A 72,089-nucleotide genomic window follows, 5' to 3' on the forward strand; every position below is an offset into this window, starting at 1 on the left:
GAAGGCAGGTATCTACCAAGGTGGTGATACATAAGAACTCTGAGGTACCCAGCCCGCAGGGTGGAAGTTTCAATGACAGAGCTGGCAAGGTGCTTGCCAAGGGAAAGACACATGCTGCGGAGAGACTTACTGTGGACATACACACGTGGGATTACCCAGAAAGGGGAATCACGACACATGGAGGCACCTAGTCCCACACATGGCTGACCAAAGGGCATGTACGCAAGTGTTGGACATCAACAGTGCTGGAGGAACCCAGGGTTCTGACTGAGGAACTCACCTGAGGGGAATAGCGCACGCATCCAGTCCGCGAAGTGGACTGACACCGAGCAGGTCCTTACTGGCCCGAAGGGGCGAGTACCCGGGAGGACACGGGCTCTACACTGAGATTATAAAATCTTGCGAATGTGTTAGGTGTCGCCCAGCCCGCAGCTCTACAGATGTCTGCTAGCAAGGCGCCATGCGCCAGCGCCCAGGAGGAAGCTACGCTCCTAGTTGAGTGAGCTCTCACCCCTAGGGGGCATGGCAGGTCTTGAGCCTGATAAGCCAGGACAATAGCATCCACTATCCAGTGGGATAACCTCTGCTTGGAGACAGTCTTTCCCTTCTCCTGGCCTCCGTAACAGACAAAGAGCTGGTCTGAGGCACCGAGTTCTGTCCACGTAAGTGCGGAGCGCACGTACAGGACAGAGCAGTGCCAGGGCTGGGTCTGCCTCCTCCAGGGGCAGCGCTTGCAAGTTCACCACCTGATTCCTAAAAGGAGTGGTGGGAACTTTGGGCATGTACCCAGGCCCGGGTCTCAATATAACGTGAGAGTTAGCTGGCCCGAATTCCAGGCACGCTTCGTCAGCTGAAAATGCCTGCAGGTCCCCGACCCTCTTCACCGAAGCCAAAGCCGTCAGGAGCACAGTTTTCAAAGATAAAAACTTTAGCTCTACTGAGAGCAAGGGTTCGAAGGGAGCTCTCTGCAGTGCTGATAGAACCACTGCAAGGTCCCAAGAAGGAACTTGCTGAGGGCGAGGCGGATTGAGCTTCCTTGCTCCTCTCAGGAACCTGATGATCAGATCGTGCCTCCCAAGAGACTTACCTTCAACAGGGTCATGGTGAGCCGAAATGGCGGCCACATAGACCTTGAGGGTGGAAGGAGACAGCCTTCGTTCCAACCCTTCCTGAAGAAAGGAATGCACTGAGCCAATCGGGCATTTCCAGGGGTCCTCATGCCGTGAAGAACACCAAGTGACAAAGAGGTTCCACTTCAAAGCATAGGCATGTCTGGTGGACATGGCTCTAGCTGAAGTGATGGTAGCTAAACCTAGGTACCTAAACCTTCCGTGACCCGTCCAGAACCCACACATGTAGGTTCCACAGATCGGGACGTGGGTGCCAGAGGATGCCCCGTCTCTGAGAAAGAAGGTCCTTCCTCAGAGGAATTGGCCAGGGGGGGCTGTCGCGAGGAGTACAAGTTCGGGGAACCAGGTCCGGCCGGGCCAAAAAGGCGCAACCATGAGGACCTGCTCCTCGTCCTCCCTGATCTTGCACAACATCTGTGCAAGAAGGCTCACTGGGGGAAACGCATACTTGCGAAGGCCCAGCAGCCAGCTGTGTGCCAGGGCGTCCGTGCCAAGGGTGCCCTCGGTCAGGGAGTAAAGCAACTGGCAGTGGGAATTTTCTGGAGAGGCAAACAGGTCTACCTGAGCGTCTCCGAAGTGTTCCAAAATCAGCTGAACCGACTGGGGGTGGAGTCTCCATTCCCCGGGGCGAGACTGCTGCCGTGAGAGCTCGTCGGCTGCACGATTGAGCCTGCCCAGAATGTGAATGGCACGAAGCGACCTCAGATGCTTGTGACTCCACAGGAGGAGATGGCGAGCGAGTTGCGACATGCGGCGGGAGCATAGAACACCCTGACGGTTGATGTACGCTGCGGTTGCAGTTTTGTCCATACGGACCAGAACGTCCTTGTCCTTCAGCAGGGCCCTGAAGCGGTGCAGAGCAAGACGTACTGCTAGCAACTCGAGGCAATTGACATGCCACTGAAGTCGGGTCCTGTCCAGGAGCCTGACATAGCATGCCCGTTGCACATGGCACCCCAGCCCGTGGCAGAGGCATCCTGTTGATACAACAACATGTCTGGACACCGGTTCTAGGGGCACGCCGGCCTGTAGAAACTGTGATGGTCACTCGGAGTGTGCCCTGTTGCCATGCCCATCTCAGGACTCAGTCGTGAAGCCAGTCTTGAAGCCAGTGCTGAAGCGGTCTCATATGGAGTAGCCCGAGTGGTATGACCGCCGCGTACGCCATATGCCCCAGGAGCCTCTGAAACAGTTTCAATGGAACCGCTCTCTTGCCCTCGAATTGTCTCAGGCAATTCACCAGTTACTTCGCACGCTCGTTCGTAAGCTGCGCGAACATGGCGACCGAGTCTATTCCCATACCGAGAAAAGAGATCCTCTGCACAGGGAAGAGCTTGCTCTTTTCCCAGTTGACCTGAAGACCCAGTCGGGCAAGGTGTCTGAGCAGATCGAGAGTGAGCTAGGATCAGCCAGTCGTTGAGGTAGTTGAGGATACGGACACCTTGTTCCCTGAAAGGAGCCAGGGCTCCCTCCGCGACCTTCGTAAAGACGCAGGGAGACAGGTCCAACCCGAATGGGAGAACCTTGTACTGATATGCCTGCCCCTCGAAAGCAAACCGGAAAAACGGTCTGTGTCGAGGAAGAATGGAGACATGAAAGTACGCGTCCTTCAGGTCGATCGCTGCAAACCAATCCATCGGACGAATGCATTTGAAAATGCGCTTGGGCGTTAGCATCTTGAATGGGAGTCTGTGCAGAGCTCGGTTCAAGACACACAAGTCCAGGATTGACCATAACCCACCTGTCTTCTTGGGTACTATGAAGTAAGGGCTGTAAAAGCCGGACCTCATGTCGGCTGGAGGGACCGGCTCTATCGCACCCTTTGCCAGCAGGTTCGCGACCTCCGTGCTTTGCCCACCATCGTTGCGTGGACACCCCAAAACCTGTGGGGACGCCGGGTGAACTGAATCGCGTAGCTGAGCCTGAGCGTCCGGGTGAGACATCGGGAAGGCCTGGGGAGCTCTAGCCAGACTCCCAGGAACCGAAGCAGCGGGGTCAAGGGGACTACAGGCGTACCCACAGTGGGACAGCGGGGTGGAGCAGACAGCCCCGGCATGGGAGGCATAGCGTCTCTTAGCGGGGGCGGAGTGCGGGCACTCGTCTGACTCCAAGTAGCAAAGAGGGCATAAGAAGGCGAAGCGTTCTTGAGCCGTCTTTGCATGGAAACTGGCAAGGGGAGAGGAGAACGAGAGCGGCGAGGAAGCACGTTGCAAACTGTCCTCTTGGGACCCGGAGGTAGAGGAAACAGCTCTTTTAGTGAAGGTTTGGGTACCACCAGCCGCAGGGCCAGTGGCGGAACAAAAAGAAAATGAGAACAAAGGATTCTCCCCCGGCCCTCCTCCGGGGGAAGGAGTGGTCCTGCTACCATCTCCTGATGAGCTGATGTCTCCAACTCCAGGTCGCCCATCTCAGGAACGCCGCTTGGCCTGGCGCTTGGCAGGCTTAGGGGCAGAGACGGGTTGCCTGAGAGGGTCCAGCAAACTCATCCGGAAACTCAACCGGCTGCGGCGTACAGTAGTGTTCAAAATAATAGCAGTACAATGTGACTAACCAGAATAATCAAGGTTTTTCGTATATTTTTTTATTGCTACGTGGCAAACAAGTTACCAGTAGGTTCAGTAGATTCTCAGAAAACAAATGAGACCCAGCATTCATGATATGCACGCTCTTAAGGCTGTGCAATTGGGCAATTAGTTGAATTAGTTGAAAGGGGTGTGTTAAAAAAAATAGCAGTGTGGCATTCAATCACTGAGGTCATCAATTTTGTGAAGAAACAGGTGTGAATCAGGTGGCCCCTATTTAAGGATGAAGCCAACACTTGTTGAACATGCATTTGAAAGCTGAGGAAAATGGGTCGTTCAAGACATTGTTCAGAAGAACAGCGTACTTTGATTAAAAAGTTGATTAGAGAGGGGAAAACCTATAAAGAGGTGCAAAAAATGATAGGCTGTTCAGCTAAAATGATATCCAATGCCTTAAAATGGAGAGCAAAAACAGAGAGACGTGGAAGAAAACGGAAGACAACCATCAAAATGGATAGAAGAATAACCAGAATGGCAAAGGCTCAGCCAATGATCACCTCCAGGATGATCAAAGACAGTCTGGAGTTACCTGTAAGTACTGTGACAGTTAGAAGACGTCTGTGTGAAGCTAATCTATTTTCAAGAATCCCCCGCAAAGTCCCTCTGTTAAAAAAAAGGCATGTGCAGAAGAGGTTACAATTTGCCAAAGAACACATCAACTGGCCTAAAGAGAAATGGAGGAACATTTTGTGGACTGATGAGAGTAAAATTGTTCTTTTTGGGTCCAAGGGCCACAGGCAGTTTGTGAGACGACCCCCAAACTCTGAATTCAAGCCACAGTACACAGTGAAGACAGTGAAGCATGGAGGTGCAAGCATCATGATATGGGCATGTTTCTCCTACTATGGTGTTGGGCCTATTTATCGCATACCAGGGATCATGGATCAGTTTGCATATGTTAAAATACTTGAAGAGGTCATGTTGCCCGATGCTGAAGAGGACATGCCCTTGAAATGGTTGTTTCAACAAGACAATGACCCAAAACACACTAGTAAACGGGCAAAGTCTTGGTTCCAAACCAACAAAATTAATGTTATGGAGTGGCCAGCCCAATCTCCAGACCTTAATCCAATTGAGAACTTGTGGGGTGATATCAAAAATGCTGTTTCTGAAGCAAAACCAAGAAATGTGAATGAATTGTGGAATGTTGTTAAAGAATCATGGAGTGGAATAACAGCTGAGAGGTGCCACAAGTTGGTTGACTCCATGCCACACAGATGTCAAGCAGTTTTAAAAAACTGTGGTCATACAACTAAATATTAGTTTAGTGATTCACAGGATTGCTAAATCCTAGAAAAAAAAAAATGTTTGTACAAAATAGTTTTGAGTTTGTACAGTCAAAGGTAGACACTGCTATTTTTTTGAACACACCCCTTTCAACTAATTGCCCAATTGCACAGCCTTAAGAGCGTGCATATCATGAATGCTGGGTCTTGTTTGTTTTCTGACAATCTACTGAACCTACTGGTAACTTGTTTGCCACGTAGCAATAAAAAATATACTAAAAACATTGATTATTCTGGTTAGTCACATTGTACTGCTATTATTTTGAACAATACTGTATGTGAGGGGGGTGTGGCCCGATGAGGTTCGCTCGTCGGGGAAGCCCACACAGTAACCCTCAGGATCACCCTGGCCACCAGCCGAAGTAGCCCTCTTACGGAAGAAGAGCTAGAATGGGGTGTGGCAGAGGGGACTCTATACCTTTTAAAGTAATTGAGTCTCGATCTCAACGCCGAGATGGTCATGTCCCAGCAATGAGAACATGAGCCATCCAAGAACGCAGTCTCAGCGTGCTGGAAGCCCAGACACGTGACACAGCGATCGTGACCGTCACGAGGAGCGATGTATCGACCACACCCAGAAACACATGGGCGAAATGACATCTTTAAAAAGACGCAAATCGACCCGTATCTCTTTTGTGAAAGAAATTTGCACTTTCAGAGGTGTTGAAGCGCTCAGGGGAACGTGGGAGCTGTCGCAGGAAACCCAGACACACCAACACCAGCTCTTGCTTGTAACAATGTGCTCGGCTCCGAAGCGAAAGCTTGAATGCGAGTTGCTCGCGTTGCTCCTTATATACCCGCTCTGCGGGGCGGAGCTCACGATGCAAATCCCGCAGACCAAGGTACTTTGTGTACCATTGGCTCGTTTTGTAACACTCGAAGGTGATTGGGCTCTCGGGCGAGATCCCCATTCGTAACGTCGAACGTGACCGACTGAAAGGGAACCTAATTTTCACTGACTGAATAATTTTATGTTGGTTCATGCATATATTGTTGCTTGATCGCATCTGAAAATAAAATAGCACCTACACTTGACCCGTCTGATAATGTTAACAAAAGCAAATGTGGCGTAAAAACTCATTTGCTGAAGCAACCCTCATACGTCTTGCTTCTACGACTTTTGAGCTCTTACCGTTACTCGTGTTTCGCAGGACTTCTGCATGAGCGCTTCACATCACAACTGCACCGGGTGTGCTATCCAGCAAATTTACCATATCAGAAAAGCTGATTATGTGATGCAAATGAAGCAGTGTATTAGTTTACAAATCATAGACCTCAATAAAACGTGTTTTGAGCTTATAAAATATGACTGTCTAAGGATCCACATGAAATAAAAAATCTTTATAAATCTAAAATATGTCCCTGAAATCATGATTTGTGTGAAAAGGCACAAAAATCTTTTGAGTTTTTCTGCTTCTAGGGTTACTTTCAGTCAGAAACTGCGGTGAATTTGTGTATAGCTACGGTTTTGGATGGAGATAGAGTAGGTTTTCCAAATGCACCTGTGTTGCAAACACACCTGCACAAATGATTTATTGGGTGTGATATTACATTTCTGCATTGATGCGTTTTCTCAGAAATGTTACACAAGACTGTGTTTTGCCTGTGGGCGAGATTCTTGATGAGAACCACACAGAGACGTTTGAGTCGTCTCAAAGCAGAGATCCACGAGGAGCTGCTGTGTGTCTGTGTGAAGTCTATTATCTGAGGGTCTTACTCTTCACCTCAGCGCTCTCTTTATCTCTCACTGGTTTTCTGTTTTGACTTGGCGCAGGCTTCAAAGTGAAAAGGCCGCTGAAGTTGTTTTTGTTCAGCTTTTATTAGCATGTCAATGACACAGAGGTTTTGACAGCCAGGTGTGCCACAGAAGAAAGAGACTCCATCCGCCTCCGTCATCCAAACTCACACACACACACACACACACACACTCGCGTCTGGCCTCTTTGTCTTCAAAGGACATTGATCTTCAGTCTCAGAGTTTAGTCTTCAAACATGCATGTTGTGTGCAGGATTAGTGCTTGAAAAGAGTTTTGCATGTTGAGATGATAATGCTGCACACCTGTAGACTGCTGCACAGTTTTTTTACACTTATTTGAACAGCTTTCTGATCTCCTGTCCTTCTGTCCTGCAGATCTGGGACATGAGCGATGATAAAGCATCTGAAGAAACCGCTGCAGACAGAAGCAGCTCACGTCTGTGCTCTTATAATGGTTTCTCACGGCACAGTGACCCTTCAGCATGTACCTGTTGAAATATTGGTTTTAACTATTCACATGAAATCACATTAGAGCTGTCAGAGCTTGTCTGTGTCGGTCTGGATACACACCAGAGATAATAAACTGATGCTGTGATCTGCTCTGCTCCAGACATCGAGTCCAGCGCTGATTGGTCTTTAAAAATTGACATTTACACAACCTCATATTTTTTACAAAAACAAAGACTTGGTTCATCTTCAAAACAGTAGATAGTTTATGGCAGGAGTCAGTATTGTATGCCTGAGTGAATTTCCTCATCTCTAACTCTCAAGGTACGTGGCATACTGAAACTTGCCAGTTGTGCTCATAATAAACATGAATTATTCACATAATGCATTCTGCCATGCCCTGTCGTTTGGTCAGTCAGGTCCTGAGGTTATAAGTGCAGGTCTCTGTGATGCTCATAATGAGGAGATGTAATCAGATGTTTTCACAAAGGACGACTCAGAAGTCACGGCTGTGGTTTAAGAGCACTTTATTGATCATTGAGGCTACTTAAAAGTACAAAACAATGGCCTGCCAAAAGTTTGTTTAATTCCAAGGAGAAACAAGGCCAAGAAAGGAGGGTATAATACAGATGTACAGATCATGAAGTGTTTGAAAGTGTTGGTTTGTGTGGTGGTTCTCCTGGAAGCGCACATCACATATAAAGAGTGTCTGCTGGACTCGAGCGATGGATCTGGAGTCCGTTTGATCAGTCGTCTCAGTTCAGACTCAGTAGCCTTCAGAAATAATACACAAGTGGCTGTTACACTAACGCAGTGTTTTCATACAATAACTGTGTTCCTGCACTTTAACCTTTAACAGACAAACCTACAAACAAAAAAGATCAACTTTTTCTCAAAAAGAAAAAAAAAAGCATGATTACAATAAGGGAAATATTAAATAGCTACATATCATTAACAAATTAATTGTTCCTCAAAAAATACCTACGATTTTTTTCTCTGTACATTCGTTACGCACAGCGTAATGATGGTCTTATAGTTTCCTATATAAAAACTTTTTTTTGTTTTAAGTGATTTACCTACAGCGTGTAACACACAACCAGAAATTGAGCGTGTCCTACCCAGTAAAGCGGTAGTGAAGTGTGTGTGTGTGTGTGTGTGAGAAACACACGCAGAAGAGCAGTCGCGAGTGTTTGAATCCAGGGCCGAAGGAATGTTAGGACGAGCGTCTCTAGCGAGTAGCTACACTGAACACAAGACCTGCACGCCGTTCCTATCGGAGGAATGTTTGTGATTCGGGACAGGCGGACCGTTTCCACAGCTGAACGCAGAATTAAGAAGAAGCGCACACGAATCTAGCTCGTGGTTTCCAGCAGATGGTCTGTCCATAGCTGCGAACGCTCTTGTTTCAGTCATGCAGCACGTGTGGATTAATAACAAGCTAAACCAACCGTTAATATACAGATGGCCTGTCCGGAGGCGGATTGCTCCTCTGTATCTGGCAGCTACCACAATGAAGAGTGAACAGAATATAATAATATGGAGTACAACTGTACCAGCAGTAAGTTTATCTAGGACTGTTACTGACAAAAATAAAATCAAATCTGAAGAAAAGGCTAAAAGTATTACGACTGAAATGTCTACATAATAATAGATACCAGCTATTTTAAAAACATGCACTTATAAGCACTAGTTTACCCTTAAACCTTTAGTCTACTCTACTGAAACCACAGTGCCATCCGAAACGAGAAGAATGCCCACATCTGTCAGCGCCGTCGAGAAGCCAGAGCCCAAGACACAGAGACAGGTTCTCTCTCCTGACCAGGTGTCCTGCCAAACATCTTCTGAACATCCCATCAACACTACACTCACACCGTCCATCCAGAGTGCACAGTCAGTCCAGGCCTTCCCTTACTAGTGGACACGACCGAGTGCGACGGGAGAAGGGCTTCTGGGTCAAAGGTTTGCATCAGCGGTTTCTTTGGTATCTGAGGCAAATGGTTCGATTATCTCAACAAAAAAAAAAAAAAAATTGTATGGGCATCCCATAATGCAACAGCCAAGCTAAAAGTATACTAGCATACTTACAAACAAAAGAAAGAGAATCAAAAGCACAACAGAGTTAAAGGAGCACCTCCTGGTCTTGCGTTCTTATGTACATAGCTATACGTCATGCATGTTTGAGCGTGAAGCGGGATGGGGGTCGCTGGTCCTCTTCTCAAGACACGAGGGACGGGGAGTGATTGTGATTGACCATGTGGCCGTTGGTGGAGGAGTCTGGGCTCTTGGCCTTGATCTGCAGCCACTTCTCACCCAGAGCCTTGGCGAAGTGGTCATCCACCGAGCCAGTGATGGACACAGAGTTTGTGACCGGCTCGGGCTCCTTGTAGTTCTTGCCCAGACTGCGGCGGAAATGCTCCTCGATGACGGGGTCGCAGGCCGTGTTCGCTGAGGGACACAGAAACACTGATCAGTACAGAAGAGACCTCCTACAGACAGCACTGTCCACAGTTAGGACACAAGACTAGAACCAGCACTGCATGCTTTAACATCTGAAATCTAACAACTTGTCAGAAAACTGAACTGATTCAACAAGGGAGAACATTTTTGTTAAGCTTTCTATATGTTGGCTCTATAAAAAAAGTCAACCTACAGAACTGGAAAACATCAAAGAATCCTTTCATTATAAATCTGACATCTTGTCTCTAAGTATATTTTCTACGTTGAAACCATTAACATTTGCCTAGCAGAAAATCTTATACTGATGCACATATAGCAGATGGATAATGCAACTTTCTAAAAATTAACAAAATGTAAATGTTTCATAGTTTGACATTTGTTTGTGTTTTTTGGTTATATTTGAGAATAAAGACCTAAGTGAAAAAAAAAATCTAAATAAATAAAAAAATTATACAGGTCAACCGATATTGGATTTTGCCGATACCGATAGTTGGCTCACACTGGCCGATACCGATTAATTAACCGATAGTTTTTAAAATGGATACTGAACAAAAACTAAAATAGTGCTTTTTTTTTTTGGCATACAAATGGGATTTTTTTTTTTTTAATTAATTCCTTAAAAAAATAATGTTTGTTTCATTTTAGTAGTAGGCTATGTACATGCTACGGAACGATAGACTTCAAAACCAGACTTTTATTTTGGCGGTGTTCTGTGCATGTGATATGATGCTTCTGCTCAAATCAAACGGTCAGATGCTCACGAAGTGACTCTCAGAGCAGTTCTGGAGATGTTCTTCATGTTTTTTTGTCCTCATTTAGCGAGACAGCAGAAGCTGAAATCACCGCAAGCGTCACGCGCTAAACTGTGAATTCTGTTTTTATGAATGGATTCTGAGATTCTGTCCGTGTGATCTGCATCGCGGGAAAACATAGGTCCCTACAATTATACCAGCACAATGTATGCTCTCAAGCTTTAACTGCTTCTGTTATTGAGCACAAAAGTGATTATCTAATCAGAATAAACGAGCAGCGCTGAGTCTAGGAGAACTCACCGGTGTCACACACACTCCAGACGCATCTCGTTCAACTAGAGCAGCTCTAAAACGGTTTATTCATTCACCAAACAGACAAAAGTTTACTGCAAGAATGAATAATGAGGCAAAGATGAGTTTGAAGTTCAGTCTTTACAAAATGGAGCAAACGGAAAGAGTGATCTATATTATAGCTCTATAAATGAAGTATACAGACTTTATAAGAGCCACAGAAAGACTAACGTTTCGATGAAATATAATTGTCTCTGATATAATGTAATTCAATGTTAAACTATGTGAATGGCGCAGCAATATTTTCTGTCTAAAGATCGCTCTGTTCAGTACAGCGTCACGTGTCTAAACAAGCAGCACGTGCTGTCAGTGATTCAGCCACTAGAGGCCGCTCTTGCACTGCATGATGAAAACAGATCCTTTTCAGCCGCTCCAAAACAGACGGAACGCAGAAAACTATCGGCATGGATTTTGCAGAAAAACGATTGTTCCAGCAATCAACTATCGGTGCCGATTAATCGGCAGAACCGATACATTGGTCGACCTCTAATATATATAGGGCTGCACGATATTGGGAAAAAATGACATTGCAATATTTTATTTTTCTGCGATATATATTGCGATATGAAATCTAATAAAAAAATTTCTTACAAACAAAAATGGAGTGAGCACACTTACGTTCTCATTTTAAATGATTTAAACATCAGAGTATTATTTAAATTAGAGTAAATTATTTGTTTGTAACTTTAGGATATGGTTTGAATTGTTAACATTAACTAACATGAACTATATTTATCAATCTTTGTTTATCTTAGTTTATAAAAACACAGCTGTTCATTGTTTGGTAATGTTACTTCACAGTGCATTAACTATGTTAACAAATACTGTACAACTTTCGATTTCAACAATAAAGGCTACAGCCTAAATGTTGAAATTATCAATGTTGTAGAAGTGCAGTTTAATAAAAGTAAATCTTAAAAAATGTAGTTAAATAGTTTAATAAATAGAACATTATTGTAAAGTGTAAGTTTTTTTATACACCAATTCAGACATCTCGTGAGTTCAGTGTTGGACAGGTCAGCTGTTTAAACCATTCATTAAATTCAATCGGTTCAAAGATATCATTAGCTCGCGAATCAGATGTGTACGGCACGCGTTGTGTGATTATCTCTGCAGTTTAGGATATCGCAAAAGATTTGACAACACAGAAAACATATCATCACTGGATAGTTTATTTATTTTTATTTTTTTTGTTCGACAACATGTCAATTGATTTTGATTAATATGCGCGGGGGAGAAAGAGCAAGACAGCGCTCGTGTTGTTTGAAGATGATGAACGTGAGCGTGCGGCCGGGGCTCTCACACTCTCTCTCTCTCCGCTCATTCTTATATGCGCCCTGTTAAACTGACAGGACTTAAAAACACATGCAAATGATAAACTTTCACTCTATGATGGTTAAGCTGTGCAATTAATCCGCGAATCACATTCGTCAAGGGCCGGGGAGCAGCTGCCCGTACAGTTAATGAATAACGGATCAACTACGACAGCCTACATCGCACATCCTGCAATGTGACTATCATGATTCGTACATCAAGATATCGATGCTTAAACGACACATCGTGCAGCCCTAATATATATATATATATATATATATATATATATATATATATATATATAAAATAGTGTGGACATGTTTATTTAGTACAAATGAAAAGTATAGATGTAGAAATGCAGCTTAAGCCGGTAGAAAATCAATCTAAATATGCGATGATTCAAATCAATTGAGATTTAAATGAATCGTGATAAAAGATATTGTGAAATAAGCATTGTGATCTGTTAGATCCCTACTAAAAAGATCTTATGGTCCATAAATCAAGTTACGAAATGATTTAAAACCTTGATATTGAGGTGTTTAATCTCGACTAATGCTGACAACATTACAGTTTAATTGTAAAACCTAACAAATTTGACTGTACTCTGGAAATGGTCTGAACAATGTCACAATTGCTCCATTTCTTCTTCTGGTTATATGCTCACACACTAAATGTGCAACAACTGAACATGTAATCGCTCCCTCCGCAGAGAACATGGCATCTTTATTAAGTGAATTCATTAGGGAAAGAGTAATTTGAGGAGTACTCACAGTTGGAGGCTCTGCGGTAGCTTGGAGTCAGGCCGGGTGAGCAGCCGTTGTGAGACACGGTGCAGTGTGTGAGGTTACAGTTACGGTTGTTCGCTGGGGCACACGTGATCACCGAGGGGCGATTCTGCACACACACACACACACACACACACACACGTACAGGAGATGAGTGTCCAAAGAAACAAGAACAACTACTAACGAACAGGGCTTTGAGATGTCCCTACAATGTAGAGAGCTGCATTAATAAAGTCTCTGTTCTCGTCAGTGGACAGCTGAAATGAAACTGAAATGTAGCTCAATATGGTTTCAGGGCAGTTTTCGCATAGAGAAGAGTTCAGATTCAAACAAAACTCTTGTTTAGATGAGTAACAAAGATTCTAAACATAAACACCAAGAAAAGGCCAAATGTACTTTAGCATATATTTAAATAAAACAAAGGTACAAAGCTTTCTGCTTCTTTAAAAGGGAGAGTTTACCTAAAATGTAAAATTATTTACTCAGCCTCATGTTTGTTGACTCATGCTGACATTTTTTCTGTGGAGCATAAAAATTGTGTTTTGAAGAACGCTGGTGACCAAACCGCTCTTACTGACTTCCATTACATGGACAACAACCACGAGAGGACAGAACAGAAAAAAACAGCAATATTCAAAGAAATAACATTGTGTTGTGCAGAAGAAAGAGTCAGAAGTTTAAGAGCGTGTGAAGGCAGTGCTGGGGTTACCTGCTGGCGCTCGACGGGGCTCACAGTGGGCGAGATGCTGAGCGAGCGGCTGGTGTCCATGTGTTTGGTCAGTGCGAGGGGCTGGTCCATGGCCAGGCTGGGCATGTGGGTGTACAGGTGACCCCCGACCAGACTCATGCGCTCGATGGGGCTGCGGCTGCGATCCCGGGGGTCCTTGCGGTAGTCCCCATTGGCAGGCTTGCCTCTGCAACACAAACAAAGAAGGGATTGTCCTGAGGCCGTCCAGCAGCACAAACAACAGAGCTATGAAACAGCATTCAGCGTCCTGTCAGGAGCACACACCCCCCGCGAGCAGACAATGACTCCATAAGAGACGACAGAGTCTTACATTACACTTACATTCACAGTGCGGCTCAGCGAGAGGGAAAAATATAAAACATCTTTATTTCACAACTCACAAAAGTGTATTTTTTACAAAAAGCACCTAATGATTTATTTATGGTCCTCCACACGAGCGTGTGACATGCAGCTGGATCATTTTTTTCTCTTTACTATTATCTCTGGCATATTTTTAAAGACGTAATGGTAATATTTCTATTCCAAATCAAGATTCCTTGATTTATAAAAAAGTAGATGGTGGCAAAACATTAAATTGGATTTAACTGATCAAATCTGCTGCATACTCTCGCTGTTTTAAAGCAAGTTTTGTTCTATGTCTCCAGCTCTGCATTAGCTCAAATGGCTCACTACAAAAAGCCCTTTCCCACAACTGACCTCCTTTCCTGTTTTTCTTTTCCCCTTAGAAGAATAGACACATGCAGCACTACTCCACCCTTCCGGAGCGATCGGCTCCTGTTTCCAGCGAGGGCAAGAGCACTATTCACAAGACTTCATCTGTGCTCCACAGGAAGAGAACTCAATCCCCTTCACCGGGAACACAACAGAGCTCCGAGCAGGTATCTGAAGGAAATGCTTTCAGGGCAGAAGTCGTGAGCTCAGTCTGGTGAGCGAGTGCTGGAGATGTCCGGATTGAAATCAGCAGTTACTTGGCAAAGTGAAGCACCTGCAGGTGAACGGTTACGTCTACCGGAAATGACTGTCCTCACAATAACTGATGGAGATCTGTCTCTGTCAGGAGCTGCTCTCACCGTGTACACAGCATCTACTGTCCTGAAGCTGAGATCTGATGCTGACCGCAGCACTGGAGGACTGAGAGGTTACACCATGTGACATTAGGAACGTGTCAAACGATGGAGATGCTGCTGAAGATGTGACCGCTTTACATTACAAGAGAGAACAGAAACGCTGAGCTACTCAATAAAAACACTCACTTCCAAGTCTGACTCGTCTTGGAAATATCTTCATGCTTCTCAAGGTTAGCATTTAACAAATTTTCTCAAGAAAACCCAGTCATTTGAATAGGAATCCATGTCACATCACTGCAGACCAAAAGAAATAAATCTGCTGTTACATCATACACTGACACACATCTACACCATAATACAAGGACACACAGTTGTGTGTAGTTAGGCATCATATTAATAGCAGCAAGGTCATATCTAGGTGGAGCAAGACCTGCTGAAAGCCTCTTCACACTAGATCCTTTGAAGAGATGTGTCAGCTCCTGCTCCTCTCTGATGGATCTCAACACTCCTGCTCCGAGAACAGTGCAGTTCAGCATCAGTGATCAAGACACGCATCACAGAACACATGTGCCATACAGGAACAAACCTATACAGAAGCAGACGCTTTATATGACCTTAGCATTTCCTCCTAAAAGCCAAAGGTCATCTTCAGAAAAGCCTGCTCCAATCTCCAGTGAAGGGATGTGAACTCTGCTAGACTCACTTCAGTCACAGATGAAAGCCAATAAAACCAGGGACGTTTTCTCATAATAGCGTTTCAGAGGCGTGCGGGAAAACCTCAGATCTTGGCAGGAAGATTTCTCTCTCATTTCTCCTTTAAGTCGCTGGAAGCTCGCCCACAGAGATACAGGAAACATCTGTGAGAGATCGGGGTGAGGAGGGCAGAAGCAGACCGTTCTCTGGAGATGTTCACTGCTCACTATCAGCCATATTTCTGACTGTCCTATTACAAATCAGCTCATTAATAGCACAATACTGTTTATCTACGGTCACATTTATATTTCTTAACCAATTCATTAACTTCCCATTTGTAAATATTAAACGTGGTAAATGAAGCAACTAGAACGCTTTGGCTCAGGTTTTAAAGCAGTTTGAGAGTTGGACCCATAAGAGCCTGGATAACTTCAGACTTCACTGCTTTGACAAATTATAAGCCAAACACCAATGAGCCAGTCGTGTGTGTTTATATAAAAGTTAGCAGAAAAACATTATTTTATAAAGCCTAACCACGCTGGCACAGCCTGAGCATGACTCTGTGTTTGGCTGATCACGGATGCATGAGAAGGTTCCCAGCAGGAACACAAGACTCCCAAAATCCACTTTCTACAGGAACACATCTACACAACCCCTCGATGTTGGGTGGAATCTAGGTGAACGCATGAATATACCCTGATCTACACAAAAGGGACTCTTATTTTGCCGAATCGGTCTCCGGTGGGACAGGACGGAGCAAGCTTCCAGAACACAGTGGGCTGACCGGATATAACAGACCCTTTGTGTTCAGCAGCAGTGACCCTGACGTCTCCCCGAGTCTCCAGCTGTACTAGCCTTAGGAGGATTGAATCACTGTCTGGTCTGGAGAAGACCAAGAGCTTAACATGTGGACAAACTCCTTCCAGATCAAAAACAAGCTTAGTGAGAATCATGAGTGCTCTTCTGACAGCACACAGACGACAGACCATGATAGTGAGGAGAGAGAGAGAGAGAGAGAGAGAGAGCGAGAGAGAGAGAGAGAGTTAGAGAGAGAGAGAGAGAGAGAGGGAGAGTTAGAGAGAGAGAGAGAGAGAGAGAGCGAGAGAGAGAGAGCGAGAGAGAGAGAGCGAGAGAGAGAGAGAGAGAGTTAGAGAGAGAGAGAGAGAGAGAGGGAGAGTTAGAGAGAGAGCGAGAGAGAGAGAGCGAGAGAGAGAGAGCGAGAGAGAGAGAGCGAGAGAGAGAGAGCGAGAGAGAGAGAGAGAGAGAGAGAGAGAGAGAGAGAGAGAGAGAGAGAGAGAGAGAGAGAGCCGCTTCATTCCTTCTACAGAGAAACACCCCGATGGAAACCTGAGCCGCAGTGTCCGGTGTCACAGAACAGTCCTGAGCGCCTCCTTCACCTCCACCCCATGAGAATCACAACACCTCGGCCTGTACACGTACTCCTGCTCTTCAGAAACAGGAAACATTGAGCAAAGACTATCCCAAAACTCCAGGCCTGTGTGTACGAAGAGTTTTAAAGGGAAAAAAGATAATCTGGTATAAAAACATCTACACAAACCAATGTCTTCTGTTTGACCTTCAGCTTTAACTCAATTTTTTGTTTTTTTGCTTTTAAATGCCAAAATGTAAAAGCTTTTATTTCTATTTAGACTAACTGTAAACAATTATATTTCACATGTTTGTTCCTGTTGAGGTTTACTAATGATTAAAAATAAAAAGTGTGTGAACTCAATGATACAAATGCTCATACAATCCAATCCAGTTGCACTAAACTAATTTTGAAATTGCATTAAAAAACCCTGAGCTAAAGCACAGTCTGAACGCTAACTAGTGAAATGGCAGATGAAGGGGATCTGGTGTAGAGGAGAGAAAGTGTTAATGTAGTGTTAGTTGTGAAAAGGGCACGAGCTGTTATGAAACTACAGTCTGCTGCAGAGCGGTTCAGATCCTGCTAGTGTTAAACCTTTCAACTGCAACGAGCTCTGATGAGGATCAAATAGTGTTTATGTGTCAGAGCGAGAGCATTGCAAAAGGAAATCTGTTCAAAGTTTAACAACAGCCGAACACAGATCAAATCCAGCTAGCTGTGCTGGTCCTACTCTACCCAACAGACCGCTCTGCTTGCACCGTGTGGCTGTTCCCCGCTGAAGAGCAGATCTGGTGTCCGAGCGCTGGAATGCTGGGAATGCTCTTCCACGAGGGCATGGCCAAACGGCCCATGTGCTCCGGCTCCCACTGCCAGAATCTCAGGAATTCCAGCCCTCGCTCTTCAGCACATTCCCAAGCATTCCCCACGTTCTCTCTGCAGGAACGCCGCCCGCTCGGCCCTAACTTCAGCAGAGTTCAAGGCTTTCTGAAAAGCACCTGCCTGCCACAGATTCGGTGGAGAGGACACAAGCTGCATCAGACACATGATGTTACTCAGATCCACTTACAACTGTGTGGCAAACAGCCGGCTCATCTTGGCCACATGCTCGTTGTTAGAGTCGATGTCGTCGTCTGCTTGGTCCCCGCTGTGCTTCCTCTTGCTGGGGCTGATGGGAGGAGGACCTGTCCTGTGATTGCTGACTGTAGAGGACAGAGACATGGCCGGCATTCTGGACTCTCCTCTGAGAGCAGCTTCACCTACAGCAAACACAAGAGAGAAGCATGAACACACACGACTTCTGCTTCTACAGGCTGTGTGAGACTTCATCTGATCTGCTGAACTGATGGCATAATGGACTGACAAACACACATCAAATACAAAGCTCAAAAGAATAGAACAGGAACAACTTGTCAACAACACTTGAGTTTAATAAAGTTAAAATCTGCTTCCCAACAGTTGGTCATTTAGCCAGGCTTCACTCATTTCCATCATCAAGCTTGCCTCTGGATAGTGTGTAGTTTGTGTCTTCAGAAGTCAGCTGGAGTGAATACTGTCTGAGGAACGTGTCCATGTGTGTCTTAAGCCTCGGGGTATATTTGTAGGAGTAGCCAAATAAAAACAGTATCCGTCAAAATTATAGATTTTTTTTATGCCAAAGATCATTAGGATATCTAGTAAATATTTAGTACATTTCCTTCTGTAAATATATCAAAACTTCATGTTTTAAAGATGATTTTCTCAATATTTAGATGTTTTTGCTCCCTCAGATTCCAGATTTATAATAGTTGCATCTCAGACAGATATTGTCCTCCGAACAAACCACACATCACTGGAGAGATGATTTATTCAGCTTCAGATGATGTAGAAACCTCAGTTTCAGACTGGTTTTGTGGTCCAGGATCATACATATCAGTATGTGCTGAGAGCTGAGATCTATATCATTTAAAAACAAAGTAAAGATCAATGGATGACTCGTTTGGTGCTGACGTCCTTCTCTTGTAAGAACACTTGATCTGAGCTCCACATCAGAGCAGAACAAGCATTAGTCTAAGCAGTAATGCAGCAGTAATGCACTGAAGCGTCATCACGACGCCGGCTGTAAGACTCCTCTCAGTACAGTACAGGGCACTCGGTGCATGTGCAGACGCTGTGTAGGAGTAAGGCTGGAAAATTACAACTGGCACGCTCTCTCCAATGGGACTTTCCACTTGGGATGAGGTTAACTAAGCCTGAGAAACTTTATAAGATCCATTTATTGAGCCAGACCTGGATTGCTGCACTGGAGCAGTTATTTAGAGAGTAAAATGATAAATAGAGACGGTAAAAAATAACCAGTCCAAGTGTCTCTCCCACACTCGAGCCTCATAAAACAATCCATGCACACATTTACTCGACTTCAGCCTCGAGTAGAGCAATGATAGAGCTCAGAAGGTACTTCCCAAAACAAGCAGCCTATTTTCCTGACTGGCATGTTTCGGCTCGTCTGAGCGCGCTCCATGGCAACAGCGATGACATCACTGTTTTTGGCAGGGCTGGAGCTGCTAATAGAGAAAAGACTGCGGTGCACAGTAAACATGCACACGATCTGTGATGGTCTCCAGAGAGCTGAAAGTTACTGGCCATTCAATCGTTATCAGTGAGGAATCCTGTACAGACAGAAACCGTGACACTACACTCATCCTGATCAAACAACTCATTCAGCTCGAACCAGCTCAGACTCCAGGACCTGAAACACACGGTCAGATAAGAACCGCTGCAGTGCATCGAGGAACAGGGCTGGGAAATGACAGCCTGTTGTTCAAGGGTCATATGATGCGAGTACAACTGTTCCTTTCTCTTAGGAGTGTTACAAGCTCTTAGTGCATGAAGAAGATCTGTAAAGTTACAAAGACTAAAGTCTCAGATCCAAAGAGATATTCTTTATCAAAGTTAAGACTCGCACGCCTCCCTAAAACACATCGTTCAAACACACCCCACATCTCTACATCACTGTGTGGAAACTTGTGTAATGCTGCCCAAATGTTCACGCAAAGAAAGAAGAAGTGGTTTCAGTAACACAGTGTTGAAGCAGTCGTGTCAGGGAGATGTGTGTGTATCTAGGAGAAAGAACAAGCACTTTATTTATTCTTCCGAAAGTAGATGCATTTAGAATTACTGACAACAGAACAGCAACACATCTGATGGATGACTGTTTCCTGAATCTAGAAGAGGAGGCCATTCTGACTTTGTTACGACAATCTGGCGCTTCTGAATCAGCTCCTGGAAGTATGCTTTCTTATTAAAGTATTTGCTATTGATTGTTCAAATGCCGAGTTTTGCACATTGTGAGTGTGCATGTGTGTGTGTGTGTGTGTGTGTGTGTGTGTGTGTGTGTGTGAGAGAGATAGAGACGGTCACACAGTGGAGCCAGCGTCTTAACCGTCCGTGTCTTGTGTTCTGCAAACACATCCGAGCTTCATCACTGAGTGTCACATGACTCTGTTCCTCCTTCAGCTTGAACTGATGGGAAAACTAAGGACATTATTAACTATCTTTACCTTTACTTTCAAAGATGAAGCTCGCGATTGTGGAAAGGGGCGTTACATTTCTGACGAGTGCTTGCGGTGTTTGGCCAATTAGGGCTGTCAAAATGGTAGAAAAACTAAATTCTAATTTGTAATTAACCGTATTTTTTCAGACTTATAAGTTGCACCTGAGTTTAAGTCGCATCAGTCCAAAAATACGTCGTGACGAGAAAAAAAGTTGCATTTATTTTGTTATTAAGTCGCATTTATTTTGAACCAATAGAAAACATGACCGTCTCCAGCCGCGAGAGGGCGCTCTATGTTTTCAGTGTAGACTCAGTGTAGAACTGAGCAGCATAGAGCGCCCTCTCACGGCTGGAGACGGTAATGTGAACTCTTTGCTCATTTGTTTTAGTTCATTTCTCTTGGTTCATGTCAAATAAATTTTGATAAAAAAGGACCAGCCAAACTAAGATTAGAAGTGTGACTTGTATATCTTATATATATATTGACTTAAAAATCCAAATTCAAATTATATTCAAATGTAAAATGCATAATTTCAGTTAGGGTGAAGAAAAGCTTTTGGCTTCTCTTCTGAGGGCACAAGACGGCGCACTGGGCAAAATATTACTAATGCACGTTTATTCAAAGCATAAGAAAACATGACTGTGAAAAAAGTGCATAATATTTAAAATAATGTTTATAAACCATTTAAAATTAAGTAGCTTAAAGAACTACAAACAAAACAACATCATGTGTGCATTCATAGTTTAATACAAAAGGGTGAAAGCCAATCACACAGAGTACAGTTTTCATTTAAACATGAGATGCAGTGTGATGGGGAAAACCCAACATAAAGTCTCAAGATATGTTTCTGAAAAAACCGAACCCACCTTGACTTTACATGGCTTTCTAAACATGCGGCTCTGTTGTGTGAGACACGAGTGCAAGGGTAATAGAAGACGTCCCTCTCTAGAAAATGTGTGAAATATGCGTTCTGTGTGAATGGCTTGATTTCAGTTTTGACGTAAACGAGATCTTCTCCACATTCTCTTTTTCTGCAATATTTTGATACATCGCAGCAGCGCTGCATATAATTGCTTCAACTGTATGTGTTAACCAAAACATTCTAATGCAATGACACTTTTATATTGTCATCACATCTCATGTGCCACTGATAAAGGCCCAAGTACAATGTGACCATCTCATGATGTAAGTTTCATCATCAGGAGGGCTCACAGACAGCCGCGCATCCGTCCTCGCGTCTCAGGAAGTGCCTGCACACGGATGGTGCGCGTACAACAGCGCATGCACGAGGTGAATGATGACAGAAGTGGTACTGTGAGTCCATCTTCTGAAAGCTGTGCAGAAGAGGCTGTGTGTGAGACGGAAGAGATCACGCAATGTGAAGCAAACTCAGGATGGGCCTTAAACCTGCCTCCTTAACCGACACCTAAAACTCAATGTGGATTTTTTTTTACAGCCCTACAGCCAATCACAATGCACTGGGTCAGCTGGCCAATCAGAGCAGACTGTGCTTGTCAGAAGGAGAGAGATTGAGAGAGACGGGGTATAAGAGGACTTACAATAATGTACAGTATCTGAAAAATTATGTTTTTTTTTTGTTTGTTTTTTTGTATTCTTGTCAGTTAATGGTTAATAATCTGTTAACGATTGTGGGTTGTTGATTAGGAGGAATAACTGAAATGAACATCCATATTTCAGATGAAGTGATAAGAGGAGGTCTTCAGTATTTACAGGTGAAAGCTGATGACTTCACTATCATCCAGTTAAACTACACCAACACAGAAGAGAAGAGTATACAAGAACAGTGATCCACAAATGGCTATGAAACCTGAGAAACAATTACTGTCCATATAGTGCTCGAGTTACATTAATCAACTGTAATTCAACACAATGTGTCTGCAGTTACTAGTTACAGTCTGTTCTGCACTGGAACTACATTAATACTGAAAATAGCTTCAAACAGAGTCAAGTCACCTTTATTTATATAGTGCTTTTAACTATTTAGATTGTAAACACACATTTACAGTATTACAGGACATTTCCACACCAAAGCAGAACACTGTTGAGCCAAATTAATCTAGTTTTGCTCTGCATGGCAGCGTTACCGGATGCATAAGGCCTTAATGCTGACCAAAACTATGTTCAATTATAATTTCTGATCAAAGCTGAGTTTTCAGCATCATTACTAGAGTAAATAAACTGCTAAACAGATGTGCTGCTGAATATTTTTGTGGAAACTGACATTTTGAGAATAGAAAGTTAAAAAAAGTAACATTTATTTGAAATAGAAATCTTTTGCAACATAATCAGTTTTTAATTTGACTTTAATAATTTTATGTTTCCTGGCTAGATAAAAATGTATAAGCAGTAGTTTTTAAATAATAATAACAATCATCATCATCATCTGACGGCAAATGTATCACCTGAGAATGGCAATTCATAATGCTCATGATTTGGAGAAACACAAAGACTGTATGCAACCTCTCAATCATCACAAACGTCAGATCCATGTCAACCACAGAAGCTCCCTTCACAGATATTTTGGAAAACTTCTGGGAGAGCTGCATGCTTTCATTCATTCATACAGCCATGTTCTGCATTTCTCTCACACACACACACACACACACACACAGGTCTGAGAGATCATGTACTACAGATACTCACTGTCCTCTTGTTAATAACTGCATCACAGCACAGCTGAACACTTCATGTTGCCATCTAATGTAATCTAATGTAACGGTGAGATTCACTCTCATCCAGAATGATTGTTATTTATTTTCTTCAAACTCATTTTCTCCTTCTCCTGGCCAAACAGAATAACTATCATCATTTACATGTACTTATTGTGATCACAGAAAAAAATTGTTCCCAGCACTTCAGCTTCAGTTTGTGTTCACAAGGAAGAACCAAAGAGCAGAGTGAATATAGCCAGACATCCCTGACTCCAGACAAGATCTCAGAGGACGCTCACATTAAATGATTTGCTCTACTTGTTGAATTTCACACTCAGTGAGTCTGTATCTTCTTAAAGCGTGTTAAAAGCTCACAGTAACCTCTGCTGAGGACTGAAGAATCAGCTTAGAAGAGATGTAGCCCATGCTTGATCTACTGAAAGACTGTGATTATGAGAGAAAGTGATCAAAGTCTGCCCCCACTACTGGAGACTTCACACGTCAAGCCAGAACAGGATTGAGTTACAGATGTGAGACCACCTACATTCACACATCATCAAAATAACACACAACCTCTGATGCAAATGACACTTCAGCAACTTCTTGGCAAACACGCAGAAAAAGAAACAAACCCCTAATTTCATACTAGCAGAACAATGGTTCTTTGCTTTAGCGTCTGAAATCTGATGTTCTGTGATAGCGCGCACACACACACACACACACACACACACACACACACACACACACACACACACACACACACACACACAGGTACGGCTTCAGCGGAGGGTCTTATCTTTCTGTAGCCAGCAGCTGTTTTTAGCTTTCGCTCAGCAGGACAGATGACAGTCAGTGTTTCAGACGTGCTTCACTTTGAGCTCCGCTGGTGAGCAGAACACTCCTGACACCTGCAATCACCACAAACACACTCGCCACCAATCACAAACCATAGCCAGTCAACCACACGGCAGAAATATCCTTCAGACGAAGCGAAACTGTTACATATATACATATTAGGGATGTCAAATTTCTATTATTTCCATGATCGATCGTCGTTTAAATTAACGATCAATTAATCGATTAATCGTTAACCATAATACTGCAAAATGAGTCTATTGCAGGCACGCAGTCAGCGGTATGACAGGATGTGCAAAAGCCACACACACACACACAAAACGCTTTCTCACTTGAATTAAAGAGGTTTTAGTCTGAATAAAATGCTAGTAGCAGGATTATAAAATGAATAGATGCGATTATGATCATTTGATAAAATGAAGAGAGCGCGCCATACTTTTGAGGTCATTTTACTTTGTTGACAGTTTCCAATCCCGCACGGAGAACGCTGAACGCGCCTCTTTAAATGGTTTTGTGGTGCTCCTTGTTGTATTTTAAAGCACAATTGCAATGTTTTCAACTGACATTATTGTATAAAATTATCCGAAATGTGGAGCGCGTGTGACTGCGCTGCACATTAAGTGAACTACATCGGCGCTGCTGCACCAAAACACAGTTGCTCACATTAATTTGATCCTGCTGGATTCTGTCCTAGAAAATGTCAGATTTTTAAAAATCCGGCATACAGCGCATTAGATCGTGACAGTGCATGCGTGCAGACGAGGATGAGCGAGCGCGGCTTTGGCTAGATTTATTTGGAGGTTATTGCTCATGTCTCATTCGGCACAAATCGAAATGTTTCCATATTCGCAATGTATTTGAATGTTAAACTATTATTTATAATGTAAACTAGGCTTGTACTTAAAACGCATTCGCATATAGACGGAAAAGATGATCCTCTTCATATGAGCAAAAACGTCCTTGGCATAACAGCAGAGTGGACCGGTATACTACGGTCTATTTAAACTGACCAGTGTAACCTTTTAATGTTTAGTTGACATTTTATTTTGATAATGAACAGACTGCGATGTAAGTTTGAATCGCTAGAATATACGTGTGCAGCAGGCTCCGGTGCGATCGAAACAGCTGAGACATTAAAAAAAATATATATTTTCCGCAAAAGTGTTTACTTTCATTTGTGCACACTCACAATAAAAACAGAAGATTTGTGCTCTTGTAAAATAAAGCAAACAAACAGAATGCGTTGTCATCCTTTTTTTTTTTTTTTGTGAACTTATGGAGCGCCCACACTTCTGTTTTAAATCCGTTAATCTTAATTAGCCTATTTAAGTCGGATATATTTCGCATAGCCTATTTAAAAAAAAAAACAAACATGAAAACAAATTGTTATTTTTATGTTGGGCCTATTACTTAGTAGGCTATAAATTTTCCTTAAAGCATCCTATTTTGTCCCAGGGCTTAGAACCTGTGCCCTAGTCAGGTCCATGCAGAAACTTGTGAACGATGCTCGGCGTCACCGTTTAGTGACAGCAGTGAATGCTCCGGGAATGTGTCGGTCACAGCGCCTATTAATCGCTGTTTTGAATCCAGCAATTATTTATTTAGAAATGATAAGATCTGATTATGACAAGTGTGGTATAAAAGCTTTGTTTATTAGAGGAATAATAGGTTAACTGGAAAATGTTAGATCGTGACCATGCTTTTGGACCCCATAGTCTTCATTTACGCGGCTTTGTTCTGGTTTGCCGGTTGGTCACGAATTTCCACAAATTCAGTATATTTAGGCATTGTTTCTTTTCCTAAATCTTCATAGTCTAACCCTCTAATTTCCCAGGTTTATTTTATTATCTTTCGCTTTTAATAACTGTTTTCGCATCTCTTACTGTGGTAAACATGGGAAGGGAAATTAAAGATTTCATGAATTAAGAATTCGTTCGATTTATTAATTTGTTCCCTTATTTCACTTAAATCATGGGTTATTTAGGGAACAAAATTAATGAAACATGGACAATTGCCACATTAATAATTCGTAGGAATGAATTAACAAGTTGTAGGAATGAATAGACTACCTGTCCTGTCACTGTGTCCCGCAGCCCTGCAAAGCGCACGATATAAAACAGTTATCTGATGAAATGATTAGTAACTACATTTCTATTGCTTTTAATGTTGAATAACTTTTATGTTGTTTCTATTTTAATGTACTTTAAAGTTTAAATCACATTAAAAGCTTAATTTGTACACTGTGAATGAATGATGATGCTTTTATATATCGTCACCGTCACTCACAGCCGCTCGCACGTGTTGAGTGCGCATGAGCCGCACGCAGCCCAACATTGAATCGGTTAACCGACCATCCATAGCCTTAATCGATTGCATCTCTTATCGACAATTAATCGATCATCGATTAATCGTTGACATCCCTAATACATATATTATTTTTTTAACTAAATGTATTAAAGTGTCATGTGAATTAAAGTGACACTGAAGATTGGAGTAATGATGATGGAAATTCAACTTTGATCACAGAAATCATTTATATTTCAGTATATATTCACAAATAACTTTTTTAATTTTTTTATACTTATCTCAGTTTCACTTTTTTATTTTTACAAATTTTTACTGATTACAAAACTTTAAATGGCAAATAATATATAGTCACGTTACTATTGAGATTACTGGTAATATTGCACTATTATAAGAAGTGCTTATTTTATTAATATTTCTGTTTTCACATTTACAAGTCAACATGGTGTGAAGTTAACTTCTAAAATTCATCCAATTTCCACAAGACAGCAAATTAATCAACTTTAAGTTTTACAGTCTTCTCAGCCGATGGTAAAGGAGTCCTCAGAATCACCACTGGTGTGAAGAACAATGAAGATAAAGATAAGAAAGCTTGTCTGTGACCTTTGAAAGGCGGCGTTCATTCAGTTTCTGATAAAGCGTAAAGCACAGTTCAGGAAAGCGAGGTCTTTCACCAGATAACCGTATCGTGCACGTTCTGCTCCCACCAAGTGATGCAGAAACAGCTATTTTAAAGAATGATGGAAGGCTCGCAGAAGCTGTAATAGATTAGCCATGTGCTCAGGAAATTCTCTGGCACACATTATAAATAGCTGAAGTGGCAGCCGTGCAACAGCGAGTAAAAACCGGCTGTGATTGTGTATTTCCATCCGCTGTCACCGGGTCACATGACCGGCTGATGGAGAGGAGAGTGTTCCAGAGGGTCAAAGCAGCCCGACATCCGCTCGAGGAGACACGCACGCACACACACACACACACACACACACACACACACACACGGCTGATGGAGGCTCTCCACACACTGTTTTGAAGAGTTATCTGGAAACACAGAGTCGTCACTGGCCAAAGAAGACGTAACCTCAGAGACATAAACAGACGGAGTATCATCACAGGTTTGAACCAAACATCAGAACAATACACACACACACAAAAACACACCTGGAGTTGGGCCTAAAACTAAAAACAACCTGCATCTTTTTACAGAACAAACTATAATCTGAGTCATTAGAGTGAATGTCCTTTAGTAAATCACAACTCTGCTTCTGAAATCAGATGAAAAAGAGCTCTTCATCATACATTAGGGCCGGGTCTGCAGGACACCTCTCTTGACATGTGATGGCTTTCTACTGCATCTCTGGATCACAACAGATACACACACACACACACACACTTCTGAACACATCTACTGCATCTCTGGATCACAACAGATTTACACACAAACACACACACACACTCACACACTTCTGAACACATCTACTGCATCCAGAGCTCTGGATCACAACAGATACACACACAAACACACACACACACACACACTTCTGAACACATCTACTGCATCCAGAGCTCTGGATCACAACAGATACACACACACACACACACACACACACACAAACAAACACACACTTCTGAACACATCTACTGCATCTCTGGATCACAACAGATTTACACACAAACACACACACACACACTTCTGAACACATCTACTGCATCCAGAGCTCTGGATCACAACAGATACACACACACACACACACACACACTCACACACTTCTGAACACATCTACTGCATCCAGAGCTCTGGATCACAACAGATACACACAAACACACACACACACACACACACTTCTGAACACATCTACTGCATCCAGAGCTCTGGATCACAACAGATACACACACAAACACACACACACACTTCTGAACACATCTACTGCATCCAGAGCTCTGGATCACAACAGATACACACACACACACACACACACACACACAAACAAACACACACTTCTGAACACATCTACTGCATCTCTGGATCACAACAGATTTACACACAAACACACACACACACACTTCTGAACACATCTACTGCATCCAGAGCTCTGGATCACAACAGATACACACACACACACACACACACAAACAAACACACACTTCTGAACACATCTGCTGCGGCTGCTTTAAATACTACTACCACCACTAAAACATTAAATATTATTAAACGTTTTATGACACTCGCTCTGCACTTTACAACTTTTAATTCACATACAAGTGAATACAAGGCAGAAATATTAACATTAAAAACAATCTCAATGAATCCGTGTTTATCGTCGGTTCAGATGTAAAAGCCTCTTAAGTGCCATATTCTTCTAAGATGAGCATTTTTCTCAGGCTCCTAAGTGTAGCTTCAGTCATTTCACTTTAATGGCAATGAAAAGAACATTACTGAAGCCTGAGAAAACAACGTTAAGTTATTGATCTAAACTCAGTTGTTTACCATTTCTTTTAAGGGTTTAACCATGTAAACACTTTCTGTATCCATTGGTCCATTTAAACATTCCCAGTGTAACGTTATTGACTCGTTAATGAAACGGAGCGCATCATCAGAGCTGAACGCGGGGTTGAGCACGTCAACAGTACACACAAACTCCCCAGAAGTTAGCAATAACACTTCTTTTTCTCTCTCTCTCGAACTGTAACTCCTTTAGTCATTCTTCTGAAACTAGTCATTGTAAGTAAACATCTACGAAATAAACAACTCGAGAGAGTCGCCGGGAGAGGCGCGATGACGTCACCGGCGTCCGTTATTTTCACCGTATTCACGTATTTCTTTTCATTAATCTGGAGCGACATAAAGAGTTTGGTTTTTACCTTCGTAGCACAGGATGCCGATGTTGTTGTTCATTTTGTCCAAGTACTGGTAGTTCAACAGGTCCATTTTGGTAAAAAGCATTTATGGACTTTTAATCGCAGAAAGAGCAGCTTCTCTTTTTCTCTCGTCAGGAGCGCGAGTAAAGGCCCAGCCTTTAACTTCAAACAGAGCGAAAATAACTAGTTTAACCCGACCTCCTCGAGTACCTAGCGAGTAGAAGTACTCTAGAACGAGTTTAAAGATTTTTAAAGAAGTTTTAGTGTATGAAAATAGTTGTTTTTAGGGTCGAAAGTGTGGCACCAGTTCTCCTCACAGCCCGCTGTAAGTCGACTGCACTGACACGCAGCCTACGGTCGCTCCGAGTACAGCGCGCGCCGCCTCACGCCAAATCTCGCGAGAGTTCCCCCTCCCAAACGCATGGGAATCTGTGCTTGAAGAAAATGTCCAAAACAACGAAAAGTTAACGAAGTATGGAGAGAAGTTTAAACTTATTAGAAGCAGCTATCACAACAGTAACCATTAATTAAACTGCATTCTATACGAGTTACTTATGTTAAATACGTAAAGCCATATTTACTAGTCATTACAAATGACAACAAAACTAAGATGTTAATTGTTGTAAAATATTACTCTAGTCATTACTATCTCACGTAAACAAGTAAAAGTGTCCCAGATCTGCGCGAGACAATGAATCCTGGTTAGATATAATCAAATCTTACCTAAAAGCGACTCTTTAGGGATCCGCAATTACATTTTAAATGAACAATACTGTCATTTTAAAGCACATCTTTGGTTCTACACATAAATCTGCTATTGACAACAATTAAAGTACCACATTACTACTACTACTACTATTCCTATTGTTTATTATATACACTTGAAAATGTGCTCGTCTCATACAGAAATCTTTAAAATGCAGAACCAATTCAGTTAAAATTAAATATTAACATATTAACAGAAAATCCACAAAAGAAAACATTATAAAAAATAAAATAAAAATCCTTTAATGTACCATCAATCTCCTGAGCTAACGCTTACTGCTGGGATTAGAAGTGACACTCTGCTGCCCTCTGCTGGGGTCACACATCCAGCTCAAACACGAGGCCTGTGTGTGTGTGTGTGTGTGTGTGTGTGAGAGAGAGAGAGAGAGAGAGTGTGTGTGTGTGTTTGTGTGTGTGTGTGAGAGAGAGAGAGAGAGAGAGAGAGAGAGAGAGTGTGTGTGTGTTTGTGTGTGTGTGTGTGAGAGAGAGAGAGAGAGAGAGAGAGAGAGAGAGAGAGAGAGAGAGAGAGAGAGCGAGAGCGAGAGAGAGAGAGAGAGATGCACAGTCTTCAGTATAACCCCGTCTGTTCATTATTTGACTGCTGGTCAGTCAGTAATGTTAGGTCAGACAGCTCTTTTTACAACTTCTACTAAATAAATGATCAGTTATGTCCCTGAATCAGATGTTCAAGATACCAGGGACGGTAAATCAAATATATAGATTGGTTCATTTTATAAGCAAATGTATTCAGCTCTTACACTATTTTAAGTTGCTTCACTATATATTTTGATAATTAAATGTGAATGATGTCCAGCACAAAAGAGTTTGGCAAGAGCTTTCCACTGATCAGGTCCTTCTTGATAAGACACGGCTAACGAGGGACGTGTGGACAATATTTAAAACCGTTTTCCCTCTCACTCATTCATTTATTGGGCAGTTTCATTTTTTTCTACGTTTTTTTTTTTTTTTTGACTGCATTCCATTTTTTCGTAAAATATTTCCAACTTTAATTTGTATTAATAAAAAAGAATGTTTAAAGTCATTAAATCTAAACAATTTAACAAATTTATAAAAAGTTAAACAAAAATGACATGTTTAGGCCCAATTACAAGCTTTTTTCCCCACCTTCTGTTTTATTGTAACCAAATTCAGTGTTTTATCATTTCTAATTATTTGAATGCATAGAGACAAGTTTAATTTATTCTTATGATAGCCTTATGAAATGTTTTTGTTTCTGTCTTCAGAAATACTTTGTGTTGTGTATTAACATATATATTCATTAGATTATAAAAATTAAGACAAAACATTAGTTATATTTTAATGAAAAAAAAAAAAAAAAAGTGTGAGTAAAGTGAATTTCCAATTAAACCGCTGAAGAAATCCTAAAATATATGAATCTAAGTAACTGATTTAAGTGTTTTTGATCTTTTATGAGCTTATAAAGTGAGAAGTATTAATCATCTCCAGACACGAGCCGATCATGTTACAACCAAGATCTCTTTCAACACATCGGGCTTCATTCACGAAGTGTGCACACACACACACACACACACACACACACACACTCCTGCGTGAAACCTCACATGCACGTTGAAGGAAAAATATAGGAACAACTGAAAGCACACATATGAAAAAATCACTTAATCTACACATAAGCAGTATTTATGATGTGTATTTGATCTTAGGATGTGTCCACTCATCTATAATACTGAGGAAGAGGTTAAGAACACATTCATATGGAGACACATGTCGTTAATCAGGGAAAGTTTGATTGTGTGTATAAATACAATTATGAGTGAATGAGAGCCCAGCTCAACCAGACACATTCAGAAACCAAACAGTGATGTCCATCACATAAAGCTCTTTTCTACAGAGCGGCTGATTCATTTGGAGACGGACTCCGTGGTCCGATGGGAAGACACAGAGCATGGCATGCTTCGGTCAGCGCTGGGGTCAGACTGAGAGAGCTTCAGTCATCATGAGCACTACATGTCTTGGCACAGTCCAAAAACTGCATCCCAAATGTTTGCACATTAAATAATAAATACATCCTCATAATGTTTAATCGAATAAGTGAGAGTTGATCGACTTCTTCCACAGCACAAAGCTGAATGACAGAAAGTGCAGAATACAGAGAGACAGAAGATCAAGAGTGCACCTCTCCTTCTCTCTGGAGCTCAGGATGAACACATTACTTCCTTTATTTCCTCTTTCCTTCTCTCTCTTTAAGAAGAGACAGGAAAACTAAACCATCCTCACTGCTTGAAGGCTTCGTTTAGTATAGTTGTGCTTTTCTTATTTTTATTGCAACAATGAACACACATCAGATTCAGTGTGTGACGCATATGAACTGAAGTGTGCAAGGACCTCACCTGCGTGTACAAGAGCGTCCGGTGAATGGTTTATCTGAAGAAGTCCTGGTTACATACACTTACTGCTACATTAACAATAAATGATGCATGATTACACGCAAGTGTTCCTAATAGAACATGCATGTAGTCCATTAATATTACTCTCAGTACTTCAGAATCAAGTTTTGTTGTTGTCTTTCTGAGTGCACTTGTTATCTCCCCGTCGCTCTGCAGTGCACGGATCTGAACAGATGCTCTCACTGAGATGAACACTTAAAGCTGTCCAAATCAAGTTCTGAGCAATGCATAGCACTAATCAAAAATTAAGTGCTGATACATTTACAAAAAAAGACATTTACTAAATATCTTCATGGAACATGATCTTAACTTAATCTCCTAATGATTTTTGGCATAAAAGAGAAATGTGTAGTTTAGACCGATGCAGTGTATTGCTGTCTGTTGATATAAATATATCTGTGCTGCTGAGTGTTTTCACAGCTATTGATTCCAGCAGGATTTAAAGTAACACAAATATCCGTTATGCATTTAATCTTATTTTATTAAGCGATGTCTTTGCTTCTGACCTTCGATGATTCAGTTCAACACCATTCAGCAACAACACAAATAAAACACAAATAAAACACAAATAAAACACAAATAAAACACAAATAAAACACAAATAAAACACAAATAAAACACAAATAAAACACAAATAAAACACAAATAAAACACAAATGTGTCGATTGTGCTTAAAGGTTGAAATGGATCATCGAAGACACTGGTTAATAAAATAAGATTAAATGCATATTTGTGTTAACATATTTAATTATTGCAGGTCTGTATAATATTCGGAGTTTGCATTTACAGTTATACAATATGAGAAAACAGAGGAACTTGTTACTGGTTTGAAAAAGTAACACAGATACTGCCTTTAAATTAACAAATGTATGCGTTACTTAGTCACTTGCAAAAGTAATCTGATCACATAACTTGTGTTATTATACAATAACTGGCACCGATGTTCAGTGTAGTCATGCACTCTTACTTGAGATAAATAAGATGAGAGTACATTCTAATTACCAACTAATGCAAATTTAAACAAAAACCATATCAGTGGGGTTATTAGTGCATATTGGTCCCCAAACTAAAGTGTGATCAGAGCAACCTTTACCATGTTAAAGAAACACGGCCAGCTCTGCTTTACTTCTAGTTCAACAGCAAACACTTCAATGTTGGGAATAAACACGTCCAAATAACTTCACATGATCATCTGTCAGTGTCAGTGCTGTACACCTGTCTGGACTTCACAAGCTTAAACATTACTTGAAAACCCAATGTGTAATCTAGATTATATGCTTGACTGAATATAAGTGTCTCAGAAAGTTTAGACTAAAGGCCTATGCTGACATGACTGACCTCGTTTTTGGCGATCAATTAAATGCTATGCATTTCAGTTAGTCATTTTTGACTAACTGTTTTTAAACATTTTATATCTAACTTTGCTTGCCATTTATTACTTAAAGGAGACCTATTACGCCCTTTTTTACATCTCTGAACATAAGTCTGATGTGTCCCCAGAATGTGTCTATGAATAGGGCTGTCCCGATAACAAATTGTGCTGGACGATAAATTATACAAGAAATGATCGCGATAAACGATAATATTGTTGTTCTAAGACCAGTTTCAACTAATTTAATGATAATGGCATAATAACGCAGGTACACCTTTTCAAAGATCAACTTTTATTTTATGGCACTTTCAGAGCAAGAAATAACAGTATGTTGAGTTTGTGTGGCTTAAAATGAATTAATTTTGTATGTTATATTATGTGTATATGCCAGTTAGGGATGCGCATATTGACTGTTTAACTGTTAACCGAAACTAAACATTTTGACTGATAAAGGACCGTTCACACATCTTATTTTGTGCTCAAGTTCATTATGTCAATGCGTTATACACGCTCATAATGGAAGAGACGCACTTGTTTTTTCCAGGTGCGTCCGCATCACATCTAGTTAAAAACATCTCAGGTGTTCAGAATGATGCAAGCGCACCAGCTCATGTGACAACAACCAACTCATTCAGCTTCCTTCGAGGTGAAAAGTAGGCCCATTTCGACATAAATACAATAAAATAAAGCAGTAGTGCAAGTACAACGCTGTATCACTTGAGACGCAAACATCCACGCGCAAATGAAAGGTGCTTCCCAAAGCTGATCACTCTAGAGAGACGTCATCTCTTTATTCCTGGACATCTGTGATCTGTGCCATCGGAGACGGTGTTTTCTACAGTGGGCTGTGCTCCAGATAGGGCTGGGATAAACCATTATTTTTTAAACAATTAATCTAGCGATCAATTTTTCGATGCATCGATTAATCTAACGATTCATTTTTTCAGACCAATTCAATTTCGATTATCTCCCCATTAATTGACTACTAACAATTTATACATGTTGATTTACATATCTGAATGAAAAACACATGAATTCCTTAACAATGCAATATGTTTATTGCTCTTAAAATTACAAAATAAAAGACTGACTAAGAATGCATTACTTTGCACTTGTATAGAGATAGCATGCAATAAAGCCTTGAAGCCTTGAAAACACATAGCTTACTGAAACAAGCTTACTGAACACATAGCGCCTAGCTTACTGAAGAAAAGCTCTTCTTTCAGATGAAAATAAGAACAACTTGATGTCTAGCATTCAATAAAAAAGGTCACCCAAAATATTTGTTTATAGCAATTGAAAGAATACAGTAACCAATGTAAACTTGAGGGCTTTAAGCTAATACAGAGAGTGCTTTTCCAAAAAAAAAAAAAAAAACAGTGGGAGCCAGCAGCCTGTCATGGAGAGAAAAAAAATTCTCCGAATGCTCCACGTGAAACTTTGGCGTTTCGCCCTTTTTCTATCGTGTCTAATGATTTTGGTTAATATGCACGAGAGAGAGAAAGAGAGACGTTATTTTTGCGTCGACGTCATCGATGACCTTGACGCATTGTCCCAGCCCTAGCTCCAGACTAACCCCACATCATAACGTTACATTGTTTAAAGAAAAATGTTAAAAATTATCGTGGCTGAAGAAATTCGAGATCTTTTTTTGTATTGTGCAATTCATTGATTTATTGAATATGGCGACAGGCCTATCTATGAAGTTTAAGCCCAAAATATTCCTCAGATAATTTATCATATCATTTTGAAAATGCCTTTTTTGAGTGGAAGCTGAGAAACGCTGTTTTAGTGCATGTATCTTTAAATGCAAATGAGCTGCTGCCCCGCCCCCTTTCCCAGAATAGAGCTGATGGTGTTTTCTGAAGCGGCTGTCACACAGCATGCAAGTATTGAACCAAGTATTATAGAGTTGGGAAATCAGCTAGATGTAGGCTTTTTAATATCCAGCAGCTAGTGTTTAGGAACTTTATTATTGATTATTTTCATATATATATATATATTAGGGCCGGGACTCGATTAAAAAATGTATCTAATTAATTAGAGGCTTTGTAATTAATTAATTGAAATTAATCGCATTTTAATCGCATATAAATATTTGACCTGAGAACAGTGAGAAGTAATTTTTTTCACATGGATTTATAGTATACCATTGAATAATGACTGAATACATAAGCTTAAGCAACAAAATATTGTTTATTTTTGTTCAACCAAGTCTAGCAGACCAGTGCAATTTTTGCCATGAAGTGTAGCAATAGCATATTTAGAAACAATTTAGAAATAGTACATTTCAGAAATTCAGGAAGCTTATAGGTGCTGGAACCTTCTGTAAAATGTTTAAGTAAAACACAATACTGTCAATTACATTCAGAACATTGGAAACCCTGACTATTAGAAAACATCTCTCTGTTGCTTCAGAGGCCATAACATACTAAGTCCAACTCTCAATAACCTTGACCAAAACAATAAAGAGTTCAACATAAACTGTTGCACCAACAAAATAATACATAGTTCAACATAAAGTGTAAAGTCCACGCTAGCTGCTATATGTTTTGCGTTGAGGTGATACTTGAGACTCGATGTGCTGCAGTGATATGCGAAGCGAACGCTAGTTGGTGTGCAAGTATAATCGGTCCGCCGAAACTCATCCAGTGAGAAACGTTCCACGGTGCAAAAATAAGTTATTAAAAATGCGGGAATTTTTTCTGTAATTAATTAATCTTAGTTAACGCGTTATTTTTTGTGTAATTAATTAATCTCAATGAACACATTAAAGTCCCGGCCCTAATATATATAATATATATATATCAGATCTAGATGTTTTGTCCTGCCATGAGGTTTTCTATCATAATGAAATTAGAGAGAAGCACTTATTTTATTCCTGCAGTCTATATATATTTCACGTGACTGCTAGTCTTTTCTTTCTGGAATCCGTCAGGACAATAGTGACTTCAGTGACCTTTGACCTGTGACCTCTGAGCCAAAAGACCGGGTTCACACACGTTTGCTGCTCAAACAGCCCCAAGAGCCCTCGAGGAGATGCCTCCTGACACAAAACCAGTGAAACCGCTCATGTTTTCATCAGGATTGTTAAAGCTCTAGAGCTGATGTGAGAAATCATTACTAACCCTAACCTGAAAGATCTGTGCATCTAATGAGGGTGAGGTGGGATATTATTATTATTTATTTATTATTATAATTCCAAGTCTGCATTTTGTGCTTAACATTATCAACCATAACTAAGCATATCATGACTGTTCTGCATACTTTATCCACATCTACAATAACATCTGTGTTCTGTGTGAATCTGTGTTAAAGTGTTATGTATTTCTGTATTTTCAGCATCATTCCTCCAGTCTTCAGTGTCACATGATCTTCAGAAATCAGAATAATATGATGATTTACTGCTCAAGAAACATGAAGATTATTATCAGTGTTGAACACAGTTGTGCTGCTCAGTATTTTTTGTGATACATTACATTTTTCATGATTCACAGATGAATAGAAAGTTCAAACAGCATTTAACTGAAATGGAAACATTATAAATGGCTTTTCTATCACTTTTGATCAATTTAATGGTAATTGCTGAATAAAAGTGTTTCTTGCTGACCCCAAACCTGACCAGTAGTGTAATGCACATTCAAGAGTAACTAGAGAGTGCAGTTTTAATAATGAGTTCTTCTTGTCAGGATGTATGTTTCCATGATAAGAGCAATCATCTGATTGGTGGATCTCTCTCAGAGAACATGGGAAGTGTAGTTCTGGCTCCTGAACTCTATAATGAATGTGTTAACACCGATTCAGAAGCACGTTAGGTTTGGATTAGAAGAGCGCTGATGTTAGAGGACACGCAGTCACCTGACTCACACTGACAGAGAACACACCTTCCACTGTGCGCTCACATCCAATCAAATCAGAGCACGGGTCTGGCTGAAGACAATCTCTCTCAAGAGAACCAGTCCAAAGACCTGCAGTACATGCAAACCAGCAGGAGCAGCTCTACTGTGAAACCAGGTCAGACTCACTGTGAGGGGACAAAGACACACACACACACACACACACACACGACATCAGCCCCCGGCGAAACAACACAGCAGGGGGAGGAAGAAACAATGGCAGTCCCAAGCTCCTCCAGATGCACACACACACACACACACACGCTCGCTCTGACATCATGACCCAGTTTCCTTCTCGCTCCGCTTCAGTTCAGACTCGCTAACAGCTCATGAGCACTCGAGGAAACTTCTGCTTTCAGGAGTAAACTCCAGTGACCTAAAGACAAAACCTCATTTTTCTACAGACTAAAAGGATAAGTTCCCTTCCAGAATTACAATTTCCTGATCATTTATTTTACAGCTGATAAAAACATCACAATAATCCAGAGCACTCCAGTCCATCAATTCACATCTGGAGAAGACAAAAGATGAAGCTTTTTAACTTTAAACCAATGTTTCCGGCTAAAATAGGAGTTTATAATCCATTTTACTTGTGGATTACTGTGATGTTTTTATCAGCTGTTTGGACTCTCATTCTGACGGCACCCATTCACTGCAGAGCATCCATTGATGAGACACTGATGCAGTGCTACATTTCTCCAGATCTGATGAAGAAACACCTCCACTCATTCAATGTTTGAGGACAAACCCAGTGAAGCTGTGGGAGCATTGCTCCGTCTGAAGGTTTAACCCACGGCAGTTCAGTCTGCTGCTGCTCTGAAGAGGTTTAGGAGAAAAAGAGCATTGCTTGCAAACCTCATTTTGTACATGTAACCAAATCCTGCTTTGTCAATACAAGCCCAGCAGAGCCAGACGGAGCGGGCCGCAGACACATGTAGATGTTGCACAATGAATTCCAATAACGCTCAATGCCTGTTGAGCAGGATTTGCTGGGGTTTAATCTAGGCAGGAATTTCTGACAGAAAACACGGCAGCCCGGAGAGAGACTGTGCGTCCCGGCCGGAGGAAACGGCACATGTGACAGCAAACAGCACTCATAACACTCCTGTGCTTGGATATCATATGTCACACTCACAGCATTGAGCTGAAAACAGCTGCAGCGAAGGGCATCTCATCTACACGATCAGAGACTCAACACAGCCAGGACAAACACACACGAAAGACTGAGCCTCACTGGAAATACAACCATCTCTAGAAGGAGGAGGAATTATCTGTGTCCCTGCAGCACAGGAGCAGTCTGAAGTCTCTGGGGTATACTTGTAGAGATAGACAATACAATGTATGGGTCAAAATTATACATTTTTCTTTTATGCTAAAAATAATTAGGATATTAAGTAAAGATCATGTTCCATGAAGATATTTAGTACATCTCCTACTGTAAATATATCAAAACTTAATTTGATTAGTAATATGCATTGCTAAGAACTTCATTTGAACAACTTTAAAAATGATTTTCTCAATATTTAGATTATTATTATTTTGCTTCCTCAGATTCCAGATTTATAATAGTTGTATCTCAGACAGATATTGACCTCCGAACAAACCACACATCACTGGAGAGATCATTTATTTCAAAACTGACACTAAGACTGGTTTTACGCTCCAGAGTCACATATTTCATTTAGTTCATCAGTTATGTGACAATTAAACATGTAGAGTCAGACAGGGAATTCATTATGTGTTCAGTTCACATGCAGTGCCTGGGAATCGAAGCCATGGCTTGGTTTGAGCTACAGGAATGAACACAAACATCACATGGTCTGGAAGCAGTACTTTATAAACTCACGTTTCTCGTCATCCTGGTGCACTAAAGATGCTGCTCTCGACAAAACATCCAAAGGCGTTTCCATCCTGGGCCAGACCCTGAGCAAGCAAAATCAGATGATTAAACTCAGATCAGATCATCCACACATGAACCAAAGCTTCATTCACTCCGTTCATCCAGGAGCATGCTGAAGCTGGAAGCTCTGGGGAAGCCTTTGACTGTCAAAGCTTGCAGATGTAGCATGCTTCTGAATGAAGCTTCATGCCAAAGTTTGACAGAATCGGGTTCATGGCATGTTCATGCTTTCTCTTGCATTTCCAGAACAAACCCTGCAAACACGTGACGTCACATTCCACAGCTGAGAGACACTACACAACTTTCACTAGCGCGCAAGCGACTTCAAACATGCCGTTTCTGAACTCAGGAAGTAGTCGATGTGACGCGACGTGACGCGACGCTCCAGTAAAGCGCACGCGTTTCGTTTGTTTTTACGCAGAATGCTTTCGTCCACTACAAGCGTCGCGCTTCAGTCGCGTGTTAAACACGAACTCATTTACAAGCATTACTTAATAAAGAGGTCTCATGAAACTCCATATTCAGAGAATAATACCGCGGGAAATGTTACATTGTAACAAGCGCTGTCTTCACTCGCTGCTCTGAGACGCTGGAGCTCTTTGAGTTTTACTACAGCAAATGACCATAAAACACGCGCATGGTCACTCTTTACACGTGTAGCGTGGTATATGTTAAGAACAGACGGTTTAAAGTCGTGTAAAGTACATACCGCCACTTTGAAATCTCCCCAATCACGACGCCCCAGAGAGCGATCAATCCGGCGGAAGATCCAGCGCTGCTGCGCGGGGAAGAATGCTTGGAATGATGGAATGTTCTTCCTAGCAGGTGATGGGAGTCCCGAATTCTCATTGGTCGAGGTCAGCGGAGTGAGAGCAGAATGCATTATGCTAATGAGGGAGTGACGTCACATCCTTGCAACAGGTACAGCGTGAAGAGGAAGTTCGCCAATAAACAAACACACGTTACAGAAACGTTTATTGGCATATCCCCAGCAACATTAGAGAGTGAGAGGGAATCACGTGATGCAGTCATCATTAGTTTATGCACGTGTTCTGCAGCTTTCTTTGCTGTGTATGACAGTGTTCTGACGAGAGTTTCAACAGCAGTCGAGAAACTCACGAATACATTTCTGAAAAAGACAAAAGTGATTATTGAGTGCCTGGAAGACACAAGATTGTAAACTACAAAATAAAAGCGAAAGTACCAAAGATTTCACACCTAACAAAGTCTACAGCATTGAGGAAATAATCATATCAAGCATTATTATCATCATGTTGGTGTTGCTAATATGACCTCAAAAATGAAAAGAAAAATAATTATTATAATAATATTTAGAAACCTGATTCTGTCATGTTTATTTTGCATTGTGATAGAACTGACTTTTTTTTCAGGCCATACAATCAATAGTTGTGGAGTATTGAGTTATGCTTTGAGGACAGCTGTGTTATGCTGGAATGTGATTCCTTAGGCACTCTGTGTTATGTTGGGCTTTCACTACTGATGAAATTCATGTGAAGAAAACCTTATTATGTATGATACAGCAATTCATCCAACAAATCATAATTTAGCAATTAAAATCATTCATCTGCCAGCAGTGGGCAGAATTGCTATCTAGTCATTAGTTATATAACTACATAAGTATATTCAATTAAAGTAAAACATAACAAAACAAGTACAAGTTTAATTATATTTAAGTTAAATTTAATGTAAATAATACTAAAGATAAATTAAAATAGTCAAAATATTTGCTCTATGTTTTGCAATATTGTTATACATCACGCTTCATCTTTTAGTGATTTCAATTCTGAGAGATGCACATCACAAACATTTTTTAAATCAAAACACATTTTTAAATAAGTCCCAATCAATCAAGACTGCTGTAATTGCAAATATGTGTTGAGACGATCAGGGATGCTTCACCAAAAACTGAAATTCAAATCAGCCCATGTTTTATTCACCCCCAAGGCATCCAAGGTGTATATGACTGTCTTCTTTCAGTTGAATGCAGTTTGAGTTACATATACAGCCACTATACAGCCTTGCAATTTATTGTATTTTTCTAGAGCTTTCGTTTTGAAGTAAAAAATTCTGAAATGGAAAATAAGGGACAGATTGAGGGACTCTCAAAATATCTGTTCGTAGTGTATGTCTGTCTGCAGTTAAAAGTTCCCAGAAATAATCACATTTGTTTTGCTTAACCTATATATGTACAATTATTCTACAAATAATTTTAAAGGCACAATATGTGAGATTTTTTTAATTAAATTATCCAAAAACCACTAGGACAGTGTTAAATATTTTGTTGACTTATGTTTATATAGTACATTATCACCAGTGTTTAATCCAGAGAATTAGCTATTTTAAAAAGTGTCTCGTCGCTGGTCATTGTGTCGCCTGCCATCATCATGACATCATAACCCCTCGATTCCACATGGAAACACAAAAGACGCTTTAATATGTTGCGTGTTTTCATAGACAACTGCCCAGAGAAGCATTATAACAGAACTCTCAGAGGTATCTGGTGTGATAAAACAGCACTGCTTTACATCACATACTGTACAGCAATTAAATATTTGAGCTACACAATTATTGCAATCATTATAGCCTATGAATGAATGAAAGTTCATATTTTTCAATTACAATTTTTTTTATTTGTATTTCAATAACAAAGTCCAAGTTGAAGAATACGCTGGAAGTTAGATTTTTTTAAATGTTTCTTCTTCTTTACTTTCTCTCTTTAATTAACAGCATTAAGCATTAATTTACAATAGCAAAATACATCTGGCCACAGATAGATTGAATGTTTTCTTACCTTGCGAGATGTTGGGCTCATAATAAGTTGTTTGCATTCGCCCAAACGGATTTGGCAGAATAAAAACCAGGTGAGTGTGAGCCTAGCACAAAATTCCACTTGGCCTTAAAATACAACAATGATTTGTGCAAAAAGAATTAGTTATCAGTTGATAATATGGTGTGGTGGTCATATGACGTTTGCCTGTGAATACGGTGCAAAGTGCGTTCTGCAGGCTACAGCTTTCATACGAGCTCTCATACATCTTTGATGCTTTTAAATATGGGTCAATTCTGTATTGGAAAAGCCCTCTGCTAGAGATACTGCCGGAAATGAATAAATAAAAAAAGAGTGGGGCTGTTGTGAGTGCAGGCAGAACATCGTCCATATTTCACCCAGTGGCATGACAGCACCACAAAAATACAGACTAAATACAGAAATACAGACTAAATACAGAAATACATTAAATACAATAGTAAATGCATACTTAATACAGAAATACAAACTAAATACAGAAATAAATACAGACTAAATACAGAAATACAGACTAAATACAGAAATACAGACTAAATACAGAAATAACTTAAACTAAATACAGAAATAGATTAGATTAGATTAGATTAGATTCAACTTTATTGTCATTATGCAGAGTACAAGTACAGAGCTAATGAAATGAAGTTAGCATCTAACCAGAAGTGCAAGAATATAGTGTTTTGTATACATAAAAGTGCAGAGTAAGTGAAGCTATGATATACAGAATGTACAGTGGAGTTGCTATATACAGTACTGATCAGAGTATATACAGAACATAAATATGAATGCAATGTAAGGATTGTATGTACATTATGAACAGAGCAATGAAGGAACAGCAGGAACGTGAGAACACTGGTAATAAATACAGTTGGATGAGTGTGCAAAAGTATTGTTGAACAATGTATTATATGCAAAATAACAGTAGTGCAATGATTTTTTTGTAGAAATAGTATACTGTGCTTGTACAGTAACAACTTATTTATTAAATAAGTTATAATTTATATATATACATTTTAACAGTTTATAGTGTAATGGATTTAACCATGTGCAGTCTGTGCAAAATATGAGTAGTGCAATACATGTATGTAAAGTACTGTGACCAGTGCAGTAAAAGAGCAGGTGCAGGTTAGATTGGTGGTGAGGTGTTCAGAAGTGTCACAGCCTCAGGAATACAGACTAAATACAAAAATAAATACAGACTATATACAGAAATACAGACTAAATACAGAAATAAAGATTAAATACAATAGTAAATACAGACTTAATACAGAAATACAAACTAAATACAGAAATACAGACTAAATACAGAAATACAGACTAAATACAATAGTAAATACAGACTTAATACAGAAATACAAACTAAATACAGAAATACAGACTAAATACAGAAATAAATACAGACTAAATAGAGAAATACAGACTAAATACAGAAATAAATACAGACTAAATACAGAAATACAGACTAAATAGGGAAATAAATACAGACTAAATACAGAAATACAGATAGACTAAATACAGAAATAAATACAGACTAAATACAGAAATACAGACTAAATATAAAAAAGACTAAATACAAAATACAGACTAAATACAGAAATACAGACAAAATACAAAAATACAGACTAAATACAGAAATACAGACTAAATACAGTAATAAATACAGACTAAATACAGAAATACAGACTAAATACAGTAATAAATACAGACTAAATACAGAAATACAGACTAAATACAAAAATACAGAGTAAATACAGAAATACAGACTAAATACAGAAATACAGACTAAATACAGTAATAAATACAGACTAAATACAGTAATAAATACAGACTAAATACAAAAATACAGACTAAATACAAAAATACAGACTAAATACAGTAATAAATACAGACTAAATACAGAAATACAGACTAAATACAGAAATGCAGACTAAATACAGTAATAAATACAGACTAAATACAGACTAAATACAGAAATGCAGACTAAATACAGTAATAAATACAGACTAAATACAGAAATACAGACTAAATACAAAAATACAGACTAAATACAAAAATACAGACTAAATACAGAAATACAGACTAAATACAAAAATACAGAGTAAATACAGAAATACAGACTAAATACAGAAATACAGACTAAATACAGAAATACAGACTAAATACAGTAATAAATACAGACTAAATACAGAAATACAGACTAAATACAGAAATACAGACAGACTAAATACAAAAATACAGAATAAATACAGAAATAAATACAGACTAAATACAGAAATACAGAGTAAATACAAAAATACAGAAATTGCGAGTATAAGACAGTTTGCAGAAGCTAGAGATTATGGGTTATAAAGATTTAAAACATATTATTCTTGCACAAATGTATCGATTCTGCTCATCAAAGCAGTGGAGCACTTGATGGATGAATGCGCTTTTTTGGACTTGAAAATCTTGACCCCCATTCACTGCCATTATAAAGCTCGAAAGAGCCAGGACCTTTTTTTAATATATAACTCTGACTGTATTTGTTTGAAAGAAGAAAGTCATATATTAGGGGTGTAAGTACGTACCCTGGTTTTGACGTCACGGTTAGGTATGAGGAGGAAAAAACTAAACATACATTGATTTTTCTTTCTTTCTTTCTTTCTTTCTTTCTTTCTTTCTTTCTTTCTTTCTTTTTTTTATGAAACTGAACAAATTGCTCTTTCTTTAAATAAATTAAATTATAATAAAAATGTTCTTAGGGATAAAACTCTACCTCAGCTTCTGCTCTAAACTATAGAGAGCCCAAACATAAATTTATTTTATATTTTGAGCTATAATAGTCTACAAAAATAAAACATGAAAATGTTTTTAAATCAACTTCTAATTATACAATTTCTATTTGTTACTGAAATATAATACTTTACAGAGTGGCTGTCATAACTGGTTTCATAAAAGATTTATTTAACCTGTTAAATGTCACCCCGTCCCGTATACGGGACGCCTACGTTGACTATACTATATATTACAATCAAATCTAATCTAATCTTGACAAACTATATATCGTTGGAAAGGTCTAAGACTCACAAATATATATTTTACCAATATTTTTTGTTAAATATTATGTAGGAAAAGTAATAGATGAATTTATGACAAGAGTGCACCCTCAGAAATCTACATTACAAAAGGAGCTTTGACCTTTGTTTAAAAAAAAGACTTCCTCGTTGCCTTTTTCTCTATCACATTTTAGAAATCATCAGAAGTTATATATCACTTGAAAACATAAAATCTCAAAATTCATCCTTCAAAACCCATTTTGAAATCAGACATTGCATTACCATGTAAATGGTACATCAAAATCATGTTACAAAATGTTTTCAGTCATGAATTATAAAAATTTAGGTTTGTATCATGCACATTCAAGTCTATCTTCAAAACGTGAGTGACATTTAACAGGTTAAACATACATTAAATAATTAAGACATCACTAACAGTTAAGTAAAATATAATCATGCAATGTTTTTTTTTTTCATTGAAATAACTATGCTTCTTAGTTTTTTCTTATCATTTGTGTAAATTAGGGTTGTATGTTACATCTAATGTTGTTGGATTAATGTTTATTGCATTATTTAGTATCATGTGTGTCACCACGATGGTGTTTAGTGTTTGTGTGAATGACTCTGTTCACCTTCTATAGGTGTTAATATTTAAAAGCTGTTTGTTAAAGGCTTTGGTTCATCATACGACTTTCTCATCACCACCAGCTTTTGGTTCAGTGTATTACAGAGGGACAAAACAGATTTCAGTACTTTAATAAGTTAATATGTTAACATTATATCAGTTAAATATTAAGGTATTTAACTGTACATTTAAGTTAAAACCATAAAACCTCAAATGTTGCTATCATATTTTGTATGGTAAAATTCCTGCAACCACAGCTGCCTTTGTTTTGTTTTTGTTTTTGTTTTTTTACTGTAAATTAATTTCTACAGTGTTTAGTGAACTTGAAGGGGTGATCAGGTTTGCTCAGGCTCCTCACTGCTGTCAGAGGCATTTATACAGTCATCTGTCATGCCACAAAGAATGGAAACACAGTTTATTGTCTGAATTTACTTTAAAAAAATAAAATTAAAAAAGGTGTAAATGTAAAAAGGTGTAACATGTAAAAAATGTATTTGTTCGATACACATACAAACAAGAATATGTGTACTGTTACACCCCTATCATACATACTACTGGTCAAAACTTTGGGATGAGAACGATTTGTAATGTTTTTATCATCATCAAGGCTGCATTTATTTGATTAAAAAATACAGGAAAAAAATATTGTAAAATATTATTAAGATGTAAAATAAAGTTTTTCTATTTTAAATATGCATTGAAATCGAATTTATTTCTGTGATGTGCAGCTGTATTTTCAGCATCATTACTCCAGTATTCAGTGTCAGATTTTAACAAGGAGACAGAGGCGTTCGGATCCATGTGCAGAATTTTATTAAGAGAATGGTCATACAGGCAGAAATCAGGAACGGCGTCAGGTGTGTTAGGGATATCCAGAATCATTAACTGTAACAAGCAGAGATCAGGGCAGGCAGCAGAGAATCAGAGTCGGTTAAACAATCCAAGATAATACACGGGGACAACAAGGAAATTGGCTGATGAATGAGGTGCAGGTGTGGCAAGGTGATTGTGATGCAGTGACTCATGGAGAATGTAGTTCTGGTGTGGTGTAACAGTATGAGAGGTGCTAGTGTCCAAGTGACATCTGGTGGTTGATGGGTGGAATGGTCCTGAATGGAGTGACCTCTACTAAAGTTCATGGGCACTCCATCTAATGATTGTGACACAGATGATCTTCAGAAATCAGAATAATATGATGATTTATTATCAGTGCTGAAACTGTTTTGCTGCATCATATTTTTTGGAACCTGTGATAAATTTTTTCAGGATTATTTTGAAGAATAACAAGTTCAAAAGAAGAGCATTTATTTAAATATATATTTTCTAACAATATACAGTTCAAAAGTTTGGGGTCAGTAAATCGTTATTCTTGCTTTTTTTTTTTTTTTTTTTTTTTTTTTTTTTTGCTTTCATTCAACAAGAATGTGTTAAATTGTTAAGAAGATAGCAAAGATTTATGTTGTTAAAAACATTTTATATTTTGAATAAATGCTGTTCTTTTAAATTTTTATTCATCAGAGAATCCATAAAAACATTTAGCAATTTCCCCCCCAAAAAATTTGTCAGCACAACTGTTGCCAACATTGATCGTTCTAATAATAATAATAATAATAATAATAATACATTTTATTTATAATGCACTTTTCATCAGAGATCTCAAAGTGCTACAGGTAAAAAAAAAATAATAAAAAAATAAAAAGCTTTGCTGAAAATAAATGTCTTAAGGCCTTTTTTTAAACAGTGAGTGGATTGAGGTTCCCTCAAGGAGTCAGGGAGGGCATTCCACAGATGTGGGGCAGCAGTACAAAAGGCCCTATCTCCCATCGTCATCGTCTCCCTGAGTCTGGTTCTGGGTATGTACAGAAGGTTTGAGTGAGTGGAACGGAGGGATTGTGCTTTGTGGGTTGATTAGTTCTTTAAGGTAGGTGGGGGCATGTCCATGTATGCATTGATGTGTTAGGAGGGAAACCTTGTACTCAATCCTGGTGGAGATAGGAAGCCAGTGGAGTGAGTGAAAGAATGGGGGTAATGTGCTCATGTTTCCGCACTCTCATCAGGATACTAGCTGCAGAGTTTTGGATGAAGCCTCTGCAGACTCTTTCTAGGGATCCCAAGGAGAAGTGTATTGCAGTAGTCCAATATGGAAGAGACAAAAGGCAAGAACCAGCTTTTCGGCATCTGAGAGGGTGAGAATGGGGCGGAGTTTGGAGATGTTACAGAGGTGGTAGAAATAGGTTTTAGGTCATTTATATGAGCTTCTAAAGTGAGTTGGGAGTCAATTTTTTACACCAATTTTTACACTCACTGTTGATGAGAGGGGAATGTTGGTGCCTGAAGAGGTGATGCTGGTTATGGATGATGATTTGATCTGGTGAGAAGTGCCAACCAGGATGACTTCGGGTTTGGAGCTATTGAGTTGAAGGAAGTTGTGCTCCATCCATACCTTTATCTCCTCCAAACATGTGCTGAGTTTTGATGGGGATGACTGTGAGGTGTGGTTTCAGCTGTGGCATGTAGTGAAATTCAGTTTTGTGGCAGCTGATGATTTGGCCAAGGGGAGTGATGTACAGAATGAAGAGGATGGGGCCAAGGACTGACCCCTGGGGAACACTGCAAGTAACTGTGTGTGGATTTGATTTGGAGTGGCCCAGGGAGATTTATTCTGTCCAGTTTGTGAGGTATGATCTGAACCAACTGAGGGCAATGTCATTTAGTCCAGTAGTGATGTGGAGCTGGTTTAAAAGAATGCCATGGTCGCCAGTATCAAATACAGCAGAAAGGTCCAGGAGGATGAGGAGGGAGGGGGAGCCAGCATCAGATGATATAAGGAGGTCGTTTGTGACTCTAATTATTCTATTAATAAATCAGCATACTAGAATGATTTCTGAAGGATCATGTGACACTTTATACTGGAGTCATGGCTAATGGAAATTCAGCTTTACATCACAGAAATAAATGATATCTTAAAGGAAACCATTTAACCATTATATTGTAATAACATTTAGCAATAATAGTTGTTTTTCTGTATTTTTGTTCAAATAATGCAGCCTTAATGAGCAGAAGAAACTTCTTTAAAAAAAACATTTCAAGTCTTACTGACTTCAATCTTTTGACCGGTAGTGTACACCTTGGATGACTTGAGAGTGAGTAAATCTTGGGGTGATTTTTTATTTTTGCATGAACTATCCCTTTTAAAGTCCAGCATCCCATAATAGTGAAGTGCAGCACCTGAGCAGGTGTTTGTGACGGTTATGATGACGAAGACACGTGTGGGTGAGATGGTTGAGTCTCTGTAAAAACCACTGCTTGTCTGCTCCTCCGGTCATCTCCTTAGTTAGGACAGTTTTATTTCAGTTTGACAGGCCTGTGGGTTTGGTACATTAATGAAATATATATATATATATTTTTTTTTTTTTTTTTTGACTTGACTTGACTTGACTTGACTTGACTTGACTTGACTTGACTGACCTCCATCTCACATATGCAATTACTGTGATGGACAGATTCATTTACAACTGTTGTCTTAAACATATTTCTCTCAGCCAGCAATCATTCTCATGACTGCAGTATTGATAACGAGTTGTTTTTGTCTGCTGGATAATGTAGAGTTTAGAAGCAGCTAGATTTGAATGACACTTTTATCGTCAGGATCTACAGAGCACCGTTATTCAGTTAACAGTCCGCACACACACACATACACTCACTCACACACACACACACACACACACACACACACACACACACACACACGCGCGCGCATGCGCACACTCACACGCACGCACACACACACTCACACACACACACACACACACACACACACACACACCTGTTGCTTCACTTCCAAATAAATAAAAAACATATTTGTTTCTACTACACATAAAAATAAAACAAATTACCCATGGGAAAATTTCATTGTTGGACAGAATTGCCATTATGACATACTAGGTCATTTTATTGCTATTATTATTTGTATTTATTTATTTATTTCTCTAAATATGGGCAGCAATAAATAAATATGCAAACAATTTTAAAGTCAAATGCAATAAAATGTTGTGATATGTTGCAGTTTCATAAGAGGCTTTACTATAACTCTATCTATATCTGTATTTGATCTGTGCAGGTAAAGTGCAGAGAATGCTGTGTTGTCCTAATCAGCCGCTAGAGAGCACTAAAGGACCGAGGGTTCACTCTCTAATCTGAATTCAGTCTCACTCCAGTTTAAGATTTCAAATCATGCTGATTATTAATGCACATTCAAACCGAGTGACACTGAATTTGAGGGCTCGCCTCAAATATAAATACACTGATTCTTCTGCGAGGAGTAAATCAGCTGAATGCAGTGAATAAGGCTGTGGTCTAGTGTTGTGTTGTCATTCCTGACTCATTATTGGTGATGAGGTAAGCTGATCTTCATCAGAAACCCTCCAGAGTGTCATCTGTGTCAGAGAGGCATCTGGACCTGAGCTCTTTCTCAAGCTCACACTTTACTGCCAGTTTCCATGGAGATGCAGTGTTAAAAACAGCCTCTGAGGCTGGAGCATCTCAGCAAAAAGACCAATCACTTCCCTGATCAACACAATGCTCTTACACAAACATGACATTATGCTTAATAATTGATGCAGCACTTATCGTTAGAGGGAAACAGGATGGCAGATTGCCTTCAGCAGAGAACATGAAATCTGCTCCAGTACAGAGCGTAAGCAATAGAAATCATCTCCATATTCTAGCATCACATCCGTGTGTTTACAGCCCAGGGATCATTTTATTAAAGCAGATGGGTTTGTGCCAGACGATATTATCACCTTTTAAATAATATTTTTAATCTTGACTTGTGCATTACAGCTTTCAAACCAAATGCATTTGCTTGCTTGAAAAAAAAATATAATAATAATACATCACAAATTCAGTTCAGAAAAAATTGCTGCAATTTATCTAAAGATATTTTTCACATGTTAAATTCAGAAATATAGTAAAACATCTATTCACTACAAATAAAAACAATGCAGTATAAATAAAAAGAGATGACAAAAAACGTAATGCAATGTATTGTATGCCACAAGCCTATAGGAGAGACGTCCGGTTCATTAGCGCTGTAGAGAAATAACCAGAACAATAACAGCGTGCAGTAAACAGCTAAACTCTGCACTACAATCCAACGTGCTCATGAAGATAAGAGCTGTTCTGTTCAGCTAAAAATAACTGGACACAGATGAGTCCAGGAGCCAGTGAATGTATAAATGTCTGTGACTGCTCTTATGAGAAGAATAAGGTGCATGATAAAATACCAGCCTTGCTTATGGTGCATGAGGTTTAAGGGATGAAACATTCAAATCTACTATGAAATTTGACATTTTGTATACATTTCAAAATTAGCAGGCCTACCTTTTTCCATTTTTGTAATACCACACATAAAAAACTGCACATGACTACACGAGTTTAACTCTATGGCTTAAATTAATAGACAAAAATGTATTAATAAATCTGGAAAGTTTTTAAATATAAAACAATTGCTCAAATACTGGAAACTATCAAATGTAAATGACCTCTTCTGTAATTGTCTGAGCCATAATTTGAGCAGAATAACATCAGCAGAAGCTCATCTGATTTATCTAACGATTATAAACCACTTAAACAACTATAATTGCTTCCAAAACTGGTTGCTTTCCCATGTTTTGATCCCAGTCCATGTTCAGCATCGTCTCTGCATCGCAGTGAAAGCTATCAGAAATACGCTGAGCACCACGTGATGTTGAGCTGTTTTCTCCCTGCCATGAAGAATAAAGGTCAGAATGAGCAGCACTCACATCACATCAGCGCTTGCTGTTCTCCTACACAACAGCACAAAACACATTCATCTCACTAATCACACAAGACACCGTGCAATTATCCTCATATTCGTTATCCTTTTTCCTGTTTGCCATCAGCGTGTATCTGTCCCCTCTGGGCTTCACACATACATTATAATCCTTATCTAATTCAGCCTGAGAAACTCGTGACATCTGATGAGCCATCATCCATTTAACCCTTTCTCACCCTCAGAGTTCATCCTTTAACACGCTCCTGTGTTTACAGCAGCCCATAATCAGCCGCTGCGGTGCCAGGATGTTGTGGGTTGTTGCCATGGTGTCGATACGCAGTTGCTAGGTTGCTCTGAGTGTTTTGTATTGTGGTATCTGGTCGTAACAGAAGCATTGGTGTCTGAAGTTTAAATCTCACGCTAAGTATGAATACCCACCACTAATAAAACCTGTCCACAACATAAGAGTTATAGCACATGAGGGTCCCATAATGATATTTATACTCAGATGACGGAGTAGAGTTATGTTCTAAATAAACACAAACATGAAGGGGGCATTTCATCATCTGGAGCCTCGTGGATGTTTTCAGATGTGTGAAAGAATGAACAAGAGTTATTACCAACAGGAGATTCATGTAAGTATATATATTTTGTTGGAAATCTTCTACTCCTGAGACAATTCAAGGGAAAGTGCAGTTGCTAAGGGTTTCTGAGAGGTTTTGTTTGTTTGTTTGTTTGCTTGTTTGTTTTTATCATGTTGTCAGGCTGTCTCCAGGGTGCTTTCTAGGTATTTTATTATTATTTCTTGTTTTGTTTTTTTACCATGTCATTAGGTAGTTGCCAGGGTGTTCTGGGTGTTTTACCCCAATGCAATTATATTTAATAATGTAAGAAAATGTTTTGTTTTCTATAAAGACTCTTTATAATAAATGGATGAATGTGTATTGGGATCAAAGCGATGTGGGTCAGGAAGCACTGGACTATGAAGAGGTTTTGTAAAATGAAAACAGGAATAGAAAACGTTCTGCTCCTGGTTGTGCACTATGTATGTCTTTAAGGCAATGCTTAACAACCTTATGTTTATCTTCAATTAGACTGCAAAAGAGCCTCTACAAACTCTGTATGTGCACTGTTTCTGTCACCTTTGCTAAGCTGCTCATTACTACTGTGGGCCACTGTTGTGTGTTGTGGTGTGAACCCATCAGCATTAAGAATGAGTAAAATGCCACTGTGGATCGTGATCACCATTCCTCAGCCTCCATGTTGTTTGTATTTTCTGCAGTAATGGACTAACATGGGCTTGGCATATTGAGCTCCTGTATTCAGGAGAGGATCACTGACTAAACGATGGCAGAGGATCAATGTTCACAGACCCCCAGAGAGCTGAGCTGACGCGTGTCTCCACCATCTGCAGACCTATTCCTCCAGCCCCAGCGCTGCTAGACCGGGGTCTGCGGGTCAATCCGAAAGAGAGGAGGAGAGAGCGCTGTAGGAGCTCCCCTCCTGTCATGCATATTCATTGGAAACCCCGTTAAGCAGCTGCAGCACGACGTAGTAGAGGCGCGTAAGCAATGATGTAGGAGATCGTGAGGGACGGGGGAGGGAGCGCTAGCAAGGGAGGGAGGGAGACACAGAGCGTGAGCATCTCTTCCTGGCATTCAAGCTGTCAGTGGAGGAAGACGGAGAAATTCAGCAGCAATATCAACCCCACGCTCTTGAGAAGCAGCACAAGACGACCCTCACCTGTACCCAGAGCTTAACCCTCTCTAGCCATGAACTTCCTTCGCCGTCGTCTCTCTGACAGCAGCTTCATCGCCAACCTGCCCAACGGCTACATGTCGGATCTCCAGAGGCCTGACCCACCTCCACCACCTCCTCCCACTGCTGCCAGCGGAGCGGCTCCTGCCCCATCGGCCCCTCCGGAGGACAGGTCCCCCACCCCTTCTCCAGCCCCGGAGCGACGGCCACAGCCCGCACAATCCAGCGGCTCGGGGTTCTTCAGCTCCATCACCAATGCGGTGAAGCAGACTGCCGCCTCTGCGGGACTCGTGGAGCAAAGTCCTGCCGCGGTGTCACGGAGATTCAAGATCCTGCTGGTCATCGACGAGCCCCAACACGAGTGGTGAGTTTTCTTGCTTTGACCTCGACTTGTTGAGTTGTGCACTATTAGAATTCAAACCAGCTTTGTGCAAAGCTTTGATAAGTTTGCATCTTGTTTTAGAGCTACACTCTCAGTTTTCTCCTGCAATAGTTGATTGGTACCTTGGACAGCACCAATCTTCTTTATGCACCTCTTTAGCAGATGGCTGCATGCAAAGAGGTTTGATTTACAATAGTGTTTGTCACGACGCAGATAAAGCAGATTGAGCACCAGAACTGCTTTCTACATCACAGAGACTGTTTTGATGTTTTCTGGTTGCCATTACAGGCAATGCACATCACAGTCGATGGAAAGTCTCCCAGTGTGAGTTGTGAGCTGTAATTGAGATGTGTCACTGCTAATTGTGATGAGTGTGATGATCCTATCAATGATGATGGAAGGTCAGACTGCTTCAAATATGAATGATCTGCATTTTTATTGACTAATCCTAATTGGTGATTATGAAAGCTCTGCTGGTCACGGGTGTGATGCTCTACAGCAGTGCTGTGATTGATTCGGGAAAGCCCAGTCCAAATGCACCTGATGAATGTTCAGGGTGCATTACCTTAATGAGCTTAGGTCTGTCAGTTACATGCTCCAAAAGACCAGCAGAGACAATTATTCACAGGCTTTGCATAATAAAAATCCCAGAGACACGCTCAGAGAAGAGGAATAACACCTTAGTTACGAGCATGAATATTTGAGTGGCGTTCCTCCAGGGGAGTCAGCACGTGATCTCTCTAAGAAAGCAAATCCAGCTGGGTTTCTGTGGATACTATTGATTTTTCCTGCACTGGAGAAGCCCATAAGGCTTGACAGGACTTACTTAAGAAGCTATTGCTTTTCCTGTAATAAAAGCCAGCCTAGTGCATACACTTGCATTTCATTTAGCAAGACTTTCATGATAGTTCGGTTTATTTAGCATGCTGTAGGGATCTTCATCTTCAGGCCACACGCTGAGCAGTAATCAGTAGGAGTGCAGCTAGAGACGTGTGCCAGGAGATGTGCAGCGAATCTCCAGTGTGTCCTGCTGAATAATCACACAGACGTTATCCTTAGTCACTCCCTTGACACTGGGCTTCTGCCAGAAATCTGTTTGTGCTCATAATCTATAATGATAACTTATCCCTGTGCATTTCATATGATTATCCACATATATGTATGACGGTCAGTCCTGGCATTAAGGGAGAAAGCTTCATTATTTGTAGTCTTCTGTGTAGAGAATCTTACATAACCACCAGCTTCACTCTTCTGTGTGATCTGCCATGTCCACTCAAGGAAACACTAGACGGTGTGCTCTTCTATTCATGCTTTACTATTCCCTGGTTTTCCTAAATTGCTCATTTAAAAAAGTACTAAATTTCTACTTTATTAAGGAGAAAACCGTGCTTTTGCAGAAGACTGGTTTTCTGAACCTCTCTAAGCCCAGAAGGAAGGGAGAAACCCAGTGGTTTGTGTGAATCCAGATCTCAGTCCTGCCCTTCAGTCTCCTCTGTGTAGATCCGGAGAGAGCAGTATAAGGGCAGTCATGTGATGGAGGAATGAGAAGAGACATGGTGAATCAGCACAGCCAGCCCGAGGCTTGCATCTGTGCACTGTGTGTGTGTGAGGATGCTATTATAGCTGGGAAAGCTACATTTCGACACGCAGATAGATAGTTTTCATATTGCAGTAATGTTTATGCGTTTGCATGCATGTTAATATTCCATTCGTGTGTTTTGTTAAGGGGCACCTGTTATGCTTTTTTATTTTAAGCTTTCTTTTAGTAGATGTTTGTGGATATCAACAATCTGTAAAGTTACAGAGTCACTGCCAAAGGGAGTTCATTTCTCCAACAGGAAACACTTGACTTACTCGTCTGTAGTTCTGCCGTTATTTCTGTGACATAGCTATATCATAATGTCACCATACACAATTACATAATGCCCAGCTACTGGCGTTGTCCAGCCCTCAAACAACAGTAGTTTAGTGGTTCAGATTCAGTTGTTGTTGGTTTTTTTAAAGCTGTGAGGGCAATAAAACGTTGTATTGACATCTGACACTAATGCGGTAGTTACTGTAGATACCGTCACACTGTTTACAGCTGCTCACGAAGTGAGTGTTTGACACAAGACGACCGCACACTCAGAGCAGAATGAGTTTTCAGAAAGGCACTATACTGACGGGATTATAGCACATATTATACAGTACTACAGCACAAATATGAGCGTGACATTGTTACACAACGGATCAATAAAATATTAAAATAATAAAATAATTATAGTCAAATTCTCCAACACATCCAGACAACCTGTCCTGCCACCAATCCGCTCGTATACTGTAGGTCGCTTGTCCAAATCCCTGAAATAGACCCATCAGAGCCTATACTACACCTGCGCCCCTATTGACAGCAGGATGTTTTCATATTAATGTTTTGTACTCTTTTATTTGCACTGTAATATGGATTTCGTGTAGCTCAGTGGGTAGAGCATTGTGTTATACAATGAAATGTAATCATACAATCATGGGTTTGATTCCAGAGAATGTAAATGCTCTATAAATCATAATTTAGCATGATTTCTGTGGGGGATAGGTTCGATGTGGTCACTCGAACGAATAAGCCTACTAGTAAAATATGTACGAATTACTGTGAGATTAGTGTAAAAAGTCCACACAATGATTTAAATAATCTCGTGTTTGATTGGAAATGTCAGTTATATGTCATTTCACGATGACAGACACAACACGATACTGTCATTATTTTTACACTTGCTAGAAGGCGCTTAACTTTAAAATAAAAATAAAGGTCGTAATAAGGGGCTTGCGTTTTTTGTAGTCTTACTAATGTGGCGTTGAAAAATAAATTAATTATTAATGCAACCAAGACCAACTTATGAGAAATGAACTGTTAAAAAACGAAAAAGAATTATGAACTAATTTCTGTATCCAATATGGCTGTCATGTAATGTTCTTGAGTCATGTTAAAGATTAGCTTAAAATGAACGAATGGTTCGTGAACAACACACCACTTATAGCAAATAACAAACTGATATTTCAGTCAGAAACTGGCCATGTTAACTGTTTTAATGCATTTTCTCTGAGAGCCACAGTCTGCTTGATTCATGTCTCTGGCCAAGCGCAGGTGTGCTCGTGAGTCTGTGTCCCTCAACACATGGAATATTAACCGTAGTGTAATTCAATCATGTCCTCTGGCCTTATTTTACAGCATCCAAACTCAATCAGCATATGCTCCCATCCAGCACTGCTCTGCTGAGCATCATCAGAAACACAGCACATGCTTCAGCTTCAAACTCTGCATCAGAGGCTCATTCAGCGGCTGTTGAGCTTACAGGTGTAACATATGGGTTAGCACCTAATGCACTGCCATCTATTAAAGCGTAATGCTGAATAATGCTGTAAAAGATGGCTGTTAGGTGTGACATATGGGTTTGTAAATTGCTTCTGTAGTGCTTTGAGCAAAGAAACAATTTCTTATGAAAATATTGGCACTTATTCAAAAAAGTAACATTTATTTGCACACTTTTCACACTGCACATTGTTTCAAAGCAGCTTTGTAGAAAATCATGATGCTAATGTTTATAATAACTTATTATTTTCCTTCTGATACACAATCATGGCATTTGATGCTTCATAATCAAGCCACTGATCATATTCTCACCAAGGCTTTGAAAATGAAGGATGTTGAATTAGCTTTAATTTATTACAAATTAGCCACTGACTGTAATTACATGGTAATGAATGTATTTATTTGATAATAAGGAAGTCTGGAACTATATTACAATCTTTAACCTGTAATAAAGTTTTAATACAGATCAACATGAGATGGACTATTGCAGTTATGTTTATGGTAATATTTAGAGGCCAGTGAAACAGAATCATATCTCAGTAGTCCACTAGTCAAGTCTCGAGGGAAACTTCTGCAGTGTTTCGTAATAAAACAAACAGCTTTCGTGTCATATGATCGGTCGTGTGCTGGTCTGGTTTAATGAGGCTGTTGATGCTCGTGATGTGGCACACATCTGCTCAGATGAAGGACTGAAGGATCAGGTGCAGCCTTCATTTCTCTGGACACTAATGAGACTTGCCTGAAGATTTTCATTCTGTAGCTTAGACAGATTGCTGAAGAAAAATAATTTGTGCAATTATTAGAAACTCTAGGCCAGAACTTTTTAATTGTTTAGTGATTGAGCTCTCAGTATTTTACAGTGCACCAACAATTACTGTACATAATTTCATCAAAAACATCATGAATAATAAAACATGGATTATATTCGAAGTGTTTTAATGATTCCTCATTGGACTGATTTCAGTGTGTGTAATGACTTATTCTCACAGACGCTGAAGGATCTGGAAAACTGCAGAGAATTTTGTCAAAACATTGTCATAAACTGTTGTCAGTGCTAAATACATGATCCAGCTGACTTGTTCATTTCTGTAATAACAGGTCAGAATCTACAGCAGAGGTTTGATGATACAATAATGTGTCAGGAGACTGTACACAGCTGATAGTGAATGATGTGCTGTTCAGATCTCAGAGTTCAGATGATTAAACCACAGTTAAAAACGCCTGAGAGTCAAACATGATAAATGTGACCCTGGACCACAAAACCAGTCATTAGGAAAATTTTAATTAAATTTGAAATTCATAACTTCATAATAAATAATCTGAACTCTGAATAAATGATCTCTCCAGTGATGTGTGGTTTGTTCGGAGGACAATATCTGTCTGAGATACAACTATTATAAATCTGGAATCTGAGGGAGCCAAAAACATCTAAATATTGAGAAAATCATCTTTAAAGTTGTTCAAATGAAGTTCTTAGCAATGCATATTACTAATCAAACATGAAGTTTTGATATATTTGCTGTGGGAAATGTACTAAATAGCTTCATGGAACAGGATCTTTACATAATATGCTGATGATTTTTGTCATAAAAGAGAAATGTATAATTTTGACCCACACAGTGTATTGTTGTGTATTTCTCCAAATACACGTCTGTGCTCCTGAGGACTGCTTCTGTGCTGCAGGACACTGATGATAAAACAACAGATCTGATGCTGAAGATGAGAACAGTAGTGTGGGAATTTGTGTTTGTGGTTAGTGGATGAGATTACTAGTTAAAGATTATTATTATTTGTAGTTAGTATACACATTTCAATACTAATGTCACTTTTTCAAAACTCTTTACACATTTCTCATCACCAGCCTTCAGCTTGGCAGAGATGTTAATTTCACAAAGAGAAGTCTCAAATCAACTTATTCTTGTGTAACACTAGTAAAGATTGTCACTCATAAAACACAGACAATGTTTTCTTTAGCTTTCTTAAAAAAAACACAAAAAACAAGAGTGACTAAATCTATTATTTAGAAGTTACTGCAGTATAAAATGACAGAACATGATAATTGCTCAGTTTCTCTTTTTGTATAGAGTAGATGCTAATGAAGGTCTTCAGCTATATCTCACAGTGTTCCTGTGGCTCGAGTGGTAGAGCATTGCATTAGCAGCGCAAGGTTGTGGGATCTATTCCCAGGGGACACATGTTAGGCGAAAACTGTTAGCTTGGATAAAAGCACATGTTAAATGTATCTTATCATTCTGCTAGTATTTCATTTGTTCGTTTTAGAATATATGACAGTAGATAGCAGTATTATAAGATTTGCTGCCTTCTTCAGTTTTGTATTAGGTTTTGAACTCAGTTATTGTCTCTGAGTGAGAAAGCAGCTCATGGAACTTGACAGATGTAGGCACTGAACACCTTTCGTGCCAGAGAAGTGATAAATGATATGCAGTCTAGGCCACACTGATGCTGTGTGCTCGCGAGCGTATGTGAAGAATAAACATTAGTGGAGAAAACAGATCCTGCAGTATTTACATCACCCGTCCCAGAAATGACGTTCAGATGTCTGTTAATGTGTCCTTAAACGGTTGATTCTGATTGGCTGAATTGAGCTGTTGCTATATTTTCTACTGAGCTGAAGTAGTTTAAGGTGAAGTCCTTTCATGAGAACAGGACGTCTCCTCACACACGCCCCAGGCCCTGTCCCAAATGACACATCTGATGTGCTCTTGCAGACCCATGATGGTCACTGCAAGCCTGTAATATCCATGAGGCTGTAGGGTGTCTCATTTGTCAGTTTCACTTTCATAAAGTTGCTTATGAGTGCATCTCAGAGGACACTACAGCCTCGCTGTACACAGAGTGTGTGTGTGTGTGTGTGTGTGTAATGCTCCTTCTGTTGCTCTGACCCTTTGATTGAATGAAAAATACAGTTATTAGAATAGGATGCACTTACACGCACAGTAACACATAGGATGATAGGATTCAACCTGCATATATAGACATATAAGTATATTTAAAAAAATATGCAAACAAAAATAGGCAAAATATATTAGAAGAAAATATATACATATTTTAGCAAATATACATTTTTGGCTATATGTTAAGTATATATAAAGTTTTTTTTTCCATGTATGGGGCAGGCTAGTTTATCTATGTGAATGCATGTTTTGTGTGTGTGTGTGTGTGCAGGTTGTATGTTTAGTGTGAGTGTTTTAGTGTGTGTTGGTGTGTGCTGATTCACAGACTGTCCTCAGAGAGATCTGTGATGAATGAGCTGCCATTAAAGCTTTGGGCTGAACTGATCACTCCTTCTTTTTTGATAAGACAGCCATTAATATGACTTCTGCTGCTGGGTTTGTGCTTTAAAACCAAATGAACAGACACTGGCATTATCTGACTGGATTGACACGTGAAACACAAAGGTAGGCTAATATTGACAAGCAGTGTATGCTGTATATTATATATTGAGCATTAGTTATGATATCATAATCCTGTGAGAATGTTAGCGATTTGAAATCAGGAATTGATCAACAGAAATCTGTACCTGTGCACAAACATCACAGGGTTTATTCAGTAAAAAAAAAAAAAAAGATCTATTTAAAAGTTTTATTTAAAACAGTAGCATATAAATCATGCATTGCATTACTGTATGTCTAAAATCTAGCTGAAATAAATCTGAAAACCATTTATTTAAAAAGCTAATTATGTTATCATCTAGCATCATGTCACTTAAAAACTAAAATATAATTTGCTCTTTACTAAATAATGAAAGTGCTATTATACTATTATAACTATTATAACTGTACTAGATATATTTAAATTATTATCTATAATTCTGACTAGACTTTCGGCATTTTGAATTTCATAAACATATACTTTTTTGAACACCATCTAGACACTTCATCCGATCTTCACACAAATTGGTGCAGACCTTTGTGACTCCATGCTGCCAAAAACCTAAGAAATTCATGATGATACACTAAAGTGTTCGTCTATAACGCAGCAATGAATGTGACGGTGAGCAAGTGGACGCCCAAGTGGACATGGGACTTTATCCCTACAGTGTGTAGTTACATTGAGCTAAAAGTTTTTGCTAATAATTAAACAATTATGTTAAAAACCAGTACAGACTACAGAGTTAAATGATGCTCAGTTTTCCCATATATGCTTATACATTTTGATACAGACGTACTATATTCCACTAAAATGGTTCACCTTAATGCCTGTACACAGTGCTGATTTAATGCATGAACAGCTTTAGTGAAATGCTTTTTAGCCAGCTTAAAAAAAATAATAATAATAGTAAAATAAAAACACTAAAGAATGAGCGGGATGGTTGTTTTTTATATTGCAGGCGAAATGTAGAAATACTGTCTCTGCATGCTGAATGAACATCAGTGAAATGAATGACCTATCAACTTTTGCAGACAGAAGCCATACATACAATCAACTCTACAGGAGTTAGACACATACTGATCTGTTGCTTGCTAAACGCTTATATGCACAGATTCACATCAGCTCATTCTGAGAAACCATGATGTTAAAAATATGACCCAGATTATATTATATTTGGACTTAGTAGATATAAATATCATTCACTCATCAACCGTCTGTACAGTGTATGGAAACTTATTTCAAGCATGGCCGTTGAGACTTTTTACTGCATAATTTGGACCTTTTTTCTTTTATATCTAACAATCTCTCTTTTTATGTTTTTATTGAAAGCTGAATTTTAAGAAGTGAAGTCAGAATACTGAGAAAAGACTTCACAAGTCACAACTGCGAGATATAAACTCACAATTCTGAGAAGCAATGACAGAATGGGTTAGATAAAGTCACGGTTTCTATTCTGTGCGTCGAAACAGAAAAGTCAGAATTGTGAGATGTTAACTCAGAAATATGAGTAAAAACAAAAACATGTGAACTCAGAGTTAGTTTTAATAACTTGCCAGTTGTTAAGCTCACAATTCTGTGAAAAGGTAACATTGTGATTCTAAAGTTATTTGTTTGTTTTTTATCCCTGGCAGAAGTTAGTCTGCTTCTGAAACTGAAGCTGTTGAGAAACACTGAGCTAAAGTCTGTCTGATAGGACTACATCAGAAACCCCAGTCGTCTGGTGAATCATCCTCATAACTGTGTTTGATAACAAGTGTGTTGTGCTCTCCCCACTCAAATATAACCCAGAATGCTTCAGTTAGCATTCGATTTGATCGAGAAGCAACTCCGCTCAGGCTACAGCTTTTCCAATCTGAAGTAAGAAACCCCACTGTGCACTTTAGTAAACACACAGCCTGGAGAATATGAATGTTTGTCAGCAGCCAAAGACTGTGTGTGAGCTGAACTCATGTGATCTTACAGCTCTGTGTGGAAAGAAAATGATCATCTAGTCTACTGTCCATCTTGATGCAGAAATAATACAATATTGTATCAGGTATTCTGCGTTGAAATGATTGACATAGACAAGTTCATCTCATTTTAGCACACTTCTGTGTATCTTGCTGTCTGTCAGTCATCTTAACATTGAGAGATGTTGGCAGGAATTCATACATTAATATAAAATCATGCATTGCTTCAAATGACAAAGAATAGAGAACAGAAATTGAATATAAATAATGTAATATGCATTTGTTGATTGTTGGTGATTTGCTCAAATCTCTAGCACTGAGTGAAGCTGAGTATGTGTTTATGATCCAGACATGGATGATGTTGGAAATCAAGATGTTATTAACAGTCCTTCTCAGATGATATCAAATAATCATGAAGTGTAACGTTGTCCTTGAAGAATGTTCAGACACAGAAGCTGGCCATGAAGTGTGTGTGTGTGTGTGTGTGTGTGTGTGTAGATCAGGTTTGTCAGCCTGCTGTCATCCTCCAGCGGTCACACACTGAACGAGGCTGTGTTGATGCAAGCAGAGATTAGGAGAAATAATGTGACAGTGCTGTGACAGTTACACAGCTGAGTCACGGCTTCTCTGTGCAAAGACGTAACGCAGTATAAAAGCCAGACTAACCTAAGCCTGCTCTGACCCGCCTCAGCCTCTAGTATCAAATCCTCCAGGTGTAATTCTGTCTGTGTAAATGCATTCATGTCACCTCCGAGCAGCACTGAACTGTAAGAGACATTGTGTGCCACCTTTACAGTGTGAGAAACGCAGAACCTGATTTTACCAAGTGAGACATGTTCCTGGGACAACATCGTTGTTGACCCTGGAACAACATTGTGATTAACCAATCAGATTTGAAGAACCAGTTTATAGATTTTGTGAAGTTTACGCTTAAAATCAGTGTTTGGTGCTTGTACATCAGTGTCATTCATCTATCATTTCCTCTGATTTTAGGGATTACTCATGGTTAAGGTTAGGTTTAGGTGTAGGGATATGGTTAAGAATATATTTTTGGAGTAAAATGTTGTTCCAGGGTCAACAAAATATGTTGACCTAGGAACACATCGAACTTGGCAAAATCAGGACGTGCGTGAGAAACACCTGTGTCAGATTTAAGATTACAAACATTTCATGATTAATGTGAAATACTTCAGAAAGTAGTACGGTCAAACAATTAATCACATCCAAAATAAAAGTTGTTGTTCATATAATTTATGTGTGTGTGTGTGTGTGTGTATAAATATATATAGTATATATACAGTATATATATATATATATATATATATATATATATATATATATATATATATATATTGAAAATATTTGCATGTACATATTTATATCATATTTAACATTTAACATTTAAATAGACACATGCATGTGTATTTATTTATACATAATAAATATAAACAGTACACTCATACATGAGATGTAAACAAAAACTTTTCTTTGATTAATTGGCACTATAAGAAAGATGTAGGGAAATTTTACTGATCAAATATGCTATTAATTTTTACATGATGATTTAGAAACTCAAAAGTGGATGAAGCATGATTTCAGCAGGATTTCTTCTTTCTCTGTCAGTGTAGCAGAGCGTGGTGTGACTCCGGCAGAGATGGAGCTGATCAGGACAGCGAGGGTTAACTCTCTCGTGGTGCGGAAGAGTGTGTGTGTCGCTCAGTGCTTTGATACACACTCTCTTTACTGTAGTGTTACTCTGACAGCAAACTCTGTGTGACTGCTGAAGAGAGGAACACCTCTCGCTGGGGAGAATTCTTCTCAAAGATCTGAGATAATGTAGAGCGTAACTATCACGTCTCTCAAGGTGAGCGGCTATTACAGCATCTGTTATGTCCTTCAGAGATGTGAGTGTTCATTAAATTAGAGAAAACATACAAAGACATACATAGACTTGAAATGTAAATTCAGAAACCAGTTAAGACAAGTTAAGCAATAAACTGTGTGTTTAAATTACAAAAATAAATCTTAAAAAAGTCATAGTAAACCACTTTCCAAAAAGTGAAACATTTCTGAAAACATAGCACTGCATCAGTGTCTCATAAATGGATGCTCTGCAGTGAATGGGTGCCGTCAGAATGAGAGCTAGGTCAAAAACATCAACTATTGGTAGGATTTTGATGTGAGTTACAGATTTTTCACTGGAGCAAGGATTACTATGAATTATGATGGATTATGGTTTTTATGGATATTTTAGCCAGCAGTGACAGTTTGTAGTTAATATCATCTTAATGTTGGATGTGGTTCATCTTGTGTCTTCTCCAGATGTTCACTGATGGACTGGAGTGCTGTGGATTATTGTGATGTTTTTATCAGCTCTCATTCTGACGGCACCCATTCACTGCAGAGCATCCATTGATGACACACTGATGCAGTGCTGCATTTCTCCAAACCTGATCCTTTAAAGGCATAGCACTTTCATCTAGCTCCAAACGTCTATGACTTCCTCTTTTAATCAGTTCACAGAGAACATACTCAGATGGTTTCTGCTGCTCTGAAACCAGAAAGAGAGAGAATAATGACAGAACAGAAAAATGCAAACAGGTTGTGTATTGTGAAACACAATATTTGTAGAGCAATCTCACATCGTTCAGCGCTCGGGGAGATCGTGGCTGTGTCAATGTGAAGTGAACTAGAGAGAAATCAAAGAAGAGTATTGATCCTAACCTAAAAGAGTCTAATCTTTGACAGACCTCAATCTTTCAACAAGAGAGGCCTAATAAACTGTTCAGAAAATCAAGCAGCTCTTGATATATTCTCTGTACATTACTGGGATCTTGTTGTTCAAATGCTGTATACAGGTAATGACACAAGGCCTATCAAGCAGTGCTGGTCAGTAACAGAGTAACTTCAGTACTGTACTTAACTACATTTTTCAATTATCTGTACTTTACTGGAGTAGTTTTATTTGGAGTAACTTTTACTTTTACTTCGCCACATTTCAAAGCATAAGTCTGTTTTTTTCAGTTGTTTGTCAGCACACATAGCCTCAGTTACAGCATGATCTGGATCAGCTAGCCGAGTAGACAAAGATAAATGTTTATTCATAACCATGCTGAAAATGAGTCAATAATGTTAGATAATGTTAACTGTCTAGCTAACGAGCTCGCTGGTGTTAAACTGAGGTATTGAGGTATTTTGGGCAGTATTAATTATAGGATTATAGCCTATATAAAACTGCAAAACAAACATTCATCTATAAGTACTTTATACTTAAGTACATACAAAATCTAGTACTTCTGTACTTTCACGTGAGTAAAACTTTTACTTTTAGTGGAGTAATATTTTATGATATGACTGTACTCGAGTAAAAGATCACCACTGCTATCAAATGATCAATCAACCCCATGGGTCAAGGTACAGTAAATTATGCAAATAAACCCTGACATTACACAGGCTATACCTACCATTGACTATAGTTGGAAACTAGAAGTACATCTCATTTTAGATACAGATCGCCGGTTAGCAGGGAGAAAGTGATGTAGATTTATATAATCATGAGTCAAATTCATCTGTGTGTTATATTTAATGAGAAGTTCTGCTTTGTGTCCATGCATGAAGACTCTCGCCTCATCTAAAACAGTGTGTATCACAGGGACTTCTTCTGTAAGACTGTCTGTCCATGTGCTGTAGTAGTGGAGGGATTGTTACTCAAGTTTGTGTATCAGCAGTGAATAATTCACTCTTTCAGAACTACTGGAACTGACTTCTTCATGGATGTGTCATTGAATTACTAAATTACTAAAATGTTTTACTATTATTCTAGTAAATTGAACTGTTTGATTGGCTGCATCCTTGTGGCTAAACACTTAGAAAGACAAAAAAAAGCTGTAACTGGGGAGATCCCCTTCAAAAGGTGCTAATATTTACCATTTAGGTCATATTAATTATTAGTTTCATATGCACACATAAGATACTAATATGCACCTTTTCAGGGTAAATACAAAGGTTGTAATTTTAAATAATGTTGTAATGTTACTGAAATGTGGACTTTATGATATGCATCTACCACAAATGAATTATAAAGAAACTGATCTAATAATTTTCTTCAAATGCTTGTGAAGTGTAAAGCAGTTGTCTGCAGATGGGAGGTCTAATAACCCGGCACTATATTAGACAAGGCTTATGAAAGACTCGTGCTGTCACACTTCTCTGGGGGCAATGTCTGCCAAACCCTCGTCCTCCAGAGGACTGCAAAGTCATTGGGCAGCAGCGCATGAATTCTGATGGCCTTCGGTTGACACGCGGTGCGTACGTGTCAGAGCGACGGGACGAATGAGAATCCAAAATAACAGACTTTATTTGCACAAAGAAAACCAGACGTAGGACAAAGGAATTGATGATCGACACTGGATGAAGAACACTAAACAAGACACTGCTTAAACACACAACTAAACCAGAGGAAGACGAGACACATGTGGAATCAAACTGGAAGCAGGAACAGGAAGACCAAATTTGGGAATAGGAAAACACAAGGGAAACTAGATCTAAAGGCACACGGGACACATAAGAAACTTAACAAAACACACAGACAAGTCCATGGCATGATATATGTGATATATTCCTGTCAACACACTTCTGACTCCCGGGAAACCCATTCATTCCAGCACAAAGACATGGTATCTGCCAAAAACACATTCACACAGTCAGACAGAACAACAGACACTGACAGCTAAATAAGATTCACTGTTCTGCTAAAAAGCTATTAACTGTTCTTTTTTTTCTTAATTCTTTCCATTTTTCATCAGTCTGAATGGTGTATTGTGGATCAAACATTGGGTTCCAAAAGGAAAGGAAAGAAACTGATTCTAAAATGAATTCAGAAATTGCTGTGTTAAAGCAGCAGTGAATAATTTCTGTCACTAATATAAGTTATAACCAAACAGAGTTGCAAAATAATTAGAAAATAAAAAAAATCTTCCAAGCAAACTATTTGTTGCATTGTCTTGACTGGAATTGTATTGATACATAGTTGTGAAGGTAATATAAATCTGAAGTTTGGAGGGGCATATGCTTTGAGAGTTGCTCTGGTGAGAGTTAAGGTCGTGCTACTGTATAAAGTTAGCTGATGTGGATTAGTGGATGAAAAGATATGTGTATATTGGTTATTTGAACCAATTTATTGAAACAAACTGTCTGAAAGAGCCAGTTCACAGAAACAAATCGAAAAATCTACTTTATTGTTCTACTGAAGAAAAAGTCACCTACATCTTTTTTGGCCTGAGGTTGAGTAAATGACCAGAACTATCCCTTTAAGCCACAGATGTTACACGATTCAGTGAAGTCAAACGATAAATAGCTTACTTGCATTAAAGTCTTGGAAGATTAGAACGTCTGGCCTGTTTAATGATGTCCTAAATCTCACTGAGATCCAGATCGATCCAGGGTGAAGCACCGCAGGTGATCTACAACTGCAGGTCGTCACAAATCACTGATCGATCGATGAAGTCAAACACTTATCCATGTACAGCTACCAGAGAAGGTTTAACCAGTAAACGGCCAAGTACATCTCTAGAGTTTGTAATCAGTGTTTATAGACTGTAACAAGATAATTGTCACGTCAGGAGTATTTTGGCATCAGAGCTGGCACTCAGAGTCTGTGGACGAGGATCGGTGGAGTCTTAATGTGATTCACATTTCAGCGTGTCAGGTTCAGACATGGGGTGGATACGCTTACTGACGCCACGATTGGATTGTCTGTAGGATTTCAGTACGCTGTGATTTGATTAGAGTGTGCTTGAGCTTTCTTCCTGTCATGATAATTGACCTCTTTACTTAGACTTCGTAGCACAATTAAATTTCCCAAAAAGCTCTTGGGACTCATGCCAGCAATAAAAAAGGACAGAACACTGTCCTCAAATAACACAGAACAGACTGATTCAACTCACACGTTTGCCAAATCTCCTCCAAACGCAGCATATCCCACTACAGCCCGTCTCTGTCTCTCGGTCAGCTCTCTCGCTCCTGACCTCATCATCCTGTGCACAGATACGCTCACTAGGTAGTAAACAAACTGCACACTGGGACAGGGCCGACTCAATCCAGTGAGATGACTATGCACAACGTCACTAGACGTCACCGCTGGAATGAATCAACACCAGACATACATCACCACAAATAAACAGTCAGAATGTTCTACACTATGCTAAAGCAGGAAATGCACAAGTTACGATTCATTGGGGGCTCATTTACTTGCAAGAACACTGCTGCTCTGTTTGGTTGTAAATGCATCAAAACCAAAATAAGACTTGTATTCGATGTCATGAAATGCATTAGCTTTTACAATTTCAGTCACTACCAAATGCGTACGCTAATTATAGCAACGCCATTTTAATTTTCTGCAATTTGTCAAGATTTCAGATGGTTAATGTCACAGCAAACACAAAGAGCACCATTCAAAGACAGTGTCTCACCTGAGCTCACAGGAAGAGACACACATCTGATGGGTAGCCATCATCTATTGAGAAATCACCATGGAGACAGTAGCCACGGGAACCCCTCACATCATAAGAGACCTTGAGACCCAGGACAATCTCTAGCATTCACTGAACACCTTTGACATGCAGCTCTTCTGTGAAATAGAGATAGGGATGTTCAGTATTGACAACCTCAGTATTTTCTACGAAGTTTTTAATAACAATAATTAAATTGTATTTTACTTAGTGTGTTTTTTTTTTATACTGGTACCTTTAGGTCTGCCATATAAAAATAAATCCATCAGTTTTGACCATTGGCTGTGCACATCCATCATGCTTGTAGTTTTTTAACACTTACTGTCCGTCTTTGTAGTTCTGAACCAAGTCCTTCTCCAAGGAGCAGTGGATTGTGGGTATAATATTAGCCAACAGAGTGTGCATGGATCCACACTTCGACAATCTACTGCTGATATATAGTATACCATCCAGGGACTTACTCTTCTCAACATGCTGTGTTTTGGGACACACTTCTTCTAATCTTCTAAAGGTGCCCCTTTATCATTCAACCCAGTCTCATGGCATAAATGTCAAAATTTGTATCTATTGATTCATGTTCACAGATGCAAATTTCCCTTTTTTCACGTCACTCAACACGATTTTCAATATAATGCTTTTAAACAGGGAATAACTTTCTTGTCTGCATGCTCAGTTGTTGTTTTTATTCAGTAATAATAATTCTTGTGTATAGAATGTAACACTCAATATGAACTACTTTTTTGTTGAACTGGTGTATAAAATCCATATCATATTTGCAATCATGCTCACATGCAGATTTGGCAAACGACACTGTCGCCTGTGTGATATTATCTATAACACATCTTAGAAAACAAAACAAAAAAACTAGATTAAAACAAACTATATTTGAATATGCTTCATCACGCTTTTAGAGATGTGTTTTTGTTAGCTTTTTTTTTGCAGTGAGTGACAGAGTTGCTTTAACAGTTTGAATATTAAATACAATATACATTTTCACTTGACTAAAGAAAAAAAAAGAAAAGTAGTCAGAAGGAAGACAGAGGAGCACTCGATCCGAACTGAGCACAGAAAAATCATCATGTCTTCATCAAACATGTTCTCATTAAAACCATTCAAATGTGCCTAAAATGTGAATCTAGGGCTGTAAAAGCTTCTGTACCTGCTGATCACATTTACTTAATGACCAATTGATCATCCTCTGACCGGACCGAGTGTTTGTGATGTCACTTATTAATGACAAAACATTCACAACGCCAAAAAGCAAGAAACATGATTATGAACATCAAACTAAATGCCTTTAGACTTGAATGAACTGTGTGTCTAACTCAATAAAGTCAGTCCTGTGCGTCACGGCTTCATTCGTTCAGCATGTGTTTCAAAGCCTTGCCCATTTAAGAAGCTGCCCAATTATCTTCTGGAGGACATCAACTAATGATGTTGCTATTTGCAGAGCTCCTCCTGACCAGCACTGCTGAGAGACAGATAATTACACACACTTTCTCTTTCTCTCTCTGCAGAAACAGCATAGAACTGTCTCAAACATGCTTTATTCGTTCTAAAATGAGCTTCTGGAATTAGTACAGATGCTTGCTTCACTAACAACGATGGCTTGGACTGTTTCTAAGCAAGATCATTGATAATTGTAAAAACCTGTTAATTGGTAACTGATTCACTGAAAGTTGTCTTTACACTGAAAAACTCTTTCTTCTTCTCTCTTTCTTTATTTATGTCCCCTAAGAGCAATTGGTTTTACAGCAAGACCAGCATACAAAAAACTTACAATACATAAAAAATGTAATTAAAAGTTACATTAAACTGCCAATGCTTCACATTATATTATATTAATTATTTACATTTTACTGTAAAATACTGTCAAATGTATAGTAAAAATTTTAGGCACATACAATGAATGACCAATGTATGATGAAAACAGCAAAATGACATTGCCAGTGTCAAAGTCCTTGTGTAGGATTCATAACATATGATTATATTTTAAATAAATAATAAAAATTCTTCTAATTTTTTTAAGGTACTTTAGGGTGTCTGCATTGCATTTTCCTTTATTTCGTAATGATGGTGTTTCATTAACAGAATACTTAAGATGAACGCTGATTCATCAAGTGTCTTGTGTTATTAAAGTGAGTTATTAAGGTGGTTATCAACATTTCCTTACTTTTTAATTTATCTATCTTAATTTAATCAATGGGTCCTTGTGCCAGTTTGTTCATATATTGTTTTCTGACAACGAAAATTGGCCAAAAGTAGCCAAAACATCAAGCGTTGCATGTCATTAAGGAACAAACAGACTAACAGTCAGTCCTTTAAAACCTTAAAACCCTAGAAGTATATATCTGTATGTTATCTTATTGTGTTTATATACACTAAACAAAATTATAAACACAACACTTTTGTTTTTGCCCCCATTTTTCATGAGCTGAACTCTAATCTAAGACTTTTTTCTATGTACACAAAAGGCCTATTTCTCTCAAATATTGTTCATGAATCTGTCTAAATCTGTGCTGATGTTGACTAGACGGCATGATCATTACACAGGTGTGTCTTAGGCTGGCCACGATAAAAGCCCACGCTAAAATGTGCAGTTTTATCACACAACACAATGCCACAGATGTAGTATGTTTTGAGGGAGTGTGCAGGTGTCATGCTGACTGCAGGAATGTGCTGTTGTTTGTGAATTGAATGTTCATTTCTCTACTTTAAAACGTCACCAAAGGCGTTTCAGAGAGTTTGGCAGTACATCTATTCGGCCTCACAACCACAGACCACGTGTAACCACACCAGCCCAGAACCTCCACATCCAGCATCTTCTCCTCCAAGATCATCTGAGACCAGCTGAGGACAGCTCCTGCAACAATCGGTTTCCAGACCCAAATCATCTCTGCACAAACTGTCAGAAACCGTCTCAGGGAAGCTCATCTGCTGCTCGTCGTCCTCATCCGGGTCTTGTCCTGACTGAAGTTCATCATCATAATAGACATGAGTGGACAAATGCTCACATTCAATGGCGTCGGGCACTTTGGAGAGGTGTTCTCTTGACGTATGAATCATGTTTCTCACTGTACAGGGCAGATGTCAGACAGCGTGTATGGCTTCATGTGGGTGAACGGTTTGCTGATGTCAACGTTGTGGACCGAGTG

At 39.5% G+C, this 72,089-nt stretch overlaps 2 protein-coding genes across 5 annotated transcripts in view; one reads left to right on the top strand and one right to left on the bottom strand.

Annotated features, from left to right (window-relative positions):
• Nucleotides 1–7,711: 7,711 nt before the first annotated feature.
• Nucleotides 7,712–40,178, bottom strand: LOC127968064 (transcription cofactor vestigial-like protein 4). Of its 4 annotated transcripts, none has more exons than XR_008155884.1 (7): nucleotides 40,026–40,177; nucleotides 39,263–39,339; nucleotides 17,804–17,993; nucleotides 13,570–13,774; nucleotides 12,846–12,969; nucleotides 9,287–9,646; nucleotides 7,712–9,208 (listed from the first exon to the last, which is right to left on the bottom strand). XR_008155884.1 is itself a non-coding variant. In XM_052568940.1 (7 exons), exons 1-7 carry the CDS (start codon nucleotides 40,163–40,165, stop codon nucleotides 7,968–7,970), a joined length of 879 nt encoding a protein of 292 aa, XP_052424900.1. In that variant the 5' UTR covers nucleotides 40,166–40,178; the 3' UTR covers nucleotides 7,712–7,967. The 4 variants fall into 4 exon arrangements, 3 of the variants coding, with proteins under 3 accessions (XP_052424900.1, XP_052424899.1, XP_052424901.1); XM_052568940.1 differs by having other exon boundaries at nucleotides 7,712–7,975; nucleotides 9,512–9,646; nucleotides 40,026–40,178; XM_052568939.1 differs by having other exon boundaries at nucleotides 7,712–9,646.
• A 12,754-nt stretch (nucleotides 40,179–52,932) lies between these two features.
• The window catches only part of LOC127968060 (synapsin-2-like), a 162,658-nt gene continuing 143,501 nt past the window's right edge, over nucleotides 52,933–72,089 (top strand). Inside the window, exon 1 of the mRNA XM_052568934.1 lies at nucleotides 52,933–53,719. Within this exon, the coding sequence (XP_052424894.1) occupies nucleotides 53,370–53,719 (350 nt within the window). The 5' untranslated portion in view covers nucleotides 52,933–53,369. The remainder of the gene's footprint in view (nucleotides 53,720–72,089) is intronic.

The sequence above is a fragment of the Carassius gibelio genome, chromosome B11, assembly GCF_023724105.1.
Source record: "Carassius gibelio isolate Cgi1373 ecotype wild population from Czech Republic chromosome B11, carGib1.2-hapl.c, whole genome shotgun sequence".
In the NCBI taxonomy this organism is placed as follows: Eukaryota; Metazoa; Chordata; class Actinopteri; order Cypriniformes; family Cyprinidae; genus Carassius; species Carassius gibelio.

Excerpts from the sequence above, each read along its gene's own strand:
- LOC127968064 (XM_052568939.1), bottom strand. The coding sequence starts at position 40,165 with ATGAGAATTCGGGACTCCCATCACCTGCTAGGAAGAACATTCCATCAT. Across the intron at positions 39,340-40,025 it reads GGGGAGATTTCAAAGTGGCG|GGTCTGGCCCAGGATGGAAA; the intron begins GTATGTACTTTA and ends TTGCTTGCTCAG. Across the intron at positions 17,994-39,262 it reads GCACCAGGATGACGAGAAAC|GTGAAGCTGCTCTCAGAGGA; the intron begins GTGAGTTTATAA and ends TGTTTGCTGTAG.